Raw genomic sequence first — 72,089 nt, forward strand, 5'->3', positions numbered from 1 at the left:
CTAGTCAAGTTTCCTTTACTATTATTTAATGTCTATTGAAGGCATTGAACGCATCACTAAGTGAGTTTAACGGAAACCTCTCCACCGAAGTTAGTTGAAAATGAAGAAGCATCTATACTATTAGTTAAGGAGAGGTAGGGGGCGGGTGCCACGTGGCAGCCCCCCACCTCCCCCACAAAAAAAAGAAAACGCAAGGGCGGGTGCCACGCGTCCAGCCCCGAGGCGAGTCTAAGCGCGGAACGCCTAGTGCTTATAATTAGATTAGCCCTTAAAGGTTGCGTTTTAGTTGTGAATTCTTGCACGTAGTATAGATTTCTATCGAGTCTCGGTTGTATGATTGGCTCGCCCCCAAAAATTAAGTCCAGTAAACAAGTTTCTTTCGAGCTCTGGCCTGTTCTCTCTATCTTTGAGATAATCTGCATGACCATGGCTCAACTTCTCTCGTCCTAAACTTCTGTCACGCAGTCCGTTGCAGGACCCAGGCCATGATTCTAACGAGCTAGGGCGAACAGCCGGTACTTCTCACTGACGGTTTTATCCTTGAAATGTCAGCAAAACTTGAAAGGTATCTTATTTTTTCACCGCGCGTTTTCGCAGGTTGGCTGTGAAGATGGGAACAAACCCCAAAACGACCGTCTATATTGGTATGTTTTGAAGTCAATGAACGGCATGCAGTGTAATCAGAAGACATGATCGTGTTCAGCATTGAGGAATGCTGGTGTTAAAGTAAATTTGAATGTCGTGCGCGACGTGCTGTTAGCAGATTTCTTTTTTCCACCAGGCTGTTTTAGTCCGTTTCTAAACCTCCAACTGATAGAGACCATAGTATCCCTACCCTATCCAATATTCTATACATTGAGTGTAGTGGAGCTGGACATTGGTGATCTAAGTTAGAGGCTAATCATGAAGCAGGGTTTATCAAGCTGCTAACAAAAGAAACTTCATGTATTTAACTACTCCAACCGCCATAGCTAAGTCAGAAGTACCATGCCCTGTTCTAAGACTTGGCAGTTAGCTGGGGCCAACCATGTGAAATTTTACTACCATGGAGGATTTCTAGTTGCACATCGACTCTCTATGAAATCAGCCTTCCTTCTTGGATAGGGTGGTGATTGAGCCGACTTTAACTTTAATTATAGCAAGCAATGAATTCGCAAAACTGAGAATAGAACTTTACCCACTTAACCTCGGATACTTGACACCCAATTGTTCCCAACAATTGGGACTCCTTTGCTATTTCTTTAGATAGTATTGCTCCATTGAAGTGCATGGCTATATTGGCTGATCTCTCTTCAAATCTCAATACAACAAGTTGTAATAAATGAGCAGCAACTCTTGAAATCAATTTGCCCCTTGATTAGACTTCAATTTGGGCACAAATTAATGTTCAATCTCTTGCATGTGGGCCAAGTCAAATGGGGATGGCGAAAACGTTTGGATTGGTTGTAATTTTCTTGATTGTAGTTGATACTCTGCTGCCCTAGTCTTTGATTAATGAGCATGGTTTTGAAGGTGGTGGAGAAAATCGTAACTTCTACTTAAATTAGGGTTTGATAGTAGTAGATCACTACTCCTCTTGACCAAGGACCGGAAAATTCTAAGCATTGTTGAGTGAATGTTAGAGAATGCAAAAATAAAATTTTAAAAGATTGGCATTGGTTGTTGTCTTGCCAAAACAATCTAACTAGTAGTTGCCTACAACTTTAGACCCTCCAAATACAGTCACTTGTTCCTGTGGACCCTTAGGATGCTATCACGCCTTTTGCCTAACAGCTTCTCTCTCTTCGCATGATGTGAAGGAAACACAGAGTACACGACCACAACAAAAACACAAAGATGTAGATAGTGATGCGCAAAACTCAAACCCTAAATGCAAAACGCAAAACTCAAAAATGCAAAAACACAAACACAAACAAAGAGAGAAGGAGAACTTTGAAGTGAACAAATCAATGCAGTAAATGAATGGAAGAGTATACAAAATGTGTAAGGGCAGAGTGGTGAGTGTTAGAGTGTGACCTCTATCAAAGATGGATCCCAAGTGTTGTAACGACCAGTTGGAGTGTGTAGAAGACCAAAATGTAGATCACCAGAAGCAATAGGATGCTTGGTGATAACAATGGAGATGCATGAGGTTGGTGGCAATGTCTGAAACTGCCAAACGCAACAAAAGAGGTGTCGATTGGGGTGGCTCGCGATGGTTGTCAAATGCAACAGTGGAAGAAGTGCTAGGCAGTAGGCGGCAGCTGGAAGTGCAATTGCCAGGGTTTGGGGAAGTAGATGGAGTGGTAGCAGGAGTCACAAAGGTTGGACAACCACATGGAGGAAGGTTGATAGCGAAGATCTTCATGTGAATGTAAAATACATGCATTACAAGGAATCAAGACTGAATGGGGGCAGCTTGTCTATTTATGGATATGGATGGACTCTCCCAACTTGGGGATTCATAGAAACTCTCTCGAATTGCACACTGGTTTTGTGTTTTTCATTGAATAAGCATGTTTTGGGGCTGTTTAAGAGGCTAATCAACATCATGGAATGCATTTCTTAGCTCAACATCCCCTCTCAAGCCCAAAACAGGGCGAGAGAGGAAGGCCAACCTAGGTTTATCTAAGGTGTTCCACCCCAAAGTAGCCAGGGCATCGGACAAAGGGCGCATGATGGTTGTCTAGCGGCCTACCAAAACTACAGAGGCGATGGATATCTTACTAGGGGAGTCCAAGTAGTCACCCTAGAGAGGCTAGGGCATCGGACAAAGGGCGCTCGTTCAGTGGCCTACCAAGTCCTGCAAAGGTGGATGAAACCACAGTGAAACATGTGGTTGTTGGTTTGCTTAAAAAAAATAAAAATAAAAATAAAGATGTTTAGAGAGATTGTTGGCGGTTGATTAAGTAACTATATGATAGGGGAGAATGAGAAGGGGTGGTTAGGTCCAACCCATCACAAAATAGACAAGTTACCTATCCACTCGAGTGTATCGATGACGAGGGAAGGGGTGGAGTGGTGGTGTGGTGTAAGAACCTCCAGTGGAGATAGCTCAGGATCCGCCCAGGGTTGCTCTGCACAATGAGATGCATAGTATGCTACATGTTGAGAATGCTCATGCATTAGGTGCCACTTGAATCGTGTCCCTCGTGGGAAAATTGTTCACTTGCCCAAGTGTCCTTTACAAAGATGATGAGACCATGCAATACAAAGGAGAAGGTACAAAAGGGGAGGAAAGATTGATATCAAAGTCAAGTGTTGAAACTTGTAGAATACCAAGAAGAGTAGCAACATCCTCTCAACCGTGGATGTCGATGCCGAAGGAGGAAGAGGAGCCGGATAGTGGTTTTCGTGCGATGTTAAAACTTAAGAACCATGATGTGAGGAAGCATCCCAACTAGAAGAACAAGATAGAAGTCACCACCATGATAGCATAAAGAGAGATGTTACATAGCATCAAGAGAGCTGCCGCACAATCCACCTCGGGAGGGGAAGCTTTCATGTTGGTAGAAGAGTAAAACTCCTAGGATGATGAAACCATGAATGGAACGGTGCGCATCCCAAGTCTCCAACCTAGATAGTATTGATACAAACTTGCATATTAGCCTTACACTAAAAACAAAACCCTGCAAAAGAGATGAAGATTTGTAAGTATTGAGGTCTATAGTAAGATGCTCTAATAAAACAAAACTGAAATGAAAAGCTTATTGAATGAAGAATGCAATGATACAAATGTGTATGTGTGTGTGAGTAAATGCAAAGGAAGACTTAAGAATGAAGATCTAAGCCCAAAATCCTATGGGTTTGACTCAATAGTCTTAACACCTAAAAGTGTGAAGATGGAGCGAATCTAAGGATGTGGCCACCATTGCATACGCCCACTAGTAGGACTTTGTCAGTGAAATGCGCGACGAGGTGGTGAGGTAGTCTTGGATGGAGGTGAATGTGAAGTGGATGCATAAAGTGCAATGGGATTGGTACTAGCAAACCAATCAACTAATCCTTTAGTAGTAGTAAAAGATATAGGCTGTTGAGGCAGTCGACGCGCCACATGTCTAGTAGCCACTGGGGCAGATGAAGTAGATGGTACAATAGTGGGAGGGGTAGCCCAACTGGATTGGTGAACCAGAGTGGAGGCAGTGGCAGCAGTCTACTGTGGTTTCCAGGCGAAAGACCTTGGGTCTTGGTTACAACACTTCTCGTCCACATGGCCCGTGTCGAAAACCTATTTTCCTTAGGGAGTTGTTGTCGAATGGATTTTGTTTCTTTGGTTCTATATGAAGAAGAGGCTCCACTTGTTGTGCTAAGAAACACACTTAGTCACTTAAACAACCCCCAAACATGCTTATTTTAGGCTTATTTTAGCCAAAACCCTAAAATGGGGAGCGGATCGAGAGAGTTAAGTGGGAGAGGATCTAGAACCCTAATTTTCTATGAATTGGCAGCCAGCCCTCCACTCTTCCCTTAATCTCGTTTTTGCAGATTTTAGGTGTTTCAGCTTGCTATCGACACCCCGTTCGCGGAGGACATCTCAGCCGAAGCTGTTCATTGCTGTTTCCATCAGTTGGCGCTTGATTTCCAGCCCTCTTCACGCAGTTTGGAGCTGATTTCAGTCAGGCGACTGCTGTTCCTGTGCAGACCTGCTGCCGTACAGCTTGCTACGTCATCATAATCCTGCTGCCTGCGTTTTTAGTCTTTCTCTCTCCTATAGATTGTTCTGCCTGCGTTTTTAGCCTTTCTTTCACTTGTTGCCTACGTTTTTAGTCTTTCTCTCTCTTGCAGGTTGTCATGCCTGCGTTTTGAGTCTTTCTCTCTCCTCATTGCTGTCTGCATCAGATTCAGCTTCTCACTGTTGCGTTTGTTGATGTTCGACATCCGGAGGCTGCCTTGCTGCGATTCGGGATCCATTTGGAGTACCACACACTCTCCAGCTCATTACCCCTGCCTTGATCCTTGAGATACAAGAGTTCGAGGTTGAGTATTCATTCACTGCATAGTGTGTTTGCTGCATGAGCATCGCATTATTTAGTAGTTATATCACTCCATTTATTCACTGTGTTCATTGTCTCTGAGTTACCCTAACCCTAATTGTGTTCTTTTATTAGTCTGTGCTTTGTCGTACGGTTTCTGTTTATGTTTCTGTGTTAGGGTATTTCTTAACACCACTCTTTGATTGGCTTGCCTTTGCATCTTGCGAGTTTTTGCCAATATTGGTTTTTTCTTTTGAAGAAGAGGCAACCAACCCCCTTTGCTTAAAGTAAGGTTGTGTGGAGGCTTTCTTGTGGACTTGATCGTGTAGTTGTGTGTAATGAAAAAATTGACACTCTAAACTCATAGAAAGTCATACAATCTAGGTAGTGAGATAATGTGCTGGACAAAATGAAAGTATTTGTTGGGCAACTTGTTCAAGAAGAATGCGACTTGATCGTCGTCTGACTTTGGGAAGCCAGTAGTGGCAAACTTGGCGAGTAATCGTTGATATTCAGCCAGCTTGACTTTTAGATCATCCCCTTCCTTAATGGAAAACTCTTGAAGCTTAAAATTGAGATTGATACTTCGAGTGCAATCTCGGGCCGTATAGTGGTCAATGAGATGACTCCAATGCTCAGATGCGAGGGAAAAATGTTGTAATTGAGAGTGGAACTTAGGAAGCAATCCCTACATTAACTCAACATGGTTGTGTCATTGTGGACTCTCCATTGGTAGATGAGATTAGGGTGAGCTAATTGAGAGTTCGACATAGACGCTAGACCAATGACGAGGTCCCAAAGTCCTTGAGATTCAAGCACTTGTTGCATGAAGTTTGACCAAGTGGTAAAGTTCGACGCGTTAAAATGAGTATTATCCGTGAAGGGATTCTTGGCTGTTGGAACAAGAGTGGTAGTGCTAGGAGGTGGATAAGGTGTGTAATGGGGGTAGGGTGGATAGGGTGGGGGAGTGGAGTACACTTGGGAAGTAATCTCAGAGTGCTTACCATGCATACGAGAAGTGTGCATAGTGGATTCAAATGTGGGCATGGGCATGGTAACCACATGAGAAGCCCATGGTAGAGTTATAGGGACACGTGGAGTAGAGGATGGAAATCCTTGTGTAGGTGTAACCCAAGGAATGTGAGATGACACACCATAAGCAGAGGATGGAAATCCTTGCATTTGAGAGGTCAAAGGAGGTGGGTGACTGGGAGTAGTGAGGGGGATGCCCATCACAACTGTCCTAATAGGAAATGATGGGTTCACTGATGGAAAGGTGGCGGGAGCTGTGGTAAAGGGTGGAATGTCTTGTAACAAGCCCCATGGTGCAAAGTGGCTTGAGGGTAAGTCGAGGGTACAATGTTAAAGGGTGGGATTTCCTCTAACAATGTATCATGGTGTGAAGGGGTAGGAAAGTGTGGGTATGGAATGGAGAATGAAAATTTGCTAGGAGCGGAAATGGAGGTTCCAATGCCTAGTGTGGAGGATGCGAATATGAAGTGTAATCCAAGGGTTTGGAATAAAGAACCGAGAAAATTGAGGTGTGGGCTAGAAGAGGTGGGTGGGATGGGAGGGATTTGAGAAGAGTATCTTACATGCTCAAATGAAATAGAAGATGTAGATATACCTAATGAAGGATGTTTGCTTTGATAGCCCCCTCTATTGACGTTCACATATAGAAAATCATTCAGATCTTGCACAATAAAAGGAGAAACAAGAGAGGTTTGGATTCATACGACTCAAAGGTGTTGTATGAACTTGACATTGGGCTTGGCTGAAAGAAAGAAGATGGGTGCCAGTTGTCCTAAATGTCGTATGTCCTCCATGATCAGAGAGGTAGCCAACATCACCAACTGGTCCGGATGGTGTAGCAACCCTGGTAGGAGGGGTGTAAGATTGAGTATGCATGATGTGCTAGTACTCTTCAAACTCCTCCTATGTCATGAGGTTGAAATCTGGAACAGGAGAAAACAAAGGTGTAGGTGAAGATGGGGTATTGTCTTCCTCATTGAGTCCATAATGCCTCCTTAGGGCCTTTGGAGAAGTGTGATAAGACATCATGGGGTCTTGAGAAGAAGGTGGTGGAGACATTGTGATTCAGTTACGAGTTGTTTGTGTGGCTTGCACAAAACCTAGCACTCTATAATATGTGCAGGATACTCTTAACAAGAGCACCGTTTTTAATACCATGTGAAGAAATTTCTAGGGTTTGCATTGAGGAAACATAGAGTGTATGACCACGACAAAAACACACAGAGACAGACAGTGACATTCAAAACTCAAACCCTAAATGCAAAATGCAAAACACAAAACTTAAAGATGCAAAAACACAAACACAAACACAAATAGAGAGAGAAGGAGAACTCTGAAGTGAATGAATCAATGCAATAAAGGAATGTAAGAGTGTACAGAATGCTCAAGGGCAGAGGGGTGAGTGTGACATTCATCGAAGATGGATCCCAAGTGTTGTAACCACCAGTTTGAGTATGTTGGAGGGTGTAAAAGACCAAAACGCAGATCACCAGAAGTAGTAGGATGCCTTGTGACAGTAGTGGAGATGTACGAGGATGCTGACGATGGCTGAAATTGCCAAACGTAGTAGAATAGGTGTTGACTGGGGCTAGCGATGTCTGTTAAACATAGCAGTGGAAGAAGCGCGAGGTAGTAGGTGGTAGCTGGAAGGGCAATCGCCAAGGGTTGGAGCAGTAGACAGAGTGGTGGCAATAGTCACAAAGGTTGGACAATCACATGGAGGAAGGTTAATGGTGAAGATATTCACGTGAACACGAAAAACCTGCATAGAAGGGATGAAGACTAAATGGGGGGCAGCTTGTCTATTTATAGATGTGGATAGACCCTCCCAAATTAGGGTTTCACAGAAACTCTCTTGAACTGTGCACTGATTTTGTGTTTTTATTAAAGAAGCATGTCTAGGGCTGTTTAAGAGGCTAATTAGCATGGAATGCATTTCTTAGCTCAACACATGACCTCTTAAATATCATTGGTTTACTAATGGCTGTAACATTATTCTTTTTGACAACATCTATAGTCATGATTTTATTTATTCTCATGTGGTGTAGGTCTAGACTCTAGCTTTGCACGACTCCTATTGACCATGCTTATCATGTTTGATACATGAAGAGCTCGAGCATGGATAGATGGGATTGATCGGTATTGCGATTGGATCCTATAATTGAGCACTATCATAAAGTCTTGGACTTTCATTGCATGACTCTTGACTATATCAATTTTATCCTTTGAATGCCGTGGTTTTATGATAAATCGTCCTCTCTTCATATAGATTTGAGTGTTGTCCACCCTGCATCATTGCTGCATTTGATGTGTACCCGATTTCAGTAATAGGATGTAGCAAGTGTTATTTGATCTAGATTTTCAAACATATTTATATTTTATTCATAAGGTTTAGTCTTCTTCTGAATGTAGCTTTCATTCTATTCACTAATAATACTATTTAAAATTGTCTAGATTTGTTTATGAATTTACTAAACTATTTTCATCCAGATTACCTAATGGTGTTCTACCATCTCGCACAACATTAGATCAAAAGAGAGAGGTATTGCTTGGAAGTCATATGCTTTCCAACAATCCTATAGATTTGTCCTAGAAGTGGAAGATGAGATAGATAAGCAAGCTCTAGGACTACCTTACAAAAGGCTCTATTGAAATGAAGAAGTTCCTGTTGGTGAATCCGCTTTTCTAGCTAAAGAGAAAGATGACACAATGTGCTTCTACATGGATTAAAAAGGTCTCAATAAAGTGACCATGAAGAATAAGTATTCATTGCCTAGTACGATCTCATTGATTGATTTGTGATGTGAAATATTACATCGAGTTTGGTCTAAGACTCAGTTACCATGAAATATAAATAGCCCTTGAGGATGTCTTGAAAATTCTTTTGTGCATGGTATTAGCACTATTAATTTTTGGTTCTAGTTCTTGGGTTATTCGATGCTTGTACAACTTTCTAATAGATGATGAACGATTTATTTTGTCCATATTTGGAAATGTGAATATTTGTCTTTCATTTCATGATGTCATTCTGTTATAAGGACGTGAAATTTTGATGCTTTGCTTAGCATTTGACTAAGTGTTAATTAAATGTGCAAATGTGACATGCATAGGTGATGTGCAAGTTAGTTATTTTACAAGGTCAGGCCAAGGACCTTGAGATGTCAGTGGGTGTCAAAGGCAAAAGTTGTAATAAGTCAGGTACTAGGTAGTACTTGACTTTAGATTTTGGCCTCAAACTATTTTATTATCCATTAATGTGAATGGTGACAATAGAAACTAGGCACTAATTAATTGATTAATTCTAGTTTAAGGGCTAATAAATGCATAGAAATACTTGCATGAAAAATTGGCCTAGCCAATTTAATTATTGGTTGGTATAGTTAATTTTTCAAGCAAGAATTAATAATTAATTTACTTTTTTGAATTAATATTTTAATAATTAATTTAATTGGACTTAAAATTGCCAAAAAATGCATTTAGAAGGCGGCCACTTGGCAAAACTTGCCCATGTATGTGAGAGAAAGACTATTAGAGGTTGGTGGAGCCTCATTCCAACATGGTGGAGGTTGGGAAAGGAAGAGAGAGAGAGAAAGAGAGCTGCTGCTACAAATTTTCAGCCGTTGGTGATTAGCCAAGCCATTGGAGAGTGTCAAAGAGCTTCTGCTAGTTGATTAGGAGGCCATTGAAGGGGTAGGTGACAGCCCGTGTAGGCTGTCTATAGGCAAGTCACAACAATTTTGGGGTCTACAAGGGCAAGTGATTGCATGTGGGGCTCCTATTGATTATGGGTTGTAGTTATTCAGCCATTCTCAGCAGGGCATCATTAAAGTTTAGCCAATTTTGGCGATGGAGCTGTGAAATTTCTGTCACTCTCTTTCTCTCTCGCTTCCTCTCTATTCTCTCAGCTAATTCATAGATTCTCTTAAGAGATCTCAGCCAAATTCATTTTAAGAAGGGTGCAATTGAAGAATTTCTGTTGCTAAAGCCTAATTTATAGTGAAAACAGGGTTTACCAACCACCCTTGGAAGAGTGCTCAGAAACTAGGGCCTAATGCTTGAAATTCAGCAGCTGAAATTCGGCGATTTCAGAGAATTTCAAGAGGCTAGCCAGCCGACATTAAGTTTGGGGTAGAATTGGTCTTCCAAGGGGCAAACTAAAGGCCACTCCCCAAGGAAATCAAGGGGAAAATTGGTTTGAAGGCTTGCTGGTTGCTATGGATAGCAAGATGCATTGAAGATTGAAGTAGATCAGGCTGGATCTCAATATGCTTCCACCTTTAGCAATACAAGTTAAATAAATATTGCAAGGGGTGCCAATTTTTGGGCCCAACTAGGTCCAATGTGCAAGATTAAGTGGTGAAGTGTCTATTTTCAGATTTGTGTATTTTATGCTTGTGGTAATTAGTGTTAAATTAGGTTATCTATCACCCTATCTGAGAAGGAAGGTCGATTTCACATTCTATTTACAATAATTACTTAGAGGATTGATCAAATTTTGATGCAAAATATTACATCTAGATTGATCTAAGACCCGGTTACCATTAAATACAGATAGCCCTTAAGGATGTCCTGAACATTGTTTTTGTGTGTGGTATTGACATTATCAATTTATGGTTCTATTTCTTGGGTTAACCAATGCTTAGCAACATTCGAGTAGCTGATGAATGATTTGCTTAGTCCATATTTGGGAATTTAAATAGTTGTCTTTTATTGCTTGATGGAATTTTTGTTTAAAATAGATACTTAGAAGAATACATCCATCATTTGTGTAGCATATTATGGCTCTTAAGGGGAGTGAAGTCATTTGTGAAATTATCCAAGTATGGGTTTTTTTGCTTAAGCTATTGTACCCATGACATGTCATCTTGCGTGAAGGCATTAGGATTGACCTTGAAAAGGTAAGTTTAGTACTCGAATGGCCTATTCTTTGGACTATTAGGCAAGTTGAATCATTTTTAGGTCTCATTAACTTTTTTAGAAAGTTTATTAAAGACTATGCTAAATTGCTGAAATGTTGACATGTTTGCTTTAGGTTATTTGAAGCAAGAAGCATGTCAATACTGTGAAGATATGCTAGGATTTGCATGGAGAAAACACAGAATCTATGAACATGAGCAAAGCACAATAAATTCAAACAAGAACACAAAAGGCAAAAAGGGAGAGACAAGTCTTTGATGAATGAATCAATGCGCGCATGCGCATGCGCGCGCACACACACACACGTATGTAACACTTACATATATGTGTATATGTGTGTGCATATAATATATATATGTATGTATGTATGTATGTATACATATACTTTATGTATATGTACATACAGTGCATAAGAGTAATGTCCTCTTTGTATGGATCACCTTGAGGGCAATGGGATTACTAAATCTGATGTAGATGCAATAGATTGGAGCTAAGGGTGATGCCATGCAACTGCTGAGTGCCAGCTAGAGCATGGCTATAAAAATAACAAAGATGATACAAAGATTGATGAGATGGAACAACAAAACACAAATCTCTTGGGCTGGAATTAGCTATTGAGGCCGCCAACAACAATAACACAGCAGTTTTGTGCCATATGGTGGCTGGATACCAGGTTGCCCAGTGTGGGATGATGAACAAAGCTGTAGACAGGTCATGGAGCAGCTAGAGATGGCTGTGAACCTCTAAACAACAATAGATGATGTTGATGAAGTTGGTTGCTGAAAATGCAGCTGAGAGATACTGTGTGGTAGTTGGTGACAATAGGAGAAGAATCATCAATAGCTTGGTGGAAGACTTAATAATAGTGGTGGAATGGTTGGCAACTAAGGTGGCTCCTTGGATGATGATGGATTATGAAGGTAATCATGATGGCACTTATCACCAGAGTGATACAAAGGTAGGGCAAAAGGAACAAGGTGCGATGTTCAGTAGATTAAAATTTTGCACCTTAGAATTGATCAGATTGAACGTTTCGCTCAGCAAGCAACTCACGTAAGTTATAAATCACTGAAGCAAATAGTCAGTGTCCAAATGCAACCAACTGAACCCAAATCCAAGTTATAGAGCTTAACATAAGCTTATTTGAGCATAAACAACAATGCCAAGCGTAAATATAACGATGTAGCATATCGGAATAGGATGTAGGCATTCAATGCACAAACATTCAATGTGAATGCTTGCTGTTCAAACTTTGCTACAACATGTTGAGCTATTTGAGCTCTAAATGATCCAAGAAGGTTGCCCAAGCATCAAACCAACATTGGAGTTACAAACTTGCCGCCTAAGCATTATAGGAACCATAGGCATTTGAATACATGCTGCCCACAGTGTATTACAACAGACTTGTCCTGAAACACAGTCAATGGCTGAATGTATTCAACCTCAATGTGTGCCCAAAGGCAAGCCCTCAATGCTTGGGAGGATACCCAACAAACAACCAATGCTGGAGGTAGCCAGGAGTTGGAGATGATTGAAGGAAGCTGAATGGGGGTAATCAAGATAGCTGGAGCAAATCACGCTGGTTGTTTTGGAGGCTTCTATTGTTGCTATGAGGCACAAGTGATGCTTGTTGTTGGAGCTGAAACCATCACTTGAAAGGTCTTGGACAATGCTGGAACAAGATTGGCTGAAGGGAACCTCGACCAGATTGATGCATACCTTAGGTGTGGCTGTCATGAAAGCTTTAAGCAAGCTCTTCTTCCCAGGCTGAATGCATTGTTGAAGAAGCTCTTTAAATGTTGCTTTGATACTAGTTGAAAGGTGGAGTAGGTTTGAAAGCACTAGTGGAAGCAAGATCTACGGAGGTTCAAACAAAGAAGAAAGAGACCGGTATGTGGAAACTTCAACAGTCACACAAGGTAACTTGCCTTTCCTTATTCTATTGCCAAAAAATAAAGAATAAAGTGATAGTAACGAGCGACCACTATTTGCAATGTATAGGTGTGGGGGCAATAAGCACAAGTAAATCTAGGTGATTAGGCATAGGCGACCTTTAAACCCCAACAATTCAGTGTACTAGTCATTGTGAGTTGGTATACAGATGTGTATGGTTTGCACCTAGCCTCTGAAACTATATATTTACAAGGTTGCTAGCATGTATGAAATACATGGAATTTACATTTGGATGTGATATACATTTGCAAGGCATGTATGGGATACATGGATGATATATAGTGTATATTTGTAGGTGATATAAAAGAAGTACAATTGCATAAGTTACATGTAGTTCGGAGTTGATATATGCTATCATGTGATACATCATTGCTATGACATAGTGGTCATGCTTAGTTCATGCATTGCTTTGCCTTGGTAGTTAGAATAGTGTTGGGTTTTGGTATGTGGATACATTTCTCATGGTTTTGATAGTGGTTATGATTCATATGTATGGATTGTAATTTACTTAAGCAACTGGAATTTCACATGCAGAGGGTATGAGCATGGTTAACTGATAGGTGCACATATTGTTTGACTATGATGCTAACATGTATTTCCAGTTGTGGCACAGATGCTTTGACACAGTGTAGTGTAATTGAGGATGATTGTAAGGATTTCAAGGAGGGTTACAAGGATGTGAATTTTTATTGCTTTGCTAAGCATTTGATTAAAAGTTATCAAATGTGCAAATGTGACTTGCTTAAGTGAGGTGCATGTTAAATATTTCATATAGTGGGATCCAAGACCTTGAAATATCAGTTGGTGCCTAAGGCAAAAGTTGCAATGATCTATGTTTGATAGGTATTAGGTGATATTCGTTGTCAAATTTTGGGCTAGACCAATTTATTGCCACTAATGTCAATGGTGACATTAGAGGCTAGGATAATTAATGCTAGTTTAAGGGCTAATAACTACTCAGGGATACTTGGAAGACAAATTGGCCTAGCCAATTTAATTATTGAATGGTGAAATGATTTTTTTGGGTACTAAATAATTATTGAATCAATTTTAAAATTAATATTTTGAAAATTAATTTAGTAAATTAAATAATGTTGGAAATGGAATTAGAAGGTTGCCACATGGCAAAACTTGCCCATGGGAGTGGGAAAAACGTTCTTGGGGGCTGGTGGAAGTTAATTCTAATCATTGTGAGAGAGAAGGAGGGTGTTAAAGAGTAAGGAGATGTTGCTAATGTGATTTGTAGCCACCAAGGACTAGTTCTATAGTAGGCAACAATAGTTTGGAGCCCTTTAGATACAGGTGACAGCAACCCAAGACCCTCTTGGTGCAGGTGATAGCATACAGGAGGGGGTAGTAGCCTTTGTGGTGGTCCTGAGTCTTTGTGGTGGTTTGAGGAGGAAGGTTGGTTTTAGATCTTGAGAAATTAGTGGGTATCAAAGGTAAAAGTTATAGTAAGTTATCCTTGACAGGTACTAGGTGGTACCTAGTCTCAGATTTTGGCCTAGAAGATTTCACTAGCCATTAATGTCAGTGGTGACATTAGGAACTAGGCTTTAATTAGTTAATTGATTCTAGTTTAGAGCTAATAAATGCTTAGGATTGCTTGGATGACAAATTGGCCCAAACAATGTAACTGTTGGTTGGTAAAATTAGTTTTTTGAGTAAGAATTAATAATTAGCTAGTTCAAAGCTAATAAATTGAAATGTCCCCCCTAGGATCCAACTTGCTCACGAGATACGACACAAGCTAGACTCACCATAAAAGGGACTCCACATCAAACTCACCTCCTCGCCGTAGAGCCAAATGGGTTCACCCCCGAGTTTGGGATCTAGTAGGACTACGGGCTATGACCACATCCCAAGGGTTGGCATCCATAACACTACCCCACACCATCCCGATGTACGAATGCGTCAGCCAATGGGCCTAGAGTCCAAGAGTGGTGATCACACAATGAATGTGCTCAATAGGGTCTTGAGTTCTATTTATAGGACTCGGCTGCCCTAGCCCCAAGGTGCCCTCAGTGCATTTGCACCAAGTCACCTCATGACCACTATGATTAGTTTTCCTAGTGCCCATCCAGATGTTTGGGGACATAACATATATGCTTAGGATTGCTTGGATGGCAAATTGGCCTAGCCAAATTTAATTGTTTGTTGGTAAAATTAGTTTTTTTGAGCAAAAATTAATGACTAAATTAATTTTCAGAATTAATGTTCTGAAAATTAGTTCAATTGGGCTGAAAATTGCTGGAAAATGCAGTTAGAAGATTGCGACTTGGCAAAACTTGTCCATACAAGTGAAGGAGATTCTAATAGGGTAAAGGGGCCAGTAAAAGAACATCATGTGGTAACACTACATTAGTTTGTTACAAGTGGGGGCTAATAACAAAACACCTAATGTTGTCTTCATGGTTCATGGAGAAGTAAAGAAGGCATATGATTCTTTGACACGAGTTCAAAACCTGCTTGTTTATTGGTCCACATTTGAATTTTTTGAAAGGCTCCCATGTGTGCTTCTTTAGCAGAAGTTTATTGCAACACAAAATGATATCGACAGCTGTTGCACACAAAAAGAGTGTCAAAATTGGATGAATTTTTCTTTGGACATGCTTCATGAATGAATGACAAGATGTAGCTTGAGGTGCCACACAATTGCCAATTTCTTCTTGAGATTTGAAGCGGTCAAGTTAGGTGCCACTATACTAACCCTCTTACCCTAGAGGTTGTTGGAGCCTCATTCCAACATGGAGGTTGGGAGAGGAGGAGAGAGAGAGCTGTTGCTGCAATTTTCCAGCAATTGGTGATCAACTGAGCCATTGCAGGTTGTCAAAGAGATGCTCCCAAATTGATCAGGAGGCCATTGGAGGCAGTTGACAGCCCATGTAGGTGACATCAATTTTGGGGTTGAGAAGGGTAGGTAACTGCATGTGAGGCTCCTATTGATGGTGGGCTGTAGTCAAGGGCTGCAGTCAATCAGCCATTGGCAGCAGGGCAGCATTAAAATTAAGTCAAATTTGGCAATAAAACTCTGAAATTTCTCTCTCCAGCCTTCTCTCTATTCTTTCAATCAATTCACAGCTTCCCTCAAGAAATCTCAGCCAAATTCAGTCCCAAGAGGATACAATTGAAGAATTCTACTGCTAAACCCTAATTTACAGCAGCAATTAGGCTTTACCAGCCGCCTTGGGAAGAGTGCTCAGATTTCAAGGTCTAGTGCTTGAATTTCAGCAAGTGAAATTGTGGAATTTCAAGAGGCCAACAACCAACATTAAGTTTGGGGCAGAATTTATTATCCAAGGAGTAGATTGAAGGCCAATCCCCAAGCAAACCAAGGGGCAAATTGGTTTGAAGGCTTGCTTCAGCTAGATGCATTGAAGATTGAAGGAGATTCAATTGGATCTTTGTGTATTTCAACCTTTAGCAATACAAGTTAAAGAAATATTCGAAGGGGCATCAGTTTTGGGGCGAACCAGGTATCCAATGTCCAAGATTAAGTGGTAACATTTGCATTTTCAGTTTATGTGAATTTTATGCTTGTTGTAATTTGTGCTTAATTGAGTTATTTATTACCCTATCCAAGAAAGAAGGCTGGTTTTAGTCTCCTTTGAGGCATTCTTTGATACTCGGTCTCTCATCTTCCACTTTAAAGTATTTGGGTGTCGTGTCTACACGTGATGGTTATTGGAAACACCCTAGAATTCCACATTTTTGTTGTTTCATTGTTTTCGTTTTCATTTTCGTTTTTGTTTATGTTTTTCTCATCCTTGTAGTTACTAGACACTCCTTAAAACTCCAAATTTTTTGTTGTTTCCGTTTTTGTTTTTGTTTACGTTTTCATTTCTCTTTCCGTTTCCCTATTTCACATAACTATGCCATATGCATGCTTGATGATAAGATAGGAAAGCTCGATCCTCGCGTGGATTTCTTGATTTATATGGGATACTCCTTTGAGCCAAAAGCCTATTGCTTGTTTGATCCTTGGCTGAAGAAGGTGATTGCTTGGAGAGATGTAGTTTTTGATGAGAGGGCTATTGTAACCAGCCTTCCTTCCGTGGATGGGTGGTAAATCCCTGATTACAACTTAATTACAGCAACAAACAATAAATGCAAATCTGAAAGTACAAATTTATCTACTAATCTTGGACAATGCACATCCGATTGGCCCCAAAATTGGCGCCCCTTTTGGTATTTCTTTAGCTTTATTAAACAAGAAGTTGATTTACAATGGGATTCTTTTGATCCCCTTTGCAATCCAAACTCCCCTTGCTAGCCTGTCCAAAATGACCAGCAAGTTTTCAATCTATTTTGCCCCTTGATTAGACACTTAATTGGCCTTCACCCACTTCATAGATGATGGAAATGCCCCAAATTCAATGGTTGGCTAGTCCTCCACCTGAATTTAGCTGGAATTCACCTTCAATCTTAAAACATCCAAGTCTTGAAGCTTCCAATTTTTGGCACGCTTCCTGAGGCTGTTGCTAAACCCTAATTTTTACTTTAAATTAGGATTTATAGAGAGAAATTTGCAATTTCTCAGCCTCCAAGGGTCCAAATGCTGAGATTTTCGGAGCAAGGCAGTGAAATGACTGGAAGATGAGAGAGAAAGCTGTAGAGAGAGAAAATTCAGAGTTTTGTTGCGAAGAATGACTGAAAATCAGTCAAATGCAGATGTTGCTTTGCCACAACAGCATTAAATGCTGTCGCCTATAGCTGAGACATCCAAATTAGTTGTCACCTTGTACTTGGATGCAATCGCCCAGCTATGGAGGTTTCAAATCTGCAATGGCCTCCTCAAAACTCACTTGTGGCTGGCTGCAATGGCTGAAAATAGGTTGGCCATGGCTGCTCATAGCTCTCCCACATTTGCTACAGCAAGAAATGATCTCTTTGTTCCTCTGCTTCACCTTTTTACCAGCCTGTATGGGAAAGTTTGCCAAGTGGCAGTCTTTCCAAATGGTTTTTCAACATTATCCATAAGTAAATATTAATTTTCGGCCTTTAATGACTGAAAATTAATCTAATAATTATTTTGGTACCCAGAAAAATAATTTGATTGGCCAACAATTAAACTGGCTAGGCATCTTCCACTCCCGAGTCTCTCTGAGCCATCTTTGACCATTAGATTGGCGTTAGGTACCATTAAACGCCTCATCTCTAGTGTCACCAATTGACACTTATGGCCAAATGAATGACCTAGGCCAACAATTGACACTAGATACAACCATGTACGTGTGCAACATAACTTATAACAACTTTTGCCTTTGATATCCCGTGATTTTCTCAGGTCTCGGGCTCGTAAATTTACTCTAACTCCATTTGCACCTCACATATATAACATTTACTTAATCATGTGATTAAAAATTAATCCACATGTTAAGTGAGGTTTCAAAAATACATGTCCTCATGACAGCTATAGTGTCCACTGCATTGGCCTCCGAGTTGATTCCTTAGTCGACTTCATCAAAGATAGTGTCGTCTGAGCTATGTCTACTATCTGCTCTTGATGCACTGACAGAGATTTCTACTCCCAAGCCTCCTTCCAGGGATTACTTGTCTTGTTGGTATCAACAGACCATGCGGGATCCAGAGATCCTTTCATTAGATTCCCTTTGGGAGGGCTCGTGAAGATCTGATCGGCTTGCATCTATTGCCTCATTTGCGTCTGTCTTTACGGCAGATTGAGCAAGAGTGAGGTTAAGGCTCCAAAGAATCCACAATGCCATGAGGTCATGGAAAAGGAGCTTGAGAGCATTTAGCGGGATGAAACTTGGACCTTGATGGATCATTTGGGTCATAAGAAAATCATTAGGACTAAGTGGATGTTTAGAACAAAATTGAAAGTTGATGGAACTTTGGATAAATACAAGGCTTGCTTGGTAATGCAAGGTTTTCGATAGCATGGCATAGATTGTAAAGAGACCTTCGTATTCGTATCCACAATGTAGTTGATATCATTTTGTATGTAAGTCACATTAGTTGCTTATCACAATTGGCCGATCTATTGCTGGACATCAAGAGCACCTTTCTGAATGGTTATCTAGAGAAAAAGTCTTTGTGGAGCAGTCTCTTGGATTTTTTGTTGCAGACCGTAAAGGTAAGGTCTTTCATTAGTGAAAAGCTCTTTATGGACTGAAGCCATAGTAACATGAAACGGGGGACAGGAATGTGTGATGTGGTGGGTGGATGTGTGGGCTATAGTAATAGGGGATGCCCATTTTGTAGCTTTTGTCCTAATCCTATCCCATACCCATACCGTTTGAGTCCCATCCCCATGTTAGAGCTCCCTCTCATGGTAAGAGGGGATGGCGATTCATTATTCCTGTCCTTGTCTCCATTCCCATCCGTGTCCCCAAAACTGGTCCCATGTTACTATGTGTGTGGGTAAATGTATACTACCAAAGAACATATGCATGTGCATGCATGCATACATGTATTTTTCATTGCAGAAAAATTGCATGTCTAATGTGGGCTGATTTGATTTGACTTCATACAAAATATGCTGATTTCTGTCACAAGACTATGACAACTAGTACCTTTTTGTTGATTTCTTTATTACATATTTTATTTGGTTTTTATTTTTGGAAGAATCCCTCTTGAAATCTAAACGCCTGAGTTGCATGGCCAGTATGTGAAACAGACAGGAATGTCTAGTGAGTCAAGACTGGACAGTTAAGGTGCAATATAAGTCTGGAAGAGACTGACGGCACTGTAGATTGACAAGCCTGGAAGAGACTTGTGAAAGTGTATATGGACAAGTGTGTTGAAGAACTAGCCTGGAAGAGACTAGTCCAAAGTGAAGATGGACAAATCTTCAAGAGATTAGTCCATGTGGGGTCTTAGTGGAAATTCACTTTCAGTTGAGCTACATTACAGATTTGGATGTAGCCATAGTCTGCAAAGATGGTCAGAAGACTAGTGGGGATGCATTGGAAGCAACTCCTAAAATTTAGGGAGTTACTATTTTTGGACCCCAGAATTTGTTTGCGTCATTATCTTCGTTTTTGTACGAGGATTAATCCTTTGATTTGTGCCGAGGTCAAATTTTGAACCGAGGATGGAGAATTTTAGATCGAAAGGTTTAAACGGGAAAATTGTTACATGTATGCCATGTGTTACAATTTGGGCATAAATTCCCAAAAGAGAGAGAGAGGGCAGCACAAAAACGAGTTTCAATGCATGGGGGGCTCATTTTGTGATAGGAGCTCTTGAGAGCTGGTCTACCTTGTCTATGAAGCACAGAGGGCTGAGCTTGCTTCTTACTCTCTCTTTTTCTCTCCCTGACAGTATGGTTATGCTGCAGAATCAAGGGCCTTTCTTCTGATTCAGGTACAGCTGTGTGGGAATATGCTGTTTTTGCATGAGGCAAGAGCCTCCTTTCTCCAGGAACAGGAGCAGTTGTATGCTGTCCCAGCAGGGACAGGTGAGGGTGGTAACCTCACCAAGTAAGTGTCTGAAACAGCACTGAATCAGTATTGTTTTTGGACTGTTCAGAGGTTAATTCAGAGCCCAATTTATGTCAGAGTCAAGGGGCACTTCGCCCAGATGATGCAGGACAGTGCAGGGAGTAGTATGAACTGAAAATAGGTGTCAGAACAGGTCCGAACCAGTAATTACAGTGGGCTGAACAGTACAGGGAATAGTATGAGCTGAAAACAGGTCTCAGAACAGGTCTGAACCAGTAATTACAGCAGACTGAAATGGTCAATTCTGCACTCCAACCAGAAGTTTCAGACCTGGGCAGAGTTTCCCCTCTTGGTCAACTTGTTTTGGGTCAGTAATTGTACTGTTATGCTGCCAAATTTCACCCAGAATAGGTGAAAGACAGCCCATTGTACTTTCTCTCTTTAAAAATAAAGAAATACCGCAAGGGGCGCCTAACTTAGGGGCCAACAGGGTGTCTGTATGGCAACAGGAGCATTCTAGCTTCCTGTATTTCTTCTTGATTCTGTGTCTTTAAGTTTAGGTAAAGTGGACGACTGTAAATTGGGTGAAAGCATTTATATATTTTGGTTGTACTTTACTGCCCTTCCCAGTGAACAGGCCGGTTATAGATTTCATATGTGTATGTGTACAAAAGGGAAAGTCTTGGAAGAAGTTCCACAAAAAAACCCACCAAAAAATCACCCCTCAAAATACACACACTCAAAAAAGGAAAAAAGACATTCCCTAACAGTGGATGTGACAAGAGACGGGGTAAGGGACAACCGGGACAGGGGGCCGGCTGTTTGAGATGGACAAGGGGCGTCCCCTATCCCATTTTGGTATATCCATTTGGGACGGCATTTCCATGTTCGGAACCCTCGAGACGGCCGTTCCTCCAATCCTGATAAGTTTCGGCTCAGTTTGAGTAATGTTTATGGTCATTTTTGAGATCAATTTTTGCAACAAGTTTGTGATCAATTTGGGGTCACATTTACAGCAGCTTGTGATTAGTTCTCAAATCAGTAAATGATCAATTTATGATTAACTTATATTCAGATTTCAATGGTTTACAGCTGGTTCCATGGATAACAGCATGCTAGTGAATGCCATTGACAATTTCAACCATGGTTTATGCTGAGCTCATGCTTTACTATGGTTGTGAAGTTAGAACAGTTGAGAAACATGAGTTATGGATGCATCCAATGGGTTTCTAGCAATAGTTTTGGACTGATTTTTAGTTTTATGTTATGTATATGCTAGTTGGAAATTTTTAGCAGGTTTAGGACATGTGGCATGGTTGGACAATAGTGGCCAATGTTGTGACTGTGATATCTTATGGAAATTCTAGTGTAATATGCTTTTCCTTTGGCACAATACAGTGCAATTAAGGACGATTGCAGAGATTTTTCAAAGGGGTGGTGTGTCATGGGGACATGAAATTTTGTTGCTATGCTTTGCATTTGATTAAAAGTTAATCAAATTTGCTAATGGCACTTGCATATGTGAGGTGCAAGTTAATTATTTCACAATGTGAACTCAAGATCCTAAGATATTAGTTGGTGCCAAAGACAGAAGATTTTGACCTATATCAATTTATTGGCCACTAATGTTAGTGATGACATTAGAGACTAGTATTAATTTACTAATTAATGTCAGTCTAAGGCCTAATAATTGCTAAGGATATTTGGAAGACAAATTGGTCTAGTCAATTTAATTATTGGCTGATGAAATTAATTTTTTGAGTGCTAGAATAATTATTAAATCACTTTTTAAAATTAGTGTTTTGAAAATTAATTTAATAAGTTGGATAGTATTAAAAAATGAGATTAAAAAGTTGCCATTTAGCAAAAACTTGCCAATGCAAGTGGGAGAAACGTTTTCAAGGGATAAGTCTAACAGCATGTGACGGTTGTTTGGAGCCCTCTAGGAGTAGGTGATAGCAGCCCAAGGTCCTTGTGGTGTAGATGACAGCATACAGGAGGGGGCAACAGTCTTTCTAGTGGTCCTAAGCCGTAGGTGACAGCTTCCATGGCTGTTTGAGCAGGGCAACAATAGTTTTCTATATTTGTCATGATGAAATTCTGAAATTTCTCTCTCTACAACATTCTCTCTCATTCCCTAGCAGCATTGTTCAGTAGTCTAAGCTATCATAGGAAGAGATTTTAATCAATCTCCGTTGTAAACCCTAATTTACAGCAGAAATTAAGGTTTGACAGCAACCTTGGAATACATACTAAAATTGACAGCCTAGGACTTGAATTCCAGTAGTTGAAATTGAGGGATTTTAGGGAGATTCAAGACAACCAATATGAGATTTGGGGCTGAATTTGTTTTTCAAGGAGTAGGGTGAAGACCAATTCCCAAGACCATTTTCAGTTAGAGAGTGGTTGGCTCTAGATCCACCATATTTGCAATAGCTCCCATGGCAATCTCCTAGGGCAGTATCTATTCTTTCATTACCACACATACCCATATATTTCCTTCATTGTGGACACCCATGGGTGGTTAGAATAGTTTGTTTGTTTTATGCTAAGTTGGGTCACTATGATTTAAAGTAAAAAAAAAAGAGCCCGATGTGGTTCCATCCATGCTTGCTAGTCCTGGTAGACCATTGGGTAGCCAATGAGCACCTTTTGTCTGATGCCTTGGCCCTTGTGGGGTGATCACTTGGAATCTCTTGATAAGATAACCATCGCCTTTGTAGTCTTGGTAGGTCATTGGGCAATCAACAAGCATGCTTTGCTTGATGCCCTAGTTGCTATGGGGTGGGGTGCTTGTCAGAGTGTAGCGACGCGGAAGCATAGGACAGAGACTGAGAGAGTGAACACAGAGAGAAGAGAGAGAGAGGAGACAAAGACATAGAAAATCTGCGGTGCAGTATGTTATATAGGAGTGCAGAAATATACACGAATGCAGAGTAAATATTTGTGTGTGTCTCCGCCTTGGGATCCTCAATCTTTGTCAGCCCGTACGCTATCAGTCTTAGCAGGCCAACTCTATCAGATATCAGATCAGACTATATGAACGTGTGCCACAAGCTGACTATAAATAGCCAGAAAAAATAGTGCCCAGCACCAGGTTGGTTGCAGTAAATGCAGCCGACTGCATAAAATAATGATAAAAACTGTCTGACTAATCAAATTGTTGTCTGATTGATCAGTCAACTGACGTGGCACCTATCCGACTGTACTGCCGATTGACGTAGCACTCTGCGCTGTCCGTACTGTACTGCCCGCTGACGTGGCACTTTGCGTTGTCTAGGAAATGACTCGCTAACACCCCCTCTTAGAGGCTGGACAGGTCAAGAGAGTGAGGGATCTGGCATGTCTCCGAAAGAAGAGCGTGGGGAAGCGCCTTCCTGAACAAATCTGCAAGATTATCCCCCTTCTTGTAGTACTCCACATCAATGGTCCCATCCAGAAGCATCTCTCGAATGAAGTGATATTGGATCTCAATGTGCTTCGTCCGGGCATGGAATACAGAATTCCGTACCAAGGCAATGCAACTCTCATTGTCGCACGACAGAAGAGTAGGACGAGTTTGGGGGCATCCAAGCTCCTCCAACAATCTTTGAAGCCACATAACCTCATATGTGGTGGAAGTCGGAGCCCGATACTCCGCTTCAATAGAAGAAAGGGCTACCGTGGGCTGCTTCTTGCTACTCCAAGAGATAACACTTGTACCCAAGGTAAAACAGTAGCCTGTAGTAGACCGCTGGTGGTCCACATCGCCAGCTCAATCCGAGTCCCTCCAACTTGCAAGAACAAGATTGGAAGCATCTGTACCTGCTGGATAAGCAATCCCTAAGTTAGAGGTCCCCCGCAAATACCGAAGAATCCTTAGGGCAACTTGCGAATGCACGTGTTTGGGTTCACTCATGGAGCCCACCAAAAGACCCACAACAAAACAAAGATCAACATGAGTGTTGAGTAACCAAATCAAGGATCCAATCAACAGTTGGTTGGAGAAGCATTCGTCAAGGGAGAATCTGAGTGTAAAGTGGTCTTTCAGTTTGGATCTATAGGAGTAGAAATGGTCCGACAAGTCTCCATCTCAAAAGTCACCAAGAGCTCTTGAATGTATCTCTACTAAGAGATGAAAATCCCCCTATGAGACTGATAAATCTCGTGACCCAAGAAGAAATGAAAAAGCCCCAAATCCGTCATCTCGAACATCTGATGTAAAGCTGTCTTGGTCTCTTGGACCTTCTATGCATGATCCCCTATGAGAATCAAATTATCAACATACAACACAAATAACACACGACCAGCCTCGGAAGTGTGCACACGAAGCTCAGCCTTGGAGCGCTGATATCCCAACTGTGACTGAAGAAACGAGTTAATCTTCTCGTTCCATGCACGCGGTGCTTGCTTGAGGCCATACAAGGCCTTTTTCAATCTATAAACTTTCCCATCTGAGGATCCAAAGCCAGGAGGCTACTCAACATAGATCTCCTCCTGTAAGTCACCATTGGGAAAGGTCGACTTCACATCCAACTGATAGATAGGCCATCTCCTACGGCCAGCCAAGGCAAGAACAACTCGAATAGTCGCCATACAAGCAGTGGGGGTAAAATTATCATGGAAGTCAATACCTTTAGGAACAAGGCAAGCCTTGTGCTTGTCCAAAGAACCATTGCTAAGGTACTTGGTCTTGAAGACCCACTTGACGCTAGTCACCTTGTGAGAGGGACGAGGCACAAGAGACCAAGTGTCATTCCTCTCAATAGTCTCCAGCTCGGCTTCCATAGCTTTCCGCCAATGGTTAGGCTGCAAAGCTTTCTTCACTGATGTGGGCTCTCGAACTTGCATAACACTGGTCATCAAACAATAGTTAGAGCAAACAAGCTCCGTAGAATGTGTCTGTTTCCTCCGTGACCTTTGCGGTCCATCCTGCGGTTCCCACTCCTCAGGGACCCCCTCGATCCCTGAATCTCGGAGTGTGTCACGGGCCCAACGAGGAGGAGGCTGACCTCTCCTCATTGCTCTCCATCTGCTGAAGACTCCGGAACATCCACCGGCGGAAGCTCCATTGGGGTGATCGGTAGAAGAGAAGACTCTGAATCAGAAGAAGAATCTCCATCAAGAGGCTCTGGCTCCAAAGGAACTATCTTGGGAGCCCAACTCTCCTCTAGATCTCCAAGGACGGGATGCTTCTCACTTCCCTTTGTGGCCGGAACTTCCACGAACCGTACATCTCGGCTCGTGTAGACATCCCTCTTGACAGGATCAAACAGACGATAGCCTTGGGACTGGGAGGTGTAGCTAACAAAAACCGGTCATCGGGAAGCTGCCTCAAACTGGTCACGTTGCGTCTTCGGAATGTGCACATAGGCGGTACACCCAAAGATCGTGAAATAAGAGACATCATGCTTAGTCCCAAAGTAAGCCTCAAAAGGTGTCATCCTGTCAATGGCCGAAGTAAGAGATCAATTGCGGATGTGAACTGCGGTGGCTACTACCTCGGCCCACAAAAATTAAGGTGTCTGTTAGTGCTTCATCATGGTGCACGCCATCTCAATCACACTTTGATTCTTCCGCTCCAAAATGCCATTCTCTTAAGGTGTTTTGGTACTAGCATACTCCCGCTGAATGCCCCTATCTGCACGAAAACGAGCAAACTCATTAGGCACAAATTCACTACCCTTGTCTGAGCGCAAGGTCTTCAGTCACTGGCCAGATTAGTTCTCGTCATAGAGAAGCCAATCCTTGAAGTGGGAGAAAGCCTCCGACTTCAATGTCAAGAAATAGGCCCATGTCATCCTGCTGTAGTCATCTACGATCAACATGAAGTACAAGCTCCCCTTTAGGGACTCGGTCCTTATCGGGCCACACAGATCCGTAGATGCAAACTCCAAAGGTGAAGTAGACTGTGTCGAAGCTTTGGTGGGAATCGCATCATGATGTAGTTTCCCATGAATGTAGGAGACACATGGCTGATGGCTCACCACTATGTCCGGCAAACCTTGGACAAACGATCCTCGCGACGCCTTCCGAAGGTACTTATAGTTCAGGTGGCCAAACCGAGCATGCCATAGCTTGGATTGTGACTGAGAGGTAGGAAGAAGAGAGGTAAGAGCTGTAGAAGACTTCAATTTGTAGATGCCATTCTCCTCATACCCAGAAGAGAGAACCTTTCTTGATCCACGATCAAGGACTCGAACAGCATCACTGTCAAACTCCACCAAGAGGCCAAGAGAACAAATCTTATGGACCGAAATCAAATGATACCCTAAGTTTGGCATATGCAACACTTCGGAAGTGTGGGTACCACCACGTCCATCTGAAATTAGTTGCATCTCACCCTGCAGCAATAGACACAAGAGCTGTCTCCAATGAGAATCTACCCATGCAAAGGTCGCAAATGGGCAACACGAACGGGAGGAGTCATGTGCCGTGAGGCACCACTGTCTACGATCCACTCTCGAGTCTAGGGAGCTGTCATTGCAACATCGGAAATCTTCGGTAAAGAGTTTTCAATGACTGCTAAGTGTAGAAAAGTAGTTGATAAGGGTTCAACCACCGCTCCAGAATCCTTCTGTCCTTCTTCTTGGTGTCCTTCTTGTCTTTGTTGGGGCAATCCTTCTTCCAATGACCGGTCTTATCACAAATATGGCAAGTCAAGTCCTTCTCCTTGTCCTTCTTGGATTTGTTGTCCTCCTTCTTCTTTTGGTTCTTCCCCTTCTTTTGAGAGGCTTGACCAACCAAAGCCTCCGATTTGGAAGCATTCTGTTCCTTCAACTGTTCCTCTAGGTCCAAGACCATAGAAACCAACTCTTCACCGAAGAGTCAACTCCTGCCTTGATGCAATAAGAGTGGAATAAAAGGTACCGAATCGTGGCGGTAACTGGGACAACAAAGTGATCGCCATGTCTTCAGAGGAAATAGGCTTTCCCACATTTTGAACCTGCATCTGAAGTTCTTGAAGCTTGTTGATGTGTTCCCGAAGTGAAGAAGGCTTATTCACGTATAAGGTCTACATCTACACCTCCAAAGAAACCCTCTTCATCAGGGTCATCCGGTTATACATTTGGTTGAGCTCTAGCCATATCTTTCGAGCCACCGTCAAGTGCTCGATGTGAGCTATCACGGTTGTAGTACAAGACAGAAAAAGAAAAGAACGAATCCTGACATTCAGTTTGTCCCAATGAGGCTGGGCCTTAGTCAACTCCACACGAGCAATGGAAGAGAGTTTGGACTCATCTCTTATCGAGGGCCTGTTAATCTCGTCCATCACAAGCTCTGGCAAATCATAAGACTCCAGAATGGCCAACATCATCACCTGCCACATGCGGTAATTGTCACTATCAAGATTTTTTGATCCGATGGAAGAGCCGGTAGGACAGGCACCTTCCTGTCCATGATCGCCTGGAACTCCAAATCAGTCTCTGTAGACATGGTCACCTGCAATGCCTGCACAAACGCAAAAGCAGCCCCCTCTGACTGTGTAAACACAGCCTGTTAGGGTTGTTTCCTCCACTTTTTGAACCTTCTTCAGCCGCCGGAGGCGATGAAAAGGTAAAATCTGCAGTGGAAGGCCTAAAACACAGCCTTCCTCCCCTTCGAATAGCAATAACCTGCAGCAAATTCACCAGCTGGATTCCTTTTCCGCACGCTCACACTCGCTTCAGCCTTGTTCCAATGCGCAGCCTTGCCGCTTGCCCTCGAATGCTGAAAATGCAGCCTTGTGCCGCGCTGAAATCTCCTCTTCAGATAGGGTCTTCAATCAATCTGTCCGATTGCACCGCTCTGATACCATGTCAGAGTGCAGCGATGCGGAAGTGCAGGACAAAGACAGAGAGAGTGAACACACAGAGAAGAGAGAGAGAGAGAGAAGGAGATAGTGAAATGCAGAAAATCTACGATGCAGTATGCTGTAGAGGAGTGCAGAAATATACATGAATGCAGAGTAAATATCTACGTGTGTCTCTACCTTGAGATCCTCGATCTCCGTCAGCCCCCGTACGCTGTCAATCTCAGCAGGCCAACTCTGTCAGATATACTATATGAAAGTGTGCCACAAACTGACTAGAAATAGCCAGAAAAAATAGTGCCCAGCACCAGGTCGGCTGCAGTAAATGCAGCCGACTGCATAAAATAATGATAAAAACTGTCGGACTGATCAATTGGCTGATGTGGCACCTGTCCGACTGTACCCGCTACGTGGCACTCTGCGCTGTCTGTACTGTACTACCCGTTGACGTGGCACTTTGCACTGTTCAGGAAATGACTCTCTAACAGTGCCTTGGGGTAAAAGAAAAACGGGCTTGAGCTATCTTAATAGTCCCTTCTTGGCTCTAGTTTTGGGCTTGAGAGAGGGTATTCAAACAAAAATGCATTCTAAACTTAATTAGCTATTAAGAACAGTCCCAAAACTCAAATTTACCAAACTTTTATTCAAAAGAAACACGATCCTAGGGAGTGTTTGTGTCCTATAAGACAAACCCTAATTTGGGAGGACCCATCCATCTACAAATATATAGGCTGCCCACCACTCAACCTTAATCTCGTTTTTGTAGATTTTTAGCATCTAAACTCTACTGTCCACACCCCACACAGAGGATATCTTAGTTCAAGTTGCTGTCCATTGCTGTTTGGTGTTGGCACCTACTGTCTAGTCCTCTAGATCAGCACGTGACCTGATTTACCCTACGTTTACTACTGTACAACCTTTTGGTGCCGCTACTTGTTGTCGCGTGTTTTGCCACACTTCACATCAGCTTGTGTTTTGCAGTTTGTGGCCACTAGCAGGCTACCATGTCATCATATTAGGCTGCATTCTGCCGTTTGTGCTCCAGTTTGCCGGTCTATTTTTATTGATCTTGCCACACTTGAGTTGCATTTGCTACTGGGAGACATTCATAGAGGTTGTCTTTGGCGTTTTTGGATCTGTTAGAGTATGACACACTCTCTAGCTCATACTCTTTGTCCTAGTCCTAGAGACACGGGAGTTTGGGGGGTAGTATTTCAACTTTACATAGTGTGTTTGTTGCATTGACCATTGTATATGTTCAGCATGTATTCTTTCGTTATCTTCTTTAGTGTTCATTGTCTTTGAGTTACCCTAACCCTAAATGTGTTCTATATCAGTTTGTGCCTTGTTGTATGATTGTGTTTATTATTTGTAGATAGGTATCTCTTTAAATGGTATTTGCCAGGAAACAATGAATTGATGTCGTTCACCAAATTGTATGCGATTTGGCATGTGCATGCACTTTTAATCCTTGAAGTTGCCTTGCTATCTTATTTGGAACAATGTCTCGAAAAACCTTGATCAGTCTTCATCTATCTTTCACTACCTTTGCTCAGCCTTGACCACTTCTGAGATCTCTTGCCCACCTCAATCCATTAACCTCAATATGATGTTTGTTGGCCTCGATCCCACTTACACTGTCCTCATTATCGTTTGCAATTCCTCTTAAATAGTCTTCATGATCTTTGCCAACTTGACCTTAATTTACTAATCCAACACAACCATTAATGTGCCAACCTATTTAGTTCGACAATTTGACTTTGCCACATTACTAAGAATTCGATTTGCTTGTTGACAATTTGGTTAGTGGTTGTGCACATGTAATCTGCATTTAGTGACTTGCCATGTCATTGCTTGCCATGTGGCACTCCTACCACATCATCCTGTGTCACATTAGCTGCCATATCATTTGGTAGTGTAGTCCTTTTGAAATCTTCTATGGAAGCAAATAAAACATTGAGTTTTGATCCCTTACATGTTTTGAAGAAGAAAAGGAAGCAACATGCAATGGCTCAACTAGCACCAGTCGATCCCAAGGTTACTTAAAGCTTCTAAATTTTCAACCAAAAATAAAGAGAACCTTGATTTTCATGTGGCTTAGTTTGAAACAATGTTTTCAACCTTGTACAAGGATAATGCAAGATTTTTCACAAAAGATTTTCAAGATATAGATACCTCTAGAAGAGTATCCTTTGTGCATCATTCTCCTATTGGTTCTAGTAAGAGGAAGCAACATCTTTGTTTCCAAACCAAACTCGAAATTGTCTTAGTTAGCACATTGATCAAGATTTTCTTCATTGCTTTAGCTTGGCTATTTGCCTTGGGGGTAGTAGAGGTGATTTGCAGTGGAGGACCATGAATATAGACAACAAATGAGTGATTACCTCATTGATTAAGTGCATGCCTTGGTCTCTCACAATCTCGAGAGGGTAGTTGAATCTAGAGATTACTTGCTCCCATAGCATCGTTCTTTCGAGTGGCCTTTATTGTAGCCCACTTTTTAAAATATTTAGTTGTGGCAATGATATATTTTGGTTGAGTTATAGGTGTAGAAATTACATAGTGCAGCATATAGGATATAAGCAAGGAGTAGAGAATACATAGCAAATATGAGAAGAATAGAAACTGTGTTAATTTTAAATGAACTTATACAAAAATGGTCTATTTACCCTTGCGCTTCCATTGTGAAGCTTAGATGGTGATCTAGATAGATGATAGGTGAAGAGCTTAAGGGTAGTTAGAAGAACTTTGATTGAGTGAAAGATAGATTAACGATGGCTTTGGAGAGGTCTTTCTTTTATAGCTTAGGAAGGTAGTCTAGTTGGCGTGTCCAACCATACTATGAACCTTCCCTATTGGGCTAGGGAATTTTCCTTTTATTGTTGGGCTAGGGGTGTTGCTCCTGGACTCTCGTCAGAGGGGCCGCTAGCACTTTTGAAAAACCCAACCCCCCCCCGCGCTTTCATGGCCTCTGGACCCTAAAATAGCGGTCCACAATAACTCCCACACTTCGCAACTCAATGCATTGTGCCTTGAGTTGCTACTAGCATAATTGCTTTATCTAACGATAGGCCTGCCCAACAGAATCAATGCCCCCCTATCAAGGGTTGTGGAGCTATAATTGGTGTTAGTTTCATTTTATCTTTACGTATAGGTACCTTTGTGCGCTAGTGCTCACCACAATGCTTCACAAGTTTTGCTGCATTGCAGAAGAGGGTAGGCCACCACAACCAAGACTGAAGGATTGTTCGTGCAGTTATCAGCACTTGCCAGGGTGACCGCCACTAGGATGTGGGCAGCATCCAGGTGCATTACACTCTTCCACACTAGGACTATGGCTGTCCCCAAAGTCTAGACACATGATCTCTTGGTAGATCCGAAGCAAGTGCAAGGAATTGGCACCAAACTGAGAAGCAATACTTGTTTTGGTACCAACTAAAAAAATGGTCAAACTTCACTGAAGTCTGACTTCTCTTCATTTGGGTTGTATTGGAAATATTACTGACATAGAACACGGAGTGCATCTTCCAATTACAGGCCAAATCCAAGGGATACGTAAGATAATTAAGCTTGTTAATGATGCAGAAAGGCCTGGTCTTTGTGGAGCTAACTTTAGTGAAAGCTCTCAAAACTGCTTCAAGGGGTGCTTCTGGATCTTGAGATGATTGTAAGTAGCAACCCTGAGAAACTAGTCTCTAAAAACAAACAGGTCAAGCAGAAGACAGAGTTATTCTCTTCCTGACATTCCAGCAATAATTATGACCCATACATGGGTAAGACCATTAACAATGAATCCGTGTTATGCTCCAGTCCATTTGTAGTCTTGCACTCTCATGTGCTTCATATCTGGAGAGTATGCATGCTCTCTGGTCCTGGAGAGAAAACTGCTCAGCCTCTAGCAGTCTTGAACACAAACCCAATAATGATCTCCACACCATCCAGCACTCATATGTTTGAAGACCTCTTAAGGGATTTGATAAAGATTGATAACCCCTGAATCTGAGTAAAGGTTGCCTTATATAGGCATCCAAAACAGTTCAAGGAGTTTCACCACCTGTCTGGCCGTCTGACTAGTTGGGGCAAGTTGTCTGCCCATTGCCCATTCCCACCTGATGTCCCTGCACCGTCTTATTGATCCCACATGGTCCTCGGTCCTGGCCAACAGATAAGCACTTTGGTGTAGGTGATGCCTTAGGTATTACAGCCCGGAAGCAGGAGAGCACTTCTTTCTCAAGTCACCTTTGCCATGAGATATTATGAATTCTTGCATAGGCTTACAGATAAGTAGATAAATTTTTGTTAACAAAGTTTTTAGTCTTTTTGGAATTATATTACTCTACATTATTAATTTTATAAACTAGTACTCTGCAGCCAGCATTCTCTTATAGTGTTTTTAGTCTGAAAGTGGTAGCTAGATGAGGTCTCAAAGTGGCATATTGTTTGGATTAGGTGGCTTAGAAGAAAATGTCACAGAATCTATATTGCATGCTGCATTCATTCCTTTTGGTGACATCAAGGACCTTACAATCCCCTTGGATCAATCTACACAAAAGCATAGAGGTTTTGGATTTGTTACATACTTGGAGAAAGAAGATGCTGCTGCAGCCATGGACAATATGCACAATGCTGAACTCTATGGGAGAGTTTTGACAGTAAACTATGCCCAACCCATAAGAATAAAGGGTGGTGAGCAAGGATGGGCGTCTCAGCCAAGTAAGTGATGCATTTAAGGGAATTTCTTATTTTGGGATGAATGTTGAGTTTTATATGGGAGTTTGATTTGACACTACAGCAGTGTGGGTGCTAAATATTGGATTTTTTTATTTTTTCCAGTTTGGGCAGATGCAGATACCTGGTTTGAACGGCAGCAGCAGGAAGCAGAGATGCAGCGGCTTCAGGCAGAGCATATAGCCAAAGCACGTGCTGCTGAGGAGGAGGAGAAAAAGAAATTACTTCAGGAAACTGGAGAGGAAATGGAGGAAATGGAAGAAATGGGAGAAAAGCAAGCCCCAGATGACCCGATGGCTAGGGCAGAAGCAGCTCTTGATGAAAAAGCTTGACTGCTTGGAAGAAACAGGAGAAAAGCAAGCCTGAGATGACCCAATGGCTAGGGCAAGAGCAGCTCTCGACGAAAAAGCTTGATTGCTTGGAAAGCATAACATCTGGGGGTTTCAATGTTGGTACAAGCTGTGTCTGTTGCAGGACTAAATAACATTTTGCATACATACACAATGGGGGGGTAGCTAGGAGAAGAGAAACACGTACTTTTAATACTCTCATTGTCAAAGGACTGTTCTTGAGAACTAATATCACAGCCTACACGTTGTCCCTTCTGTTTACCGCTTCAGAGGTAAAATTGATTGCTTTCTTAGGGGTAGTGCATATGCTGATGTGATAAGCCATCATTTCAAGGTCTGTATGAGAAATGGTTAAATTTGAGTGCACATCAATACCCATACTAACTGGAGAAGCAGATGGTCAGTATACATATTGCTTCAGAGCTGTGGCCCATGTTTAAATTTTAGTGTATGCCAGTAATACTCTGCTGTGAATGCTGATGTTTTAAGCTGTTATGTCAAGGTCTGAAGGAGAAACGATGTCTTATTAGTACTAGGCCCACCTAACTTCAGTGCAGCAGGTCCATGTCTAAACAAACTGGATGCACTTGAGCTTGCCAGTATTGTTCATTGCCCAAAATCTGTCTTGGTCATTTTCATTCGGGGCTGTTAACTGTCACTTTTCCTCAGTTGTCTAGTCTTGGTTGAAAGGTGGAGAACACCGTTGCATTTGATGTATGTGAGGATCCTTCCGTGCGTATGTAAAATATGCATGATTGGAGCATGTACATTCAGATCCCGTGGACCATGCTGGATATAAAGCATGATCAAATTGATTGTAGGCACCTGAATTCTTTCCTAAGTAGGTTGTATATTAGCAAGAGTGCCTTGGTATTTACTACTGAACGGGGGACTCATTATCAGTGGGATGGCTCTACGTACACTAATCTTATTGATGTTTGATGCGATTTTTTGAAGGCAAGATGCAGTCATCCTTGAGAATGTTAGAACTCCGAGTAAATGATACAAGTACAGTGCTCGATAAGCTGATGGCATGGCCTTTATTAGTATCTAGAAGTGACATCCTCTCTCACATTATGGTGGCTGTCTGTTGGTAGAAATGTCGAATCAACCCATTTAAGAAAAACGTACTACTCGTCCCTCACTTGTGTTGGTAGTTGCGTTGCATGCAGGATGAGTTCTCGAATAACACCAATGAGAGTGCTCCATACCTCGAGTGAACCAAGTTTTAGGGCTCCCTTCCGAAAATTAAGGCTTGTGAGCATCCAACGCACAGTGAATGACATTTAAGAGTAATTAAATTCAACTTAGTCACAATTCACCACTTGCCACAAAAGTAATCACAAAATGATTTTTTATGATTCGCCATGTAATGCATAATGCTATTTAGTCCCCATGCTTTAATCATCGAGTTGTGGAAGGCATGCACACAGATCTTGGAAATCATCATTATCTCCTTGCTTGAATGCCACTTTGCGCAAAAGCTTAGCACAACTTTGTCTTTGTAGTGTGAGATCTACCTTTGGTGTTGAGATATGAGATGGTCATTTTGTAGTTTCTTCCATGTATCATAAGACCGATGAAATTTTCCATGTATCAGTTTGAATGTTAGATCGATTAGTTCTTCCATATATCATTCTAGATGTTAGGTCAATGATTTTTCTTTTCATCTTTTAGAGGCGAATTAAATTTCTTTGCCTTAGCTCCTTTAAGCATCAAATTGTCAATGCTTTCATATTTCTTCTCATCCCATTTAGTTTTTGTATGTGCCCTTTGTGGAGCCCAATGTTGGAAAATACATCCTCAAATTTCTAACACACTTGTAGCAATCCTTGAATTCAATCAAATATTTGGTTTACTTTTTAGAAGAAGACTTCAATACCAATTGCAACCACTTTAACTAGCTAACTATTGGCTTTATGCACCATTGCTTCTTCACTAAGGGTGATTTACTTCATAAGTTGGATTGAATAATTGTATCCATGCAAGATCTCTCCACCATGATTAGGTAGCTTTGCAAGAGCTTTCCATCATAATTAGGTAGCTTTGCATCCTTATCATTGTATTTCTTGACTTTAAGCTTTGTAGAAGATACAATCCTCTCTAAATTTGGTGTAAAGACCACCATATCAATTCTTAGCAAACTCCTTTTCAACAACTTATTAAGTAATATATTTCTCCTCAAAAGAAATATATTTTCAAGAAATATATGTTCATTTTTATTATGAACATTGTGTGAGGTGCTCGTCCATCAGCTTTCCAGGCACTCTTTTAGCGGTCTATCAAGAAACAAATCTAAGCGTCACTACCTGGCACTCCCAGGGAATGTTCCGAGTTTTGTCACTTAGGGTTTCCCTGAATCCGCCTCGCAATGGACCACTCACAACCGATCCCACTAGGATCGATCTGAAATTCGGGTTCCTAGTTATTAAGGTATTCTATTAACATTCTAGCGTCGGGTTTTGGACATCCTACTTTACACAGAGATATTCAATCCGAAGTAGACCCATGCCGCACTTGGTTCAAAGAGAATGGGAAACGAGAGGGATGTGCTGCTTAACCTCTCTGTCTATAGGGCATAGTCTTATTCCGGTCCCCTAAAACGGCATGAACCGGGTTCTAACCTATCAATACCTAAATGTCGAATGACAATAAAAACTTGTGAGAAGCCTCCCAGTTCTCTGGGATCACCCTACTGTAGGACGGACCTGTCGAGGGTTTCGCCCACCCGCTTCCCTTAACAGCTTTAGTTTTCTAATTAGATTCTACTACATTTATGTGTGTCACTTAAAATCAGCTTCATTAATTAATCCTTTTAGAAAATAGGGTTCGTTCGTATAACTTATAGCACAGACACGAAAACAGAGCAAAGCAATCTATTGACAAACAAGTTCATTAACTTATCTTTAAGTTAATCTTTGTCTCTCGCCCATAAAGGAGAAGTTATGTATCACTTCTGTCCAACAAAAGTATCCCTTCTGCCTTGCAGAAGTAACTGGTCCAATTCACATGGCACCGCAAACTCAATCCTTTATCTAGAATAGGATCTCCCAACATGCCCAGATGTTGGGGGCCATGGAGGTCTTCAACTCCATTTTAGACCTAGCAAGAGGTGTCCAGAGCTCCAACGGACCCGCAGCTGTCTAGGAGCGAAACATCATTCCCGTGGTTGGCCTTTTCACCACTCGACCTTTGGCCCATGAATCGAGCAGTGCCCTCTTGGGTTAATACGCGGTGCGACCATGGAGGTGATCCACCCGTACAATATATCCTTCCTTAATTAAATCCTTTAAGAATCAAGCACAAACAAGGCATTCAATCCTAATATCATTTTCCAAGAAAACATTCCTTTAATCCCATGGCGACTTGTCATCACAAACCCTTGCCATGCATTTACCATAAATCACAAGCACTTGGATTAATCATCCAAACAACAACTAACAACTAGTTGAATATAAAAGCATTTAGGATGTTGCTCGATCAATCAACAAAACCAATTTCATTCTTTCCTACCAATGCAAGCATAGATGATATAACATTTTCATCGTATATTTGCTCTTCCCCCGAGCAATACCATGCAAACATGATCTTAGCACTTACTTCCTTTGGCTAGGGCATATGTTAAGGGTTCAAACACTATTCATGATGTAAGTTCTATAGGTCACTTACCTTGCTAGATAACCCAACCTTGGATTTGGATTGGCAAAGTTATCGTTATCTGATGGATCTCAAGACATCTTAGTTTTAACCCTTATGATTAATTTCTTGTACTAGCTCTTAGCCTAGTCATGAGGCAACTAGAAATTTATCCTCATATATCAAATATGTTATAGGTATAACATGTGAATACTTAATAAGATAAGTGCGAGATGATCTCAAGTAATTAGACTCCTAGGCTCTTAGACTAAGTACTTTTGAAGTATCTAAACTTTAAAACTAGTACTTTCTATTCATGATTCTCAATGTCATATTCTTTTAGTAATTATGCTATTTGTAACCCTTGACTATACTTTAATCTAGCACTTGTATGCACAATCTTTTAATGTCGTTTTTTTGATGACTATGCCATTCATAACGCTTGACTAATTCTTCCTTGTAATTGCTCTACTAGCAAATAAGTCATATGTAACTAGGTGCAATTAACTTCCCTTGATATATGCACTTCACAAACTCCATCTTTCGAGTAGGTGAGATGAAATTTATCATTTTCCATGACCTATACTCGTGCATCGTAGTATGGGGCCTAACGTATCTCATACAAGAATCAAAGCAAGCATCTATCAATTTGAAAATACATTACTTATGACCGGAACCGCAGTTGGATTGACAGTGATATCTTTGCCCGAAGCCTTGTTGTTGGTTTTTGCAGGATTGTCATCCGCACGTGACATTCTTCGCTTGGAGGCCATCGTCCGCAAGTAGACTCAAGAGATTAAGAAGGTGGAATAGATCCAAGATGGGAGAGTGTAAGAGAAGATGGTTAAGTCGAGGATCGAGATAGAGGGAATTGAGCTAATTCTCTTCCTTGCAACCTCTCGAGGTGACTCTTCTCTCTCTCTCTCTCTCTCTCTCTCTCTCTCTCCCTCTCTCCCTCAAGCGCTCACTCATAATCTCTTGGAGAGATATACTCTCTCTCTCCCTCTCTCTTGCAGCCTTTCAGGGTCTCCTTATCCTTCCTTGTGCCTCTCCCATGCCTCATATTTATAGTGAATTAGAGAAGAGGGTTTGTGGTTGAGAAGTGGAGCTCTTTGTGGAGGGGGATCTTGGAAATATCAGTGATCTGATGCTCGGATCATAAATCTGATGGTTCCATTGGCTCCGAAAGGGGGGTAAAACTCCAAGACACTTGATTAGAAAGCTCTTAGTTCACTCATTTTCTCTGTTCAAAGTGCTGTCCACTGCCTGTGTACTGCGATCGCGGCGCGCGCAATTTCGCAAATCCTCTCTTTATTTTTTTCTTTTTATATAATCTCCAAACTAACTAAAATATCACTTGTCTTTTCTTTTAAATGATATCCGGTTCTAAAAATCTCAGTATCTTTTTTTAGGATAATATCTAAAATATCTAAAATATACTAGTTTTGCCCAAAATCTAATATTTTTGGACCATCCAAACTATACACATTAACCTAGTAATTAATATAACTCATAAGTCTCGTTCACGTTGTAATTTACATGAAGGGTGATTAAGGTCCTTTTCAATCCGAGAAAAATATCAGATTTATGACTTGATTTTTTAAAGAAAAATATTTTAAATTAAATAATAATTATTAATAATTAATATTAGTTAGTTTTTACCTTAGTTAGTCTTTAGTTAGTAATCTTACTAACTTATTAATTGACTAACTAACTTTCGAACTAACCAACTAACTTTTATTGTGCGGAGATATGACATCCTCCTCCCCTTAGAGAAATCAAGATGTCCTCATCTCGAGAAAAACGGGGGGTATCATTTTGGAACCTGTGGGTTATGGGCTCACCATGCTTTCGCTGCGCTACTCTGATCTCTCACAGACATACGGTCTTTTGAAACAACAACCTATGGTATTTGATATATCTGAGTCTTTTGGTTATAATAGAAAATTTATTGTAGTTACATCTCATGGATATCTTCTAGGTTTTTTCTAAGCACTTAGTATATTCTAGATCACTGGAGCTTGTACAACTTATTTCTTGTAAGCTCAAGTTCTCTTCGAGTTCCATTAGGACAATTGATATAGTTATGTCCAATGTTGTGGCACTCGGAGCATCGGTGTTTAGGGTGCTTTGGACATTCCCTTTTGAAATGACCTAACTCCCTGCAATAGAAACAACACGGAGATTTATCACTTGCGGTCACAAGGTTCTTGGTTGTCCTTGGCAGGATTTTCTTCTTTAGACCAAAGTGTCCTAGGATTCTTTTAGCAGATTGGAGTGGTCCTTTATCTTGGAAACTACATTTCCAGATTGTCCTGTCTTTAGTTCAGGACTGAGCTCCATGGACAATTGGCTTTGCTTGTAATACTAAATAATACTTCCAAGCTTCGACATTCTGGTAAGACCCAATCTATATTAGTTGAGAAGAAATGACTTAAGAGAAATTCATTGCACGTTATAACTATCACTCCTTACCAAAGTATCTCTAATCATTTGTAAGTTCTAAGCTCAAAATAGATGCAGCTCATATTACTCAAGTTAAGAGTAAAGTTTATTTCTATACAAGCTGTATTTCATGTCGACAAAATTTCTAGGATTTCTAATAATCTTGAAGTGGTGTAGTAGGTTCTAAGTCTTCGTTTTCATCTGATTTCTCTATATATCCGAAGACTGCACTTGTGTAGCTTCGTTTTCTTGGAGGCTCCATATCTTTTGGACTTAAGTCAGAGCAGTCTGCTTGGACATGTCCTAGTTCATTGCAATGGAAACATTGGCGGTAGGGACATCTCCTACGGATGTGCCCTATCTCTCCACATGTATGGCATCTCTTACCCAGATCTTGGGAGTCATCTTTACTACAATTTTCCAATTTAAATTCTAGGACGATTGGATTTGCTCGGAGTAATGCATCTTGCAAGTCCGTTGGACGCATTGTTTCAAGACGGTGGTTCAGAGGAGTGTTTAAGCCATGGCAAAACTTGGATACTTGTTGCGCAATATCCATAGGTGGTGCGTATTTTAGTAGGGTTACAAACTTTGAGTAGTAAGCTTCCAAAGTTAATTCTAGTTGCTTTAGCTTGAAGAATTCATTCATCTTCAAAGTTTGGTAGGTTGGCGGAAGGTATCTTCCGCGTACAGCATCTTTCAGCTGAACCCAAGTAACAACAGCTTCAGAAACACCTTCATCTTTGCACCATTGCTTCCACCATAATCGAGCCTGGCCAACTAACTTAAGTTTGGCTACCATTGCTTGATTAGTAGAGGCAGTTCCCGAAGCAAGGAAATAGTCATCCATCGACTCAATCCATATCTCTGCCTTTGCTGTGATGTCTATCCCTTCTCTATCAAACTCAGGTGCCTTAATTAGCTTGAGAAGGAATTTTTTCTCTTGCATGTCAACATTCATGGGTGCAGAAGGTGCCTAGCAATCAAGCCATAATGCTTAGATTATTTTGTTTAGGATATGTCTACAAACCATACATTAATCAATCACGTATCATTACAAAGTTCCGCTCTGATACCAACTGTGAGGTGCCCGCCCATCGGCTTTCCAGGCACTCTTTTAGCGGTCTATCAAGAAACAAATCTAAGCGTCACTGCCCGGCACTCCCAGGGAATGTTCCGAGTTTTGTCACATAGGGTTTTATTGAATCCACCTCGCAACGGAACATTCACAACCGATCCCACTAGGATCGACCTGAAATTCGGATTCCTAGTTATCAAGGTCTCCTGTTAGCATTCTAGCGTCGGGTTTTGGACATCCTACTTTACGCAGAGATACCCAATCCGAAGCAGACCCATGTCGCACTTGGTTCAAAGAAAATGGGAAATGAGAGGGATGCGCTGCTCAACCTCTTTGCCCATAGGGCATAGTCCCATTCTGGTCCCCTAAAACGGCATGAATCGGGTTCTAACCTATCAATAAATAAAGGTTGAATGACGATAAAAACTTGTGAGAAGCCTCCCAGTTCTCTGGGACCACCCTGCCGTAGGATGGACCCGTCGGGGGTTTTGCCCACCCACTTCCCTTAATAGCTTTAGTTTTCTAATTAGGTCCTACCACATTTATGTGTGACACTTAAAATCAGCTTCATTAATTAAGCATTTTAGGGAACAGGGTTCGTTCGCATAACTTATAGCACAGACAGGAAAACAGAGCAAAGCAATCTATTGACAAACAAGTTCAAACAAGTTCATTAACTTATCTTTAAGTTAATCTTTGTCTCCCACCCATACAGGAGAAATTATGTATCGCTTATTTCCAACAGAAGTATCACTTCTGCCCTACAGAAGTAACTGGTCCAATTCACATGGCACGACAAACTCAATCCCTTATCTAGAATGGGATCTCCCAACATGCCCAGATGTTGGGGGCCACAGAGGTCTTCAACTCCATTCTAGACCTAGCAAGGGGTGTTCAGAGCTCCAACTGACCCGCAAGCTATCTAGGAGCGAAACATAATTCCCATGGTTGGCCTTTTCACCACTCGACCTTTGGCCCATGAATCGAGTAGTGCCCTCTCGGGTTAATACGCGGTGCGACCATGGAGGTGATCCACCCGTACAATATATCCTTCCTTAATTAAATCCTTTAAGAATCAAGCACAAACAAGACATTCAGCCCTAATATCATTTTTCAAGAAAACATTCCTTTAATCCCATGGCGACTTGTCATCACAAACCCTTGCCATGCATTTACCATAAATCACAAGCACTTGGATTAATCATCCAAACAACAACTAACAACTAGTTGAATATAAAAGCATTTAGGATGTTGCTCGATCAATCAACAAAACCAATTTCATTCTTTCCTACCAATGCAAGCATAGATGATATAACATTTCCATCGTATATTTGCTCTTCCCCTTGGGATCTAAGAGCAATACCATGCAAACATGATCTTAACACTTCCTTCCTTTGGCTAGGGCATATGTTAAGGGTTCAAACACTATTCATGATGTAAGTTCTATAGGTCACTTACCTTGCTAGATAACCCAACCCTGGATTTGGATTGGCAAAGTCATCGTTATCTGACGGATCTCAAGACATCTTAGTTTTAACCCTTATGATTAATTTCTTGTACTAGCTCTTAGTCAAGTCATGAGGCAACTAGAAATTGATCCTCATATATCAAATATGTTATAGGTATAACGTGTGAATACTTAATAAGATAAGTGCGAGATGATCTCAAGTAATTAGACTCCTAGGCTCTTAGGCTAAGTACTTTTGACGTATCTAAACTTTAAAACTAGTACTTTCTATTCATGATTCTCAATGTCGTATTCTTTTAGTAATTATGCTATTTGTAACCCTTGACTATACTTTAATCTAGCACTTGTATGCACAATCTTTTAATGTCGTTCTTTTGATGACTATGCCATTCATAACGCTTGACTAATTCTTCCTTGTAATTGCTCTACTAGCAAATAAGTCATATGTAACTAGGTGCAATTAACTTCCCTTGATATATGCACTTCACAAACTCCATCTTTCGAGTAGGTGAGATAAAATTTATCCTTTTCGATGACCTATACTCGTGCATCGTAGTATGGGGCCTAACGTATTTCATACAAGAATCAAAGCAAGCATCTATCAATTTGAAAATACATTACTTACGACCGAAACCGCAGTTGGATTGACAGTGATGCCTTTGCCCAAAGCCTTGCTGGTTGCAGGATTGTTATCCGCACGCGACATTCTTCGCTTAGAGGCCATCGTCTGCAAGTAGACTCAAGAGATTAAGAAGGTGGAATAGATTCAAGATGGGAGAGCGTAAGAGAAGATGGTTAAGTCGAGGATCGAGATAGAGGAAATTGAGCTAATTCTCTTCATTGCAGCCTCTCGAGGTGACTCTTCTCTCTCTCTCTCTCTCTCCCTCAAGCTCTCACTCACAATCTCTTGGAGAGGTATACTCTCTCTCTCCGTTTCTCTTGCAGCTTTTCAGGGTCTCCTTATCCTTCCTTATGCCTCACCCATGCCTCATATTTATAGTGAATTAGAGAAGAGGGCTCGTGGTTGAGAAGTGGAGCTCTTTGTGGAGGGGGATCTTGGAAAGATTAGTGATCTGGTGCTCGGATCATAAATCTGATGCTTCCATTGGCTCCGAAAGGGGGGTAAAACTCCAAGACACTTGATTAGAAAGCTCTTAGTTCACTTTTTCTTCTTTTCTCTGTTCAAAGTGCTGTCCACTGCCTGTGTACTGCGATCGCGGTGCACGCAATTTCACAAACCCTCTCTTTATTTTTTTCTTTTTATAAAATCTCCAAACTAACTAAAATATCACTTGTCTTTTCTTTTAAATGATATACAGTTCTAAAAATCTCCATATCTTTTTTTAGGATAATATCTAAAATATCTAAAATATACTAGTTTTGCCCAAAATCTAATATTTTTGGACCATCCAAACTATACACATTAACCTAGTAATTAATATAACTCATAAGTCTCGTTCACGTTGGAATTTACGTGAAGGGTGACTATGGTCCTTTTCAATCTGAGAAAAATATCAGATTTATGACTCTCGATTTTTCTAAATAAAAATATTTTAAATTAAATAAATATTATTAATAATTAATATTAGTTAGTTTTTACCTTAGTTAGTCTTTAGTTAGTAATCTTACTAACTTATTAATTGACTAACTAACTTTCAAACTAACCAACTAACTTTTATTGTGTGGAGATATTACACATTGAAATAATTTGAATGTCTAGGGTCTATGGATGGGTCTAGGGCTGTGTTCAACAATATCAACCTTACTCTTTCCATTTTTGTCCCTTTTATAATATAATTGTTGTCTAGCTTCAATAGAGGCTTCAACTTGTCTCAACATTCAATAAACATATGTGTTGTAAAACTATACCATTAGTGTATGCAATTTATATACATCCAACACAAAGTTTTTATTAGTGTTTAAGTTGAATGGTACCTTAATCAAACACTTGGTCACAAACATCACCAGGTCTATTGATAAACTCAAGCATGTCATCATGTTTCATCACAATTCTTGTGTTTTTGACTTGGTAGGGGCATACTAGAGGCAACATAGTCTTTCTCTTCCTCGTCTTCAACATGACATTAAAGCTTGATTGAAGTTTCTTGTATGTTGTTGATACGATTCTTTGTTGATGCTAACTTTTTCACCCATGTGAACTTGTCACTATTTACCATTTGCCACATATTATTTTTATCTATGACTTTTGGCATATACTTCTCATTCATTTTTCTATTTGGTTTTGTTTATTGTTATAATAGGGATTTCTCCTCCTCCAGTTTTGTGTAATTCAACAAGAGGCCTCCTCTCACTTGTTCATCAGTGAAGTTTCATTGTTGTGCTTGTTCCATACATCATAATCTTCTCTAATTTCATTAGGTTTTTGTTCTTGGTAGTTTCTTATACCTTTCTCAGAATTTTGACATTCTAGATTTGTCGTCTTTAAGCAAAATCTTACAAACGTTTACATTCATTCTCTTTACTTGGGTCTAAATTTTTTCAATTGTAAGATCCTTGATAGTAAATAGATGTTGTGTAAACAACTCTGTTTCTAATTGTATGATGTTTTTCCTACTACTTTATGCATCTCTAGATCCAAGTGGTTGATCTAGATTCGATTTTGTTGTATAGAGCAGCATATTTCTAATATAATGCTAGGTGAATGTAAATTATTATTTCTTCTTCTAGTATTCTATAGAAATGTGAACACTTAATAAATGTCATCAAGAGGATCATAAAAGAGAGATTAGAATGAAGAGTGATTGAGTCATCACAACTAAGTCCCAAATCAACACAATATGAGTGGGCTTCCCTTTTGTAAGAGGCATTCTCCCTTCCTATTATTGTGATTCACAAAGATCTATGAGTGCTCAGTGGCATCCATGTTTATGGAAATGGAAAAACTATAACTCTACACTAGGTTGATAGAATATTGTGTTGTTGCCAAAGGTATATATCATCCGTTAGTAGTGCTACCAAGAATCTTTAGACTAGAAATAATCTCAATCATGAATGTACTATAGGCTTGCTAGGGATAGGTAAATGTAAAATACCATAAGTGATGTGCTTAGCTGGTTTGAGCTCATTGACATGCACATAATGGATCCATGGAGATGAATATTGTTATTGGATGAGTGAGAAAGGAAGAAAGTGAGAACATAGAAACAAAAGGTTGGATACCATAATGCTAGAAATCAAAATGTGGCATACACACGAGGATTATTCTCATTGTATAGGAAGAGTGACATAGTGATGTGATTAAGTTGCATGCATTAGATGCAGTGGGAGAGCGAGTGTGTGAGCACATAATTAACGGACGACTATAGGTTCCACTATAATATAAAATAACAATTAAATATGTAAAAAAAACATGATAATCCAAAATACAATAATGTGAAGTATTTGGTCAATCATTTGAAATACTACTTCCAACAATGTCCAATTGAGAGTGAATTTCAATCATTTATATTATTTTTAGTACTTGTTTAGATTTTGTAAAAGAGAGAAAGGGGCCTTAAGAGTTGATTTGAGAGTCAATATTTATCTCTTGGTGAATTTTTTTTGGGTAAAGTCTAGTATGCATTTTTAAAGGCCTTTGCAACATTATTTTAGACTAAAGAATCTAAATATATGACATTCATTTAGTAATTAATCAAATAATTAATGAAAAATCCAAATTTCTATGCATTGATTTTCACTGTAAAATCTTCATTTGGTGGATTGTGCTTTTGTATCCATATATTTTGTGTATCAAGTTTTGTATGTTGATGGTGGAACTATTGTTTTTAGGTCACCTAAATAGTGGGTTAAGAGGTGGTTTCCTTAGTGAACCAATGATTGCACAAGGCCTAGGGCGAGGCTACCTAATGCTACCAAGTGAGGATGGTAGGATTATGTATTTAAGTTTTGTGTGAGTATTGGCAATGAAGAGGTGGTTTGCTCTTAGAGACAATGGATTACAATGCCTTAGCAAGGCCATGTGTGATGTGTTGGTGGAATAAAATTGGTGAGGGGCTAATGTAAGTTACCTCAAATAGTTATATTTTTAAGTTTGTATGTACAAGCAAATAGTGGAGTCAAAGGAGGATGGTTGTAGAAGGTGTTGAATTTAAAAGGTATACCCCTTTGTTTAAAGGCATGTTCCTTATACCTTGGTAAAGATTTTACAACTAAGTCAAATTGATCAATATTTGGGTTAGAAATGAGTGTACACTCATTTAATCAAATAGCTAATTAAATGAATATGTTACCTTAGGTCTAGATCAAAGTATAATGGGGGTACACACACACACACACACACACACACACACACACACACACACACACACACACACACACACACACACACACACACACACACACACACACACACACACACACACACACACACACACACACACACACACACACACACACACACACACACACACACACACACACACACACACACACACACACACACACACACACACACACACACACACACACACACACACACACACACACACACACACACACACAGATACATGTATGTAATATATATATGAGTCGAAGGAGGATGGTTGTAGAAGGTGTTGAATTTAAAATGTATACCCCTTGGTTTAAAGGCATGTTCCAAAGATTTTACAACTAAGTCAAATTGATCAATATTTGGGTTAGAAATGAGTGTACACTCATTTAATCAAATGACTAATTAAATGAGTACACACTTAATTAATCAAATGGCTAGTTAAATGAATATGCTACCTTAGGTCTAGATCAAAGTATAATGGGGATATATATGTATGTATCTGTACACACACACACACACACACACACACACACGCACGCACGTACGCACGCACGCACGCACGCACGCACGTACGTACGTACGTATGTACATACATACATACATACATACTCAAGCCTTTTTGGACATGCTCAAGCAAAATGCCCATTATCTTTGTAGAGATAGTAGGAATCATGAAAGGGAGAGAAATTTACCTCAATACACACTTTTAGTCCATGAGAATAAAATACCTCCAAGAACACATGGTGTCCATTATGTTGATTCAATATGTGCATAAATTAAGTATTCCCATATTGGTTTTTGTAATAGGCACATGGAGAACCTTTCCCAACATCTCAACCAAGTCTTGATTTCCCTCATCAAGCCACACAAGGAGATCCACAAACATGATCTAGAAAAAGGACATTCATGCTGTAGTACCCCTTCAAGGGAATAAAAGAGTAACATGGCAAGACACAAATGAGGTTTTTCTCAAATCCAACTATTGACCCTAGGGTACAATCTCTTTCCACCTTGGATTGATCTAGAGTTATGTAAAACCCGTTACAAATAAACCTATACTGCATGAATAGTTGTAGCCTAATAATAGGTTGCATTCAACCACCTATTGAACTCATCCTCCCTCGCTACAATGCCAACCCATATAGTATAGAAATATTCTAGGAGAAAAAAAAGGTATGTACCTTTGCTAACCTATGCAAGAGAGCAAGTGATTGAGGCTTTTAAGGTCCTCTGACCCATTTGCATAGACAACCCTCTAAGCCTTATTGAATCACATGAACAACATGTACTGGATTTCTACTTTGACCCTATCCACATGTGGATCCTTCATAGCTTGTAAGTGGTCCATTTTCTTCGTGTGACGGGTTTGCAAATGCTTCTCTAATAGCCTCTCTTCCTCTTCCTACCATTGCCTCTTTCTCCCTCCTATAGCATGCGTGCATGCATATGTGTGGGAAGCTATGTGGAAGAAGGCTTTGAATTACTACTCTTCTTTCTAAATTGCCACTCCTTCATACCACTTCTCCATCTATCTTTCCAAGACCAAAACGTTTTCAATTGTCCCAAAGTCAAATCGACAAAGCTCAAACCTACTTTTCAGGTTTAAGATCACCCTTCAGTGACACGTGGAATTGGGATGATTTTTAGAGGTTTATATTTGATTTTTTAGTTGCAATAAATATAAAAAGGTAAAAGATGGACCACCTCATGTTGATCAATACAAACAAGCAAGAGAAAAGAACATTGCTCTTAAAAAGAAGAGCCATGATGATGATAGTTTTTTTTTTTTTTTGGTTTTGAGAAACAATAACATGTCTCAAAAGACGTAAGGAGAAGAATGTATTATTAGGTTTGAGTCACTTGATTGACAAATTAGAAATCAAAAATCTCTTTCATTAGTCCATAGGGCTAGGGGAGGATCCACCCAACAAAGGGTAGAAAATGTAATAGGGATATGTCTTGTCTAGATGTTGATAAGCTTGTAAGATCACTGATAATCGTTCCAAGTAAGGTGCCATCATTTATTGAGCTTATTGATCATTGCTCTCATGTTGTCTTGGGCTTTCTCATGTTAATCGATAACAATTCTAATAATAAAATGTCCTTTGATTGGAATACTTTTGTTGGTTTTGTGGTCCTAAAAGTTAATTGTTTCTCTGATCAACCAAACCTCATAATCCTTTAAATTGAAGAGGGCCTACAAGTATCGGGATACCTAGGCTAACAAAGATTCAATATGATTCAATATCATTGTGGCTCCTATTCAACCTAATTCAATATCCTTGTGAACTCTATTGAATCTTAATTTACAATCAAGTCTACAAGATTTGCGTGAAGGGACTACATGCTAGGAAGACCTTTATATGAAAGTATCATTTTTACAAGCACACTTACAAGATTTGAGAAAAAGGATTATGCAATGATAAGACCTTTATATCCAAACTCAAGTTTACAATCAACTCTACTATCATTGCAGAAATTGGATTTTTGTGCTATGAAAATCTTGATATCTAGCCTTAGTTCTACAATCAAGTGCCTACAAGATCTCCCTAACACTTAATCCCTTTTCTTATAGATCTTGTAGTCTTGATAGTAAAATAAAGACTGGACAAGGGGCACAAGCATACTGAACCAAATCAAATTAGTCCACAGGAGTAAATGGGGGGTTACTAGAAACCAAAACTGAAAGGTGAGAAGGATCGAAGCTTGCACTTGAGAGCTATGGCAGGAGAGCAAGAGTAAGAAAGAGAGAGACAAGAAATGGGAACTCCAATAGTCACAATGTGTGACTGGGCTAGGCATACATTCCCATATGTATAGGTACCAACCGGGTATAATCGGGCATAAAATGCCAAGACCTGTAAGCATAAAATTGAAGTAACAGGTGGCTGGTTTGTTTTTGGTGGTTTTGAGAAACAATAACATGTCTTAAAGACGTAAGGAGAAGAATGTATTATTAGGTTTGAGTCGTTTGATTGGCAAATTGGAAATAAAAATTCTCTTTCATTAGTCCATAGGGCTAGGGGAAGATCCTCCCAACAAAGGGCAGAAAATGTAATAGGGATATGTCTTGTCTAGATGTTGATAATCTTGTAAGACCACTGAGAATTGTTCCAAGTAAGGTGCCATCATTTATTGAGCTTATTGATCATTGCTCTCATGTTGTCTTGGGCTTTCTCATGTTAACCGATAACAATTCTAATAATAAAATGTCCTTTGATTGGAATACTTTTGTTGGTTTTGTGGTCCTAAAAGTTAATTGTTTCTCTGATCAACCAAACCTCATAATCCTTTAAATTGAAGAGGGCCTACAAGTATTGGGATCCCTAGGCTAACAAAGATTCAATATGATTCAATATCATTGTGGCTCCTATTCAACCTAATTCAATATCCTTATGAACTCTATTGAATCTTAATTTATAATCAAGTCTACAAGATTTGCATGAAGGGACTACGTGCTAGGAAGACCTTTATATGAAAGTATCATTTTTACAAGCACACTTACAAGATTTGCAAAAAAGGATTATGCAATGAGAAGACCTTTATATCTAACCTCAAGTTTACAATCAAATCTACTATCATTACAGAAATTGGATTTTTGTGCTATGAAAATCTTGATATATAGCCTTAGTTATACAATCAATCGCCTACAAGATCTCCCTGACACTTACTCCCTTTTCTTATAGATCTTGTATCCTTGATAGTAAAATAAAGATTGGACAAGGGCCACAAGCATACAAAACCAAATCAAATTAGTCCATGGGAGTAAATGGGGGGTTACTAAAAACCAAAACAAGATTGTAGGCTTGAATGGGGTTAGAAAAGAGAACCATTTTTTCTCATTTCTAACCCAATGGTTCATATGACAAGAGATTCTACGAGTTATGGTTTTGGCAAAGCAAATGCTTAACACCTTTTTGAAGAGAATCATATCTCTAAAATCTTGTAGAGAGAGCTTGGTCAAGAATGGTAGAAATGGGCCGTGGGCCTACTTTGGCTCTATGTTTAGCAATCTTAGCATTGGCCTTAATGCATCACCACTTTTATAAGAGAGAAAAAGATGTTGGAAAAGTAAACATGGTCTTTTTCATGGTGTTTGGGCCTACTCTACTCCTATGAGAGAGGTGGGAAATAAGCTCACTATCCTTCTTGTTTTTGAGTAAATTGAACATATCCTTAGTGCGTCTATCTACCATGCTAGCCAACTCAACTCTTGTGAAGAGAGAAAGTTAGGAAACTTCAATCTCCTCTTTCTTGTATGATCATATCAACCAAGACTTCCTTATTGCCATTATTTACAAAGGACTCTAGTTGAATACATCTAGACTACTTAATAGTTGTTCTCTCTTTGCTCATGTTGATAGCCATAGTTTTGACCATACTTAGTAGGTTTTGAGTGTTGATAGTAGACCCTAAGCCTTGAAGTGGGAAGATGCTATTAAAGCACATAATCTAGTCCAAATCTCCTTAACACTTCTTTCAACATATTTTAAGTTAAATAAGGAATAATCACAATGGATCCCCCCTACTTTCATGGCTTTATCATATTATATAACACAACTTGTAAAAGGTAGTGGTGGTAAGATAGTAATATCTTCAAGACTTTAGCATTCAACCAAGCAATTTCTTTAGAGCTATCAAGAATTAAACCTCTTTTAAAAGACTTGCATATGTTTAGTATCATATCAAAATCCCCAATGGACATAATTGTACATTGAAAGATCTGTAGAAAATCCTAGATTCTATTATTGGAACTTTATTGAGTGTCATTAACATGCAAAGAGATAGTTGTAAAATCCTCAAGTTAAATTTGGCAATTACGCTTTAAGGACATCTATAGACACACCAGTGACAAGAGAAGTAGCCCTAGAATGAATCCCAATATCTACATTGCCACAACAATCATTATGGTTAATGAACTGTGAGCATAAGTCGCTAGGGATGATATTAAAGCATATCTAACATCTTTAGATATCTAGAAACAAATGATATGAGATTAATATTATTCAATGTTTGATAACCCTAGATTTGTATGGATAAATTGTGCCTTAATGTGAGAAGAAATAACCTTTAATCATAGAGTTTTTGGTTTGTTTTACCTTGGTTAACAAGTCGTTGTTGGAAACACCGAGGATCTTTAGTGAATCATCATTTGGAAGGCCCTAAGGAAGCAATAGAACTAGGTGAGGTATTCTTTTGTGTAGAAGGGTGCCAAGCTTCCCAAGAGAATACTTGCATCCAAATTCAATTCTATTTAGTAAGTCCAAACATTATGCATCGCTCATGTCAACCTCTACTTGTGCAAGCCAACTTGCGAGCATTTTCCAACCCAAGCATTGCAATTGTCATATGAATAAAGGCACTAGCCAACTCAAGTTGATAGTGATGTCCCCGTGGAGCTCTCTTAAATATCAAGAAAGCCAAAGGTCAAGCAAGAAGCCATTAATGAAACCAACTTCATTAAAGTAACAAACCATATCAATCAATTCATTGAACACATGTCGATATTAGTAGTTATGTATCTCTATTTTTGCACTAAGACCAAGTCCTTATCTTGACTTTACATATGCTAATATTAAGAGTGAAGACCAAGTCATGATCAAAATTGAGACTGAGAAAACATGGTTATTTTTGCACTTGTGCAAAAACTTATTCATATGTATTTATTATTGAACTACATCCTTTGGCAATTGTCAAAACAAATAATACATATCACTTATCCTCACACTTATGTGTGTGCATAGGTAGGCAGCGCTCAGCCTTAAAAGATTTGTTCCAAAAGTTTGCAATGAAAATTGTGTGAAAAGAAAAAGGTCTTCCCAATAGTATATAATTTTTGTTATAGTTCCTCGGAGCCATGAACAAGTCACTTATGCGTTAAAAAAAAAAACCGGATCCTTCCTATCCAAGGAAAAACAGACCGAAGGCTCTTCCTCCTCCTCCTCCTCCTCCTCCTCCTCCTCGCTCTCTCTCTCTCTCTCTCTCTCTCTCTCTCTCTACCCAACCAAAAAGAAAACGCGTTGGCTGACAACGTCCTCGGGTTAGGAATCATGCGATCGAGCGCCGAGCCTGCCATGCTTGAAGCCAGGTTTCCATGGAGGCCCCGACTTGCCTGAAGAAGGGATCCACGGGGTCCAACTTCCCTTCTTTGAGCTGACTAGCAATTTCCAAGTAGCAGTCCTGAACCAGCAAGGCGGTCCGCGGAAACCTCAGGGTCTGAAAGAAAGGCAACAGCTGGTCGAGCCACTGCTTCGCCCCAAGCCCATCCTGGTGTTGCTGTTGAGCGGCGTCGGGCTGGCTTTCCTTACGATACACGTAAGGCAGACCTGATTTGACGCCATAGCCCAGATGGTCACAGATGACCTTACAGCAGAGGCCTGCCCAGATGTCGTCAAGCGAATCGTACCTGCAGGATCCGCGGAGTCCGCCGAAGAGGAACATGGCGGCTCCGATGAGCTTCTGATCGAAGGCCAGGTTGATGCTGCTCATGGGGAAGAGGGAGCCCTTGGGAATGGTGAGGGTGGCGTCCACGAAAGGGGGGGACGGACCGGACGCAGGCTTATCAGTTTCCAAGTCGGGAAAGTTGAGCCAGAGGCCGTGGGAGATGGCGGTGGGCGCGCCTTCCCGCAGGCTGAAAGGGTAGCCACGGACGAAGTCGGTCCCTTTCCGGTAAGGGTCGTAGAGCGTGTTGAAGAAGAAGGGGGTGGAGGGGCGGCTGAGGTTGCTGACGTGGCCCGCCACGGGGTCGGCCCCGCCCGCTGGCGGGGCGCAGTCGGTGTCCATGGCGCAGACGTAGCGCGCGCGGGACATGAGGAAGCCGAAGGATTTGCAGGAGGCGGGGGAGTGCGCGGTGGGTCCCAGAGCCTTGGCCACGTCGTCAAGGCAGTAGAGCGAGTGGGGCTGCTGCCGCAGCAGATGGTCAGGCAGCGGGCTGGGCATGGGCGCCGCGGCCATGACGACGATGAGGTGGTAGCGGCGCAGGATCGACCCCCATGCCCCCAAGAACTCGCTCAGATCTGCGCTGCCCCTCGCCTCCACCACCACATCCACCGCTTCTTCCTCCATCTCTGCCCCAAGCCCCACCACACACACACACACACACACACACACACTCTCTCTCTCTCTCTCTCCTTCCCCTTCGGAAGCTGCCTACCCTTTTTAAAGGAACGTTCTCTCAGGAAAACGTGTAAAGTGAAGCTGCAACGTGGTGTAGTGATGCGTTAAGCAAATACAGCAAATTGATGAGGCTCCTTCCGGAGATAGGGTTGTGTCACACTTAGACTTTTGTGGGAGTCTTACAAGTAATGTGAACATGTTCTTTTACCTCACTTCTTCCTAAAAATGTGGTTCCTTTTCACTTTGAAAGTGTAGTGAAGACTTTTGTGTGTGTGTGTGACACTACCCACAATGTCTGGCACAGATTGCTAGTCCATAACTCACCTTCACTCACAAGGCAATCGAAAGTTTGTTCCACTAACCCAGAGAAAAAACTCCCTTCTCTAAAAGTTTGGCCCTCTAAATTGCTTCCTCACATCCCTTGTTTATCAAAATCATGTGACCAAGACAAGGCAATAACACCATCTCTCAACCATTGCTCTTTTTTTTTTCAAGAAATTCTCAACCATTGCTTTTGTGTGCATTCCTTTTATGATTTCATGACGATGAATTAGAACTAGTATTCATGCAACACATTTTTTGAAGTTGCTACCAAAACCTCCAACCTTGAAAGTACTTAAATTTTCTTAAATTTCAAGGATTCTTTGTTATATTATAACTAAAATGGCCTAAGATTTGATAAAGTACAAAATCTTATCTCCAAAAATTTCAAGGTTTTTGTTGAAATTTAGCAATTCACTTGACATTAAACCTCATTTTTTATGAATATTAAATGAGATAGAGCTTGGCATAGTCATCTAATCACAGTGTAGTTGCATTAGTTACAACACATATAAATGAAACCCACCTCCCCAAAATTCAAAAATTAGGAAAAAGCATCAATGGTTTATCATTAGAGGTGGTCCCACAAATGGATATCATGTGAAGTTACTTTCAACATGCAATTTGCTACAACTGTATGTGTTAATCCTTGTATGTGTAGACTTCCTCTTATGCTACCGAGACATATTTCTAATAGGGTCTTTCTTCCTTGTCTCTCCTTAGGAGAAACCTTAGGCCTAAGAAATAATAGGCTACATGACATGACTAGAAAGAAGAAAAGGGTTGAGAATAGTTGGATGCAAGTCCAATATATTTAAAGTTCAAAATGAATAGAATCTCTTGTTCTTTGCATATGCAACTTTGTGAGCCCTTCCTTCTCTATCTTTTTGCTTCCACCATAGCTTGAGAGAGAGAGAGCTTGAGAGAGAGAGAGAGAGAGAGAGAGAGAGAGAGAGAGAGAGAGAGAGAGAGAGAGAGAGAGAGAGAGAGGGTGTGTGTGTGTGTGTGTGCGAGCTTGAGTGAGATCTAACTTGAGACTTCCCCTCCCATTTTTTTGCTATTCTCGCCTTTGTAAGGAGCTTCAAGCCATAGCCATTTCTTGATTGAGAGAGTGAGAGAGAGATTGAGAGGGAGTGAGTGAGAATGTATGTGAGAGCTTGGGAGAAGCTTCCTTCTCCTCCTCCTCTTTCCTCTATCCCTTCTCCTTCTTCATTGTCTTTTTCTATAGCGAGACAACAATGGATGGATTAACCAAACGAAAGATGGTGATCTATGTGGAGGAGCCACACTTGGATCATGAGACCATTAAAGCCCCTCCCAATGGATTAGGTTATGAGGGTAGATATGTAAGTTTTGGCAAGTTTACCATATCCTTTGAGCTTACTATTAATTTTCTACATTCTTAGAATAGAGTGGAGAAACCATATTTAGTTGGAAGTTGGAATATGAGCCGGTTAGGTGAAAGATAGCTTGAACCATGAGAGAGTGGAATTTGTTGAACAAATCAAAGTTCTAGCTAACATTGACATTATGTTGAGCTCTGCAAGTTTACCATATCCTCTGAGCTTACTATTAATTTTCTACATTCTTAGGATAGAGTGGAGAAACCATATTTAGTTGGAAGTTGGAATATGAGCCGGTTAGGTGAAAGATAGCTTGAACCATGAGAGAGTGGAATTTGTTGAACAAATCAAAGTTCTAGCTAACATTGACATTATGTTGAGCTCTCATGAGCACCTAACTTTTTGGTTGGATTGTTGGGAAGTCTCTTTTAATTGCTTGTATTCTGACAATTAGAATAGTTGGCCATGATTGCTTGAAGAGGATAACTTGTTCTCTCTTCTTGATATTCAAAAAGGCATAGCTAATTCGAAACACAGATATGGTTAGTTTAAGAAGGCCAAATCTTAAATTTCCTTGATAACCTTAATTGGAGATCCTAGTACTCTAGTAAGTTCATGGAAATCATCCATATCATAAAGGGTAGTAAAAAATACCATTTCCTTACATGTCATAAGACAATAAAAACCCTTTTCCTTATGAAACTTACTACTTTTTTTCAAATTCTAATGAAAAACCCCATTTTATAAATGTGAACCTTTAAATTCTACAAAATAAAGTAACCCTTCTATTGAAAGCACATTTTACACTTACATCTTTCAAGATGCACCTACCAGGCATAGATCTCCCATATTTGGAATACAAACTTGGTGTAAGAATTTATGGAATACACAAATGACTACTCAAACAATAAGGTGTATTAAGTGCTTTGAGGTGGATCTCTTATTAAGTACCCTACTTAGAAACCAAAATCAGGAGAGCAAAGACCATTGCCTTGTAGATCCTAAGGATAGCTTTCCTTGCACTAGGAAGATTTTTTACTGAGTTGTGATGGTTTACTTGAAATAGGAAAAATGTGTGTTCTATTCATGATAACTTAAAAATAAGGGGTCTTTGAATTGAGGCTTGAGTATACATCATAGTAGGGATTAACATTGTGCTCCTTTATCTTGGCTTCTATCATTTTTGGCTCTTTATTACTCTTTCTTTTTGGAGCTTATTTCTCTTTCTCTTATTCCCTTGATTTGCTCAAGTGTGTCTACCCTCGCTCTCTTGTTCCCCAATAATGACCCTTTCTATTGGTGTGACAATTCTTCCTAGAGTAGGTAGTGCATTGATGGGCGATCCTACTTCAACATTGATTACCCTAGTAAGTGCACTCCCAAAGCTAAGGATCATCCATTTTGACTTAGAGAAGCTGGGATCAAGAGCTTGAGTGAGTACTTTCTTCACCTTGAGAATGGTTTGGTGAACTCCTTCTATTTAGAGATCATTAAAATCCCAAGTTACAATTTCTTCAATATGTATATCTTCCATGATGTGTTTGTAAATCCTCATTATGGAAGAGTGAAGTTTGTTGTAAATGAAGATGTGTTGCAAGATTGAGCTATTGTGCGTAAGTCCTCCATGATAGCACTAAACAAGAGACTATGTTGTGTGAAGTTAAGAGATTTTTTTCATTTTTGTAAGATAGTAGGACTTCTCATTGGTCTTTATACTTATCTTCTTTGTTTTGTATTCTTAAGGCGAGTTCAATAAGTTGTGGTGTGAGTGTCAATTTATCAACTATCTACTCTTCCCTTGCTTGGTAGGTCGACATACTTGGTCTAGAACGAGGTTCATAGTTGCAAATGAAGCTTGGGTATGTAATTAAGTGAGCTGCCTGATACCACGTGTCACGTCCCTATCTAACAGTTCCCTAGTAGCACGTTTTAGTGGTCCATAAGGGAACTATCCTAGATGGCTTCGCCCAGCACTCACGAGAATGCACAAGGTCTATCATCTAGGTTTCCCAGAGTCCACCCCATAACGGAAGGTACCGGCCGTCCCCACGAGGATCAACCTGCAAGCTCAGGATCCTAATTTGACAACTGAGGTCTTGATGCATCAGCTAGCTCCATCAGAGGTGTCCCACAAGGGCTTCTTGTTTGATTGGAGCGATCGTAGTTATTCTTGGTTCATGGAGTGCAACACTTTTTTCTAGCAACTAGTTAGGATTCAGGGAACCTTAACGGAGTTCTGGCGCAACCGCTCCATCTTTTCCCTAAGATAATTATTGATCAAGGTTTTAAGACCCGAACCTAGGTAAGTCAATGCTCGGCTCTACCTAATTTCTCCTAATTAATGTTTCATTCAATCTCTTGAAAGAAGCTCCCAGCTTACTGGGACCACCCATTCGTAGGACGGATCCGTCAGGGATCTCGCCCACCCGCTTTCCACAAATTGTTTTCTTTAGTTTTCTAATTACCTATCACATCAAGTTATGACGTATAAAAGCAGCTTCGTTAATTAACCCATTATCACAGGTTCCTTTGCATAATTTTACGACACAACACAAAGACAGAGAAAAACAATCTTTTGGCAAAACATATTTATTTATTATTTTACAAAAGTTATTTATAATGATTTTTCCCTTCTGCCTATGCAAAAGATAAAACCTCCATTCATCGAAAAATCCCTTATGTCTGTGCAGAAGAAAGCAAACCCTCCAAGATTTCCGTCCCTTCACTAGTACCGGGGACTCTAGGATCCCATCCTGATTCACGTGAGGGTCAGGCAAATCCCAGGAGCGATCGAGAGATTTACGGCCAAAGCTACTCGGCACTCCTGTCTCCTCCTACGTAATGGATTCCTCACCGAGCGACCTCTCACCATCGGGACTGGTCCAAAGCTCCTCGTGGCAGTACAAAAAAATCCCCCTTGGAGTAGGGTTCCGCATCTAGCCGTGGGGGAGGCATAGTGTGATCTTTCCTCTTATTATCTTGATTATATATTTACAATCAGATCTAATTGCTACAAGCACAATTAATCATTCTTGTGCAACCATCAATATATGCACAAATAAAAACAAGAAACGACAGCAAGTGTTTTTAGCATAGGAAGCAGCCCCACCCAATTCTAGGGTTTCTCTTTTAAGGTCCCACCTTATTCTTAGGGCTTCGCTTCCTACTTGCAACTCTTTTTTCCGGATCCGCAAGTTATTTCACGAATCTAAAGTAATTTTATCCTTATGAAAACTTGGTATTTTCGCCCTAAAAGATAATATGGGCATTTATACCTATGGCAGACAATTCATGCGCTGCCCTGCCCTAACCCACACTTAACAGGATTTCAAATGCTTTTCCAAGTCTATTTAGACATTAGAATTTGTATCGACAAATTCTTATCAATGTCCAATAAGTCTTATAGACTTTCGATATTTATTTAATTTTCTGATACAGATAGTTTCAGGGTTGTCAAGTATTTCATAGTTGTTTTTGCTTCAACATCCTCAATATTTTAGGTAAGGTTTTCTCGTTGATTCATATGTGGGTCAACTCATGATATTAATGCTCTCGCTAATATAACCATTAATATTAACATTGTGTGTGTTTTCAGCAAGAAAATACTTTTTATTTTATTATGCTCATATTCTATGGTTCAATCGACGATGTCCGACCATTTGTCAAACTTTCAACATTATCTAGGAAGATCAATTTTCATTTAGCTATGTCATAAATGCAATGCTTATTGTTTTTCTGAAAACTTTATTCTAATCAATGTAAAAATCATAAGTGTAATTTTTTTTTCATCTTTCAGACATCGAATTATACTACTATGCACCTAATTTATATGCATCTAGTATACATTTCTTATACAAATTTCTATTGATTTAATGCATTGATTATTTCATGATATTATGTAAATGATTTTCTATAAATTATTATAAGACTCATATGCGTCTATTTATCATTAGCAAAATGAAATAGAGATAGTGACTTTCAAGGAAAAATTGTAAAATATTCCCTTTCCTAACACCGTCTACCTTTTTTTAGTTATTATAATCACACGTGTCATTAACAAAATAACAATAAATATCACAAAATAAACCATAATTATTATATTTTCTTCATGATAGACATATAATCCTTTTTCAAGTGAAAGAGTCTTTTCATTGAATAGTTTATTATTATATTACTTAGGCCATTTTTCTAAGCGACAGTTCATATATACATCTTCTTTAAAATGCATTTATAATAATTTAAAGTCAAGAATAGCGATAAGCTTATAAAGCATTATTTTTTTCCAAACCGACGAGATGTTACCTCTATCAGGTTTGTAGTAATAGGGGTTTCGCCAATTCCTACTGCGTCATTTTCTCCATCGACCGCGTTTCTTGCTTCTTTTGCTTCAAATGTGCTTCTTGAATTTTGCGACCTTGTGGAGCCATGGATGTCAGGCGATATTAACGTGGTAGCTCAGGGAGAGTTGGTGGTCATCTAGAAAAATTTCGCTAGTGTTTTGCTTAGGGATACGGCTGTGTGGAAGAAAGGCATAATAGGGGGTAGAGAAAATGGAAATGAGGTAGAAGAGGGGTATTTTCCTTCTTCAAGGCTTAAGCTAGAATAGGAAAGAGATGTAGAGAAATTTTTCCATCATCAGGAGGTCTTCCTTCTTGGTTTCTTTGCAGTTTGTATGCATTAGCTCTTAGGCATTTGAGAACCTTGTATGGTCCACAATACCTTGGACTCAACTTTTTGAACTTTCCCAATGACAGAGAACTCTTCTTTGCGCGTACATGGATGAAAACCATGTCTCTCTTGTGGAAGATGCGCTCTTGCCATCCTAGATCAACATAAGCTTTTTGGCGATCTTTGGCAGCTTGGATGTCTTGTCTGATAGTTTTGACTTGATCATCCATGTCTTCTAGCATTTTCTTAGAAGCCTCAACCTTTAGGGTTGGATCAGAGAAATTCAATGGCGTTGAACAATCTTATCCATACAATGCTTGAAATGGAGTCATTTGAATACTCTAGTGATATGATGCATTGTAAGATTCTACTAAGGGCAAATACTGTATCCACTTTGTTGGTTCTTTGGAACAGTAGTCTCTCAGTATATCTTCAATGACCTGATTAACTCGCTCCGTTTGACCATCAATTTGGGGATGGTAAGCTGTGCTAAAGCAAAGTTTGGTTCCAATTGCTTCAAATAGGCTTTTTAAAAAATGTGACGTAAACAGAGAGTCGCGGTCACTAATGATCCGTTTAGGCAATCCATGAAGCCTAAAGATTTCTTTCACAAACAATCGTGCAATATCTGAAGCTTTGTAGTTGGTCTTGACTGGGATAAGATGAGTGACCTTTGTCAACATATCCACAATCACCATGATTGAATTATACCCTCCTTGAACAGAAGGTAAGCCAACTACGAAATCCATACTGATGAACTCCCATTTCATCTGTGGAATGTCAAGTGGCTAGAGCTTACCTGGAATTTTGACATGCTCAGCTTTCACCCGCTCGCAACTTAGGCATTCAGTAACATATTTGAGTACATCATGCTTCAGTCTTTCCCAGTAGTAACTTTTCCTAATTGCATTAAGAGCTTTTGCATAACCAAGGTATCCTGAGAACGGGGAGTCATGGGCTTCCCATAATATCTTCTTTTTCAGCACTTGACTAAGGGGAATGCAGAGCCTTGTTCTGAAATAGACAAGTCCAGCATCCACATTGAAATTTTGGTATTTGACTCTGAGCTTAGGATTAGTATCCTTAACTAGGATTTCTCTAAGCATTAGCTGATACTTAGGATCCTTGTTTGCCTCTTCTTTGGCTAGCTCAATGGCTGGATTGCTAGGCATCGATATCATGGTAGCTAAAGTTTCTCCTTTAGATGGCTCTTCCATGATAAGTGCATTCAAAAAAGCTTTACAACTTAATGCATAAGAAATCACATTCTCTTTCCCTGGTCTGAACTTGATTTCAAAATCAAATTCTTGCAAGTCTTCAATCCACCGCCGACGTTGCCTCATGTTAAGGTCTGGTTGAGTAAAGATCCATTTGAGACTTTTGTGGTCAGTGACCAAAGTAAACTTGCTTCCAAGCAGATAGTGTCGCCACAATTTGAGAGCATGGATCACAACTAACAGATCGAGATCATGGGTGGCGTAATTCCTCTCATGGATTTTAGTTTCCTTAAGGAATAGGCTATTGGATGACCTTGCTGCATAATCACACAACCTAGTGCAAGAGAACTTGAGTCTGTTATGATTTCAAACTCTTGACTTAGGTCAGGTAGCTTTAAGATGGGTGTTGTTACCAAACTTTTCTTGAGCTGCTCAAAACTGGTTTGCTCAATGGGCGTCCACACAATAGCAGTTTGCTTTTTCAGCAAATCAGTGTGAGAGGTGCAGCTATTAGGGCGTAATTTTTTATGAAAATTCTATACCATTCAATCGGTCCTAAGAAGCTTCTAACTTCCTTAACTATCGTTGAAGGTTGCCACTCTTGAACATCTCTAACTTTGGTTGGATCTACAGAGATTCCTTCAGTAGATACTATGAATCTGAGATATTCCATTTGTCTTTTGAAAAAGGCACACTTCTTTTTCTTCACATAGAGCTTGTGCGTCCTCATGGTGTCCAGCGCAATGCGCAATTGTAGCTTATGGTCTTCGTCTCTCTTGGAGTATGTTAGGATGTCATCAAAGAAGACTAGGACAAACTCATCAAGATAAGGTCGAAAAATGTCGTGCATTAATCTATTAAATGTAGCAGGGGCATTAGTTAGACCAAAAGACATTACAAGAAATTCAAAATGACCATATCTGGTATTGAAGGCAGTTTTGGGGATATCTTCTTCCTTGATCCTTATTTGGCAGTAATCAGATCGGAGATCAATCTTGGAAAAGATTCTCGCCCCTTGCAGCCTATCAAGTAGCTCGTCTATTCTTGGAATTGGATATTTATTCTTGATTGTTACCTGGTTTAGACCTCGGTAATCAATGCAAAGGCGAAGAGTTTGGTCCTTTTTCTTTTGAAACAGTACTGGGGCTCCCCATGGAGAATTACTGGGTCTGATGTATCCTTGATCTAGTAACTACTTGAGTTGCTCTTTCAGCTCAATTGCTTCAGGGATAGACATTTTATATGGACTCTTAGCAATTGGAGCGGCTCTTGGTTCAAGTTTGATCTCGTGATCGACTTCTCTTCGAGGTGGTAATTTAGTCTGCTCTTTTGGGAAGATGCCATCATATTCCTTCAGCCAATATGGCTCTCTCTCATCTTGTTTGTTCTGCTCAACCTTATTTAATTTTATGAGATACACTGGTAGTCCTTTTCTTAACCCTTTTATTATACGAGATGATTCGGCTAGTTGAAGCTTGGGTTTTCTTGCCTCACTTTGGGTCATTATTGTTTCCCCCTTTAGGTTTTGAAAAGTCACCTGGCCTTTTCTGCATTGAATATGTGCGTCATTGGGGATTAACCAGTCCATACCCAATAGACATTCATATGCCTTTAAATTCATGATCCTAAATCCCATTTCAAAAATATTGCTTCCTAGGCTAAATGTCACTTTACAAGTTTGTTGAGTAGACATGATTTCTTTTCCATTAGCAAGTTCCACAAGTAACCTAGATGTAGGTATTGTGTCTATACCTAATTTCTTGGCACACTTTGGTGACATGAAAAAGTGTATGCTTCCACAATCAATCAGACTTTCAAAAGAGTTACCCTCATATTTTGTTGGTGTTTGAATCACTAAAAATTGGCGATTTGGGCCTTTCTTATGGAGGGTGGCATGAACTGATGCCCTCTCCATATCGGCTTCCATAGTTGGGTTTCCCTCTTCTTCAAGATCTTTAAGAATTATAGCAGATGCTTTTCCTTTTGCAATTAAAGCTTGGTTCTGACCTCTGTACTGTCCTTGGCGAGGAATTTGGCCAAGCTTTGGGCACTGTATTTTAAAGTGACCTGGCTCATTACAATGGAAACACCTAGGTACTCCTGAATTACTTCGCGTAGGTATGAAGTTCCCGATTGCTTTTTTTTTTTGCTCTCTTTCCTTGACCAAGTGGACATTGACCTTGGGCTCACTTAACATAGCCCCGTGAAGTCTCTTTGTTTTGATTCCAGAGCTTATTATTCCTTGGCTTTGATTGAATCTCCTGAATAAGAGGTGTTGCATGATTCAAAGCATCTTGTAGATCAGTTGGGCGCATAGATTAAAGGTGTGTGTTCAGAGGAGCATTCAATCCGTGACAAAACTTAGACACATGTTGAGCAATAGTCATGGAAGGTGCATATTTAAGTAGTGAGATAAACTTTGAGTAATATGCCTCCAGGCTCATTTCTAGCTGTCTTAAGTTAAAGAACTCATTCATTTTTAGCATGTGATAAGCTGGTGGCAAATATTGACCACGCACAACTTCTTTCAACTTTTCCCAGGTGATAGCTGTCTCAGCAAGTCCTTGGTCTTTACAACACTGTTTCCACCAGGCGTGCCTCATCGGTCAATTTCAATTTGGCGATCATAGCTTGATTAGCAGGGCTAGTTCCCGCGGTAGTAAAGTAGTCCTCCATGGTCTCAATCCAAATCTCTGCCTCGGCTTCAACGTTTTTGCCCTTGCCATCGAGTTCCGATGGCTTAACCTGCTTAAGGAGATACTTCTTCTCCTGAATTTCAGTTGGACTAGCGATAGTTGTATTACCCTTGGCTATCATAAGTTTCATAAATTATTTTAGTGCTTTAAACTTTTCAGCTTCGTTTCTACATTAACATATCTTACTAGTTTAGCAGTTATGGCTTTGTTGATTGTGTGTTGCCTAGCTTCTATGCTAGTTGGGTTGCTTTTGCCCATACAGGTCAGAGAGCAGTTGCTCTTGATGCTTACCCAGCTATGCACTTTGTCTATTGTCATGTACTTTACATAGCCACTTATTTGGATGTTGTTGTACAGATACTTGGGCTTCTCCTGGAGCTTGACCATTGCAAGATCTTATGCCACTTACCGGTCTTGCATTGACTTGGATGCTACTATGTGGTCTAATGTACTGCAGAGTCATGTTTGCCATTATGGTTATGGGCTGATTTTATGGATGAATACCATATTCTCTTATGACAGATGTCTTATGATTTTCCGTACCGTGGTTGGTTATGTCATGCAGTTGGCTACGACTCTTCTTCATGTGGGAGCTTTTGCATCCTTGGTTGATACCTTTATGTCCTCCCATCTATTAAGGTTTCATGAGCCTTTGCAGCATGCTTCTACCACTAATGTACTTGTAGATGATTGTCTTAATGATCAGGTTCCCTCTGTTGGGATAGCCCTTGACTGCTTGAGCTCCATGGATGGTATGGATAGCCCTATTCATGATGACTTGGATTCCTTGTCATCTTCTACAGGTTCTTCCACTTCAGATGTTGTTTGCTTCCATTGTGGGAAGCTTGGGCATGTTCAAAGAAAATGCTTTAGATGGATTAGAGAGCATCAGAGACAGAAACGGACTCAACATAAGTAGAGAGTGAGAGATACAGGAGATGCATCGGGTGTTACCACTATTACTAGTGGTGAGGTACATGTTGTTACCCATGATGATGTAGTTGAGCATGTTTCCTACTCCTGTCATCTAGTTTTCCTACAACTTTCTTGCTCAATGATATGGCCTATGCCTCAGATTGGCTATTGGATTCTATGGCATCTTGTCATGTTACTCCACATAGAGCATGGTTCTCTACTTACAGGGAGTTTGATGGATGCATTTATTTGGGCCTTGAGTAGACTTATGCTATTCTTGGTATAAGAGATATACACCTAGCTTTGCCTAATGGGACTTCTCTTATTCTTAGGGATATTTTACATGTTCCCATGCTCGGTAAGAGCTTGATTTCTATCAGTCAGTTGCATGATGCAGGTTACTCTATTTCTCTTCAGGATAGGTCATGGAAGATCTGTCGTGGTTGCTTGGTTTTGGCCAGAGGTTCTAGAGTTGGTTCTCACTACCCAGTGCATGTCTCTCATGTGGGAGATTCTATGGTTGCAATTATTTGGATACCACATGCATTGTTATGGCATTATCGCCTAGGCCATATGCACCACAGAGAGATGGAGATCTTGTCTCATTCAAACTCATTGCTACCTCCTATGTCACTTACAGATCTTGATGCTTGCCCTAATTATACTCTTGGTCCTTGCAAATCCCCCTTGGCTTATGGCAATCGTATGAGGCATGCTCCTCTAGATCTTATCCATTGTGTAGTATATGGACCTATGCCTTCCCAGTCACTTGTTGGTGGAGTGTCATACTTTGTGACCTTTGTTGATCATGCTACCCACCGTGTTTGGGCTTTTCCCTTGGTGCAGATTGAGGATGCTGCAGTTATGCTTGACAGGTTTATGGATTCTACTGGTAGCAAGCCTAGGTGCTTGCAAATGAATTATGAGAGTCATGCTCTCTCTCCCAGCTTTTGGACCTCTTGTCAGCAGTATGGCATTGATTTCTTGTGCCCACGATATTATGGGATTGCTCATGGCATGTGCCGACTTTATAGGCAAAAATTGCTTCTATGCTTACCACAGTTGAGTTGTCTTATGGCTTTTGGGCTGAGGCCCTTATGACGGCAGTCTATTTGGTTAACAGGACATCGTGCTTGACCTTGGATCGTATTACACCCCATGAGGCATGGAGTGGCATGCAACCCTCCTATGTTTACTTGAGGATTTTTGGTTGCCATGCATCTATACGTATGCCACATGAGCCTACGTCACATAGATGTATCCTCCTTGGTTATGGAGATGGTGACTTTAAGGCCTACAGATTATGTGATTTGGATGCCCAGTAGATCATACACAGCCATCATGATGTCTTCTATGAGACCCAAACACCTCTCAAGTCTCTTGATGAGCGTTCAGTACGCTTTATGGCTAGTTTTATAGCAACTACAGTGCCATTACAGCAAGCTATTTATGCTGAAAATGAGACACTTATTGGCCCAGATGACATAGATATGCATAGCAGTCAGGGTCAAGATGTTGGTGATCAATTGCCAGACCCCTTGCAAGTTCATGAGATCCATTTTCTTGTAGTTTTGCAGGCTGGACAGCCAACCATATGTCAGTCTTCTGCTTCGCTGAGGCCACATGTAGTCTTGAGACTCCGTTGGACGAGTGTCCGGGATGTTGGCTCTCTTTCATTGATTGACTCTGGAGATTTTGACTGCTCTCCATTGTCTTGTATGCGCCACGCTGATGCTATGCATGACTCTGATGCTTTACAGCCGTGCATTGATGAGTTGTGCTTGCTTCATGAGAAGCATTCTTGGATTGCTCCATTGTATGGAGCTACGGGATAATTATCTCCTGGATGTCATGGACTCGGGGATGCTTGACTCTTCTTCTGCAGAGGTTCCTGACACTTCTTGCATAGATAGCTTTTCGATTGGGCATTGGGTGAGATGTCATGATTCCTCACCTTGTCTTTTTTTTTCTTTTCTTTGTTTTCACTCCCCAGCCACATTAGTCTTTCAGCAGGAGGTTGTTGGGGTAAAAGGCCTCCGAGCATGCCCATGTACACTGTGATCGCCCATTCTTTATTCATATATAAAATGATAGTGCAATAAGGCTGTCAGTTCAATTGGATAGCACCTACATTATGTGTGCTCTTCTCTCCCGCATCTTCCTCTTCTCCTTCTCCACTGCTATTGCATCCCCTTAAGGGGATGCCCTTCGTACCTTACATCTTGAGGCCCAAGAAGGCATTGTCCATAGCCTCTCTATTGAATTGTATTCTTCAACACATTTGGATGGTACTTTAACCTCATCACTCTATCAGATAACAATGTGGATACGCCTACTATTCCTCATCAACTCTTATTGGATATTTCTACCAACCTTCAAGGCCACTCCCTCATCAGGTACATTGCTTTTGCTTCTCTGACATCTCTATGTTCTATCCTATTTCCTTACATTTGTCACTCGACATCTAGTCTTTATCTAAACTCTGCTTCAATCTCAAGATCACATCATGCTCCTTATCTCACACTCTCTTTATGGGCTCAATATCCTCATATTCTAATGGTACACATACTCCACTTCACCTATGTGCCACTATCTCTTGAACGAATTCAATCGCACACACTCTTGGTTTCCTCCTACACATTCGAGTTTCTCAAAATGTTTCCAAGTGCACATAAAAATTCTATTTCGTTGAGTTTCTCATTTTCACATCACTATTTCTCAATGTGCAATCTTGAATCCCTACACGTGATGTTATCCTACCATCACATTCCATCCACGCTATGTTTATTTATATCCCATCAATCCCAATCTACCAAATCATCATTTATTTCTATCATATCCTATCCTTCCTTCCTCTCGCAATCATCTTGCTCTAATTGTATACCCAAATCGCAATCATTATTCTATGTTACATGGCAACAACCTCATCAGAAGGGAAAAAGCATTGTAAATAACTTTTACAAAATAATAAATAAATATGTTTTATGCCATAACTTAATGTGATAGGTAATTAGAAAACTAAAGAAAACCATTTGTGGGAAGCGGGTGGCTGAGATCCCTGACGGATCCGTCCTACGGATGGGTGGTCCCAGTAAGCTGGGAGCTTCTTTCAAGAGATTGAATGAAACGTTAATTAGGAGAAATTAGGTAGAGCCGAGCATTGACTTACCTAGGGTCGGGTCTTAAAACCTTGATCAATAATTATCTTAGGGGAAAGGTGTAGCGGCTACGCTAGAACTCCGTTAAGGTTCCCTGAATCCTAACTAGTTGTTGGAACAAAGTGTTGCACTCCATGAACCGAGGGTAACTACGATCGCTCCAATCAAACAAGAAGCCCTTGTGGGACAACTCCTATGGAGCTAGCTGATGCATCAAGACCTCAGTTGTCAAATTAGGACCTCGATCTTGCAGATTGATCCTCGTGGGGACGGCCGATACCTTCCGTTACGGGGTGGACTCTGGGAAACCTAGACGATAGACCCTATGCATTCTCATGAGTGCCGGGCGAAGCCATCTAGGATAGTTCCTCGATGGACCACTAAAATGTGCTACTAGGGAACTGTTAGATAGGCACGTGACACGTGGTATGAAAGCGTAATTGAAATTAAAAATATCTATGGTGTTTAATACTAACTATTCTAAGTAATAATCGATGTGTTGATTGTTAAGGGATAAACTTTGGCAGAATAATGAAGCCTGGAACCAGTTCCTTGTTTTTCGAGCAATGTACACATTTGCGTTCAACTCCACGGATGATGAGTAGAGAAGAGAAATGATGAGGATGCTCGATCCCCTATATGATCCATCCCCCATGAATCACGAAAGAAGATGGTTCTGGGATGAGCGTTATTGTTACATGGAGGCTGATCGATTCTCCGACATACAAACTAATCTAAAACACCTTGAATGGATGGAAAATTCAAAAGTAGTTGAGCCATTTATCTTTTGTCTCTCCAGAAGGAATCCACTTATGATTACCAATGGTCGACAGATATGTCTAGACCATTATGTCTATGACAAGGTACTGAAGGTAATCCCAGCCGATAGGATGATAATCCAAGGACGTCACAAGTATCGAGATTACTATATCCATGGTTTTCGAGATCTGCCATTTCCGCAGTATAGGTTTCTTGACATAGACAGCAATTGGCCTACTTTCTTCTACATGAATGTAACTAATATCCATCCCTGAAAAAGAAAGATATAATGATATCCTATTTTGGAAATTGCACATAGCATCTAGCCTATCCTATCGATGCTTATGTATATCTACTTGTAAACATTTGCCATTTGTAAATATTTCTTACTTGTAAAAATCATAGTATATGGCTACTGATTATAAAAGAGAACAGTAACCCAAGCACTGTCAAGAAGTCTAGTGATCAAGGAGAAACCTGCAAAGAACCAAGCATCAATGAGCAATGAAATCTCAATAACCAACTGCCAAGACAATGGAGCAAGCACTGCTCAAAACATATATTTGCATCCAAGTAAATCCAAGATCCATAATCGGGGCATTAAGGGCCAAATAGCATCCAAGCTGCATAAGTGATAAGCCAACCAAATGCAAATTGCTCCACAAAATTCTCAAATGCAAGTCGATTCAAGCCCAAATATCTACCATATTGTAGAAAGCATCCACATCAAACATCAATCCCATAATGGGTAGCACGGGGCATAAACCTTGTCAAGTGAAACGCCAGCTGCAAAGAAAATGACAATGAACCAAGAATTGAGCTCTAGTCTTTGCTCCAGAAGCATCCGGGAGCATAAACATCAAAGTGGTATCATCTAAATGCATCAACATATCATCACGAGTAGTCGGGAGTACTCGTAGACCAAAAGCATAACTAAACTGGAGGTAAAATAACTTGTCAACCAAGGTACCGTAAATCCCAACCAACAATGAAGTGTCTGTATCCAAATCAAGGCTCAATAGCTCTCAAATAGCATATCCGGGCATAAACCATGATGACCAAGCATCAATACATCCAACAAGACACCCGAATATCAACAAAGAGCATTATGCATAAGTCGTCCTTGATAAAACCTTGCTGCCCAAACAATGTACAACAGTAAATCCCTGCATAAATTGAGCTATGGAAGCTCAAACCAAGTCCCAAAGCATCTCAAAACATTGGGCAAACATCCCCAAAGCATTTGGGAATCAAATACCAAGCCTTGGGAGAATCACATAAGCTAAGAGCATGACATTTTCTTCTTGTAAATCAACTTAGATTTGTTACAGAAAATTCTATGATCAGAATTTGGTAGATCTGACATCATCATTGCATTCAAAGCGTGCCAAAACCCCAAGTTAGACTCTTACCTTGCCTAAATCGGGTTTCGGATGCCCGAGATATGAGAAAAAAAAGGGATTTTTGAGCCAGATTTTGAAATAGGCGCAAAAAACGTGAGCTGCTACTGTGGGGTATGCTGGTTATGCTGAGGATAAGGGGGAAAATGGGGGCACACAAGGTGCCCAATGAAGCCAAGGAAAACCTGCCAAGAGCCTATGAGGGCCGGGGAGAGGCGGGAGATGAAATCTTACCTCAGGGGGAAGAAGCCATGGATGGCATTGAAGCTCCAAGCTCTAGGTCTTCAATCTGGACTGAAGTAATGCCGGGCCAAGATCCATGATCAAGCTTTCATCCAAAGCTTTGATACTAGTTGAAGGGGATGCAATGGCAGTGGAGATGGAGAAGAGGAAGATGCGGGAGAGAAGAGCATACACAATGTAGGTACTGTGTCCAACTAAATTGACAACCTTATTGCACTATCATATTATATATGAATAAAGAATGGGCGGTCATAGTGTACACGGGCAGACCCAGAGGCCTTTTACCCCAACATCCCCTTCGTCAACTATTGTTCCAATTGAGATAGAGTCCTCTATTTCAGGATGTAAGAGGAAAGACTACCATGGTTGACAAACATTGTAGTATTGAGAGTGATTGGGAGACCCATACTTGGATGGATGAGTTGAGAGAATGAGAGCACAAAATGGAAGAGTCATGAGAGAGATGTGGATATGAGGGGCCTTCATCTAGTAGAGGATTGGGGTTTTCCATCAAAGAATTTTCTATGTATTCCACTAGTTGATGAGAGTGAACAATGGACATAATGAGGATACAATCATGAAACATATGTGTTGCATGATGTGATAGAAATATCTTGTGATAAAGACTTTAGATAAGGGAGAACATTTAGAGTTTAATGAAAGAGGAGAGAGTAACCATGTTGCAATGAGAGCTATCAGATGAGACGCATCAATACGATTTGTAGGGATTGAGATAATGCAATAGTGTTGGTAGCTCTCCTTTGCGTGTAGCTCATGAGCTTAATCTTCTCTTGGTACCATGCTCTTCTAATTGTGGAAGCTTGTTATATGTTGACTTCATGTTGCACTCTTGAAGCTTCTTCTTGATATAGATAAATTTGCTACTCCTTGTAAAAAATGGCGAGCTTTGGCTTTAATGCTAAGCCAAAGGTATTATATGTATCAATAGCACATGAAGTAGAATTGAGAAGCTTTAGTAGAACCTTAGTGTGAACAAAAACTTGGGGAATTTCAATGTGGAAAGGTTCTTAATACATTGATTTAAAAAAACCATAAGGTTAAAAGGCTTACACAACCTATGAACACTAATTATGACTGGTGGAGGCTTGTGATGCTCACTAATGATTGTGGTGAGGATACGGGCTTTGTTGACAATGCCTTATGGGAGAGATGTTGTTGAGCATAGGACTGTAATGGTGACTGGAGCTAAAGTTTTTTTGCTCTTTTGAACTACACATTGTGTGAGATGATGCAATGATATAGCATTGTAGATGTCATGCTTGGAGTTGCCATAGTTGTTGATGAGTATGTTGCCGTGGGAGATGCCAATAATTTTGCTATTGTTGCTGATGATGCGTAGGATATTGCAAATGCCACCTATTGTATGATGTCTTGGATGCTTTATGTGACTGCTTGTTGTAAGATTGAAATGATGTGGAATGTGGACGCCCAAATATTGCCACATGTCACAAATGAATGAGGCTGATAGTAATGGAACAAAGAGTTTGCCAATTTGTGTTGGTAATGCCAGGCTAGGCCAAAAATAGTCAAAGAAACTATTGAGTTTCACCTCCTCTTTTGAAATGATAATAGAGCCCCCCTTTCTCTCTCTCTCTCTCTCTCTCTCTCTCTTTCTCAATAAAGTAAGTGAGTAGGTGAGAGGATAATATTCAAGATGGATAGCTAGAAGTCAAGAGGATGCCATGCATAATAAAGAGGTGGAAAACACATACTCTCTCTTTTAGTAAGGAATGAGATAATATAAAATTAAGAAGGTAGGTGGAAGGGAGAGAATATAGAAAAGTATGGGAATAATAGGGAGGTTGTAGGTGAGACAAAAAAGAAAGAGAGTCCGTGAAGAAGTAGAAACATTTTCAAAGATGATGATAATGATAAAGAGGACAAATATATTTCTCTCTCTTAAGGAGAGGTGATCATGATGAAGATAAGAGTAGGTGAATATGATAAGAATAGGCAAGAAATAGGTGGACATGATAATATGAGATCAAGATAATGAGGATAAGGTGCATGTGGACAAGGTTAGCTTATCTTGACATGGATTCAAATCCTACTATCTACACATAAAGCAATTGATTTGGATTACATGCAAGAAATGAATCTAAGGATTAACTGAGAAGACAAAAACCAAAAGCTAATAACATAGGCCCTTAGGAGCTTGGTGTGCTCTAATACTATGTAGTGAAAGTGATGGGAGAGAAAGAGAGA

At 40.4% G+C, this 72,089-nt stretch overlaps 1 protein-coding gene and 1 pseudogene across 1 annotated transcript; one reads left to right on the top strand and one right to left on the bottom strand.

The window, feature by feature from the left end:
- Positions 1 to 296: 296 nt before the first annotated feature.
- ATE1 (ATPase E1) lies at positions 297 to 33,404 on the top strand. The gene is made up of 4 exons (XM_087668329.1): positions 297 to 515; positions 598 to 644; positions 32,481 to 32,744; positions 32,865 to 33,404. The coding sequence occupies exons 2-4, from the start codon at positions 611 to 613 to the stop codon at positions 33,089 to 33,091; spliced, it is 525 nt and encodes a 174-aa protein (XP_087524455.1). The 5' UTR covers positions 297 to 515; positions 598 to 610; the 3' UTR covers positions 33,092 to 33,404.
- Positions 33,405 to 51,906: 18,502 nt separating this feature from the next.
- Positions 51,907 to 53,170, bottom strand: LOC148013568 (UDP-arabinopyranose mutase 1 pseudogene; annotated as a pseudogene).
- Positions 53,171 to 72,089: the final 18,919 nt, after the last annotated feature.

This window comes from Lygodium microphyllum, chromosome 26, assembly GCF_053477565.2.
Source record: "Lygodium microphyllum isolate KBCC chromosome 26, Lygodium_microphyllum_v1.1.10, whole genome shotgun sequence".
Classification (NCBI taxonomy): Eukaryota; Viridiplantae; Streptophyta; class Polypodiopsida; order Schizaeales; family Lygodiaceae; genus Lygodium; species Lygodium microphyllum.

Excerpts from the sequence above, each read along its gene's own strand:
- ATE1 (XM_087668329.1), top strand. The coding sequence starts at position 611 with ATGGGAACAAACCCCAAAACGACCGTCTATATTG. Across the intron at positions 645-32,480 it reads CAAAACGACCGTCTATATTG|GTGGCTTAGAAGAAAATGTC; the intron begins GTATGTTTTGAA and ends TGTTTGGATTAG. Across the intron at positions 32,745-32,864 it reads AGGATGGGCGTCTCAGCCAA|TTTGGGCAGATGCAGATACC; the intron begins GTAAGTGATGCA and ends TATTTTTTCCAG.